This window comes from Callorhinus ursinus, unplaced genomic scaffold (genome assembly GCF_003265705.2).
Source record: "Callorhinus ursinus isolate GAN/ISIS: 27379988/994484 unplaced genomic scaffold, GSC_fseal_2.0 scaffold81, whole genome shotgun sequence".
In the NCBI taxonomy this organism is placed as follows: Eukaryota; Metazoa; Chordata; class Mammalia; order Carnivora; family Otariidae; genus Callorhinus; species Callorhinus ursinus.
The window spans coordinates 2867364-2938706 of record NW_027397143.1 but is presented as its reverse complement, the minus strand read 5'-3'; the positions used below and the strand labels follow the sequence as shown (position 1 = coordinate 2938706).

General features: G+C 50.1%; 1 protein-coding gene across 1 annotated transcript; it reads left to right on the top strand.

The window, feature by feature from the left end:
• Positions 1 to 19083: 19083 nt before the first annotated feature.
• RASGEF1C (RasGEF domain family member 1C) lies at positions 19084 to 51726 on the top strand. The gene is made up of 13 exons (XM_025862679.2): positions 19084 to 19261; positions 19418 to 19540; positions 20726 to 20863; positions 26547 to 26747; positions 27823 to 27897; positions 36215 to 36304; positions 37836 to 37938; positions 38422 to 38501; positions 38584 to 38679; positions 43121 to 43216; positions 44998 to 45121; positions 50467 to 50539; positions 51048 to 51726. Exons 1-13 carry the CDS (start codon positions 19085 to 19087, stop codon positions 51070 to 51072), a joined length of 1401 nt encoding a protein of 466 aa, XP_025718464.1. The 5' UTR covers position 19084; the 3' UTR covers positions 51073 to 51726.
• Positions 51727 to 71343: the final 19617 nt, after the last annotated feature.

The following is a 71343-nucleotide window of genomic DNA, read 5'->3' as shown; positions in this document are numbered from 1 at the left end:
CAGAGAAGCTCACAGCCCCATGGGGACGATGGCAGATAAACAAGTAGCTAAAAGACACCATCACTACTCGGATAAGTGGCAACAACATGAAATGAGGCCCGGGGTGCCGTGAGTGGGCAGCGGCCAGAGGAGGCTCTGCTGGGGGGTAACAGGGAGGCAACCAGGGGAAGGCCTGAAGGATGAGCATTCCCAGGGGGAGCACAGCAAGCACAGGGCTCCCCTGGGGTACAAGTGAGTGCAGTATGTGCAACAGGGGAGTGCGGGGAGAGTTGGAGACAAGATCAGAGAGGTCGTCTTGGAGCCCAGTCGGTGGGACCTCATGGGCCATGAGAAGGGCTTTAGGGAAGGGCCCGGACCTGTCATGGGATGCTGGGGACATTCACGCACAGCCTCTCCGGAGCTGACATGGGCTTGTTAGCCCCCTTGTGCATGGGGGGAAACTGAGGCTCAGGGAGGTGCCTGCACACTTCCTTGCCACTCACATCCACCTGCCACGGCTCCTCCTCTCCCAGCAGACCAACCCTTGGACATGTCCTGTTCTGGGATCCCAGTAGCTCTGCATCCTCCCAATGCATTGGCCCCAGCCCCCTGCCTGCTGCCATTTTGAAGGTCCCTCCCAGGAGGGGACCCTGTGGCTGGACCTCCAAGGGGAACAGGAGAAGAGTGTTCTAAAACAGAGGAGACAGTGAAAAGTCTGACTCAGAGGCATGTCTGGGGCACGGCAAGCAAGCAGATAGGTCTGGCGTCATCTTGCTATTTTTTTTTTTTTGGTAAAATCAACTCATTTATTAAAATGAATATATTTTGTGATGAAATTTTATGTTCCTACCTAAATCACCAGCATCACTTCCCATAAATAGAAAGTGACTGTTAAAATTCATGTAACAGGGACGCCTGGGTGGCTCAGTCAGTTAAGCGTCTGCCTTCAGCTCAGGTCATGATCCCAGGGTCCTGGGATGAAGTCCCACACTGGGCTCCTTGCTCAGTGGGGAGTCTGCTGCTCCCTCTCCCTCTACTGCTCCCCACCATGGGCTCATGCTCTCTCTCTCTAATAAATAAAATCTCTCAAAAATATTTTAAATTCATGTAACAAAAATGAGTATTAATTTTTAAAAAGAATAAAATTACAGAATAAAATATAAGCACCTGTGTTCTGGTTCTAGGACAGTTCTGCTCTACCTCTCCCACTGAACACAGCTTAAAATCTGACAGAAGGCAGGGAGCAGCTATTTGGGGACTTGGGAAGCTAAGTCATTGCAGGCAACTGGGGAAGAAAAGCAGAATTTGAGGCACCACCAAACTGATAGTGGGCTTACCATTTTCCCTCTGTGGACATCCCCCCACCCCCAGAAACCATGGAGGGACCTTTGCGCCATGAGAGAAATACAGGGCAGACTCTCTGGTTCTGGCTCAAAGAGCAGGAAAGGGGTCTCTTATTACTCAGAGTCTAAAATAATGCATTTTTAAACATCTTTCTCCCACTTTTTCAGACCCTAGCCCATACACATTCCCGGGAAGCCTTCCTGCGCTCTGCATGAGCCTCACCCCTAAATGACGGGAACATTCTCTCTCTCAGTAGAGGAGCTGATGTCCCCCAGAAGGCATGAGGAACCCGCTGCTTTTCTCTCTCTCTCTGTCCTCCTACCACTGGTTGTAGACATAGTCAGGGGGAGTGCACAGCAGAAGCGGGTGAATTAAGCCCTAGCTTTCTGGCTGGCCGACCCAAAAGGGGAGCCCCAGGAAACTGTAAAATGCCATAGAGATTTTAGAAAGGGGGGGTTCAGGAAAGCAAGGGCCTGACGTTTATGACCTCAAATCAGAAGGCAAAGATACATAAACAAGAATATATAATACATATTTAATCAAGAATATATAATTATATTTTATGTAACATACATTTTTTAATCAAAACATATAAACAACAGAAGAATCTCCAGACACTTAGACATTAAGCAGCACATGTCTAAACAGTCCACAGAGAAGAGAGGAAGTAAGTTTCAGGGCGAATTTGAAAACATTTTGAACTGAATGAGAATGAAAACATTACATTTGAATGTGAGAATTTGTGGGATGGGCCTAAAACAGTCCTTAGAAGAAACTGATAGCATCCAATTCTCACATTAGAAGGGGAGAAAGGTCTTAAATGAATACTTACAAATTTCACCTTAAGAAGCTAGAAAAAAAGGAGTAAAATCGACCCAAGCAGGTGGAAGGAAGGAAATAATAAAGATAAATGTCAAAAATCAGTGGCATTAAAAACATATCGTGGTCATGGGTTGGAACACTTTCAACTCTCCCCAAATTCATCTACACATTTACTGCAGTTCCGGTCCAAGTCCCAGAGGGGTTTTTTGTAGATACAGACAAGGTCATTCTGAATCGAATGTGAGAAAGAGGAATCAGAATAGCTTAAAACACCAACATGTGAGTAGCAATAAACGTAAATCAGCTTGTGACCATACATGCCTATGAAAAAGTTCCTGAGTGCGACAGGAGGCATCATGGATCAAACGTCGTCACTAATGAGAGGCCGTCTGGTTCTGTTGCCCAGGGTGGCACAGAGGGGATCGAAGTTCGGACCAGGGTTCCGTCCTCTGGCGCCCTCTTGCGTCTGCTCTGCATGCTGGCACGTGGGCTGTGGACCCAGGGGCTGTGGAACCTCGGGGCTGGTGGCCAGTGTTTGGGCCTTGCTGGGCCTCCGTTTCTCCACCTGCTGGCCCCGCCGGATTGTCACCTGGCACTTGGAGAGACTCGGGGGTGAATGCCCAGCCTCTGCATGGGGCCTCCGTGACCAGGTGGCTACAGCAAGCACACACCGTCCCTTTTTTGAGAAAGCAGGCAGGGCCCGCCAGCGGGAAGCCAGGCTGCTGTTGACTTTGGACAGTCCTCGTGCCCCTGTGCACACCAGAGCCAGACAGCGGCCCCCCGCCCTGGGATCTTCCCACCTCAGTCCTGCGAGGCCCAGAAAGGGAAAGCGAAATGTCCAAGGCCACACCGCAGTGACAGGCACTCACGGTCATGCACCGTGTGTATCCACTGCATGCACCCATTCCGACGTGTTTCAGGCGTGTTTTGGGGGACCCACCAAGCACAGTCCAGGCCCTGCGGAGGCTGCAGTGGGTACGATCCCGTGGGGAGACAGAAGGACGAAGTAAGCTAACAGACGTGTAAACCTCAGGAAGGGCAAGGAGTGAGAAGATCTCCCTGGTGATGTGGTAACGAGGGGCCACCAAAGGCCAGTCTGCTGGACGTGAGCTGAAAGGGTCACTTCCCACGCCAGCTGGGCATCCACAGTGTAACTCGGCGCTGACACCATCTGCCTGGAGACCAGGTCAGACCCCAGGGGTTAGGGGCTCCCTGCGCCCCACAGGGCTTCCCCCAACACCCGCCACCCCGGTCGCCACTCACAAGTCCGGTCTGTCACCCCTGCTTCCGATAGACTGACTATACATCAGAGGTTCCCCTGACACCCCGCTCGGGTTCAACTGATTTGTTAGATGGCGCCCAGAACCCAGAGAAACATTTACTTACATTTACCCGTTTATTTTAAGAGTATGGGGAAGGATGCTGATGAACAGCCAGATGAAGGGGGTACATAGGGCAAGGTCTGGGGAAAGTCGCGCAGCTTCCTCGCTCTGTCCAAGTACGTGACTCTCCCAGCCTCTGCGCGTTCACCAGCCTGGAGGCTCTCTGAACTCCGTCCTTCTGGGCTTTTACCGGAGGCTTCATTACGTAGGGACGATGCATTGAATCACTGGCCGCGGGCACTTGGTTCAACCACCGGCCCCTCTCCTCTCCCCCGGAGGTCAGGGGGCGGGACTGAAGGTTCTAACCCTCCAATCACACGGTTGGCTCCGCCTGGTGAGCACCGCCCCCCACCTCCTTCAGCACTTTGCAAAAGTCATCTCGTTAACAGAAACCAGGTGCGATTCAAAGGGGTTTATTATGACTATCTCAACACCTGGATTGCTCTTACCGCTTAGGAAATTAAATGGTTTTAGGAGCACTGTGCCAGGAACAGGGACGAGTATATTGCTTATTAGAAATGACCAGATCACAGAGGTCCTCTCTGGCAGATGCATCCCAGCAAGCTCCGAATGATGGGGAGTCAGCCAGGTGACGTGAGGGAAGGGAGCTCCTGGCAGATAGTGTTCTGAGCTGAGTCGTGTGGAGGAGGCCAGACGGGATCTCCTTTACCTCCCTTGCCCTCCTGCTGTTTAGAGACCTGGCAATCCCTCACCCTCCTGGGAGCGCAGATCCTGGTCTGTACGGACCTCTGCCCTCCCGGGCTGCATCCAGGGCACTAAAGTGTGGGAAGCTAGGATTAGACACTTGGTGTCCCCATCCCTCAGACTGGGGATGCCCATGGCCCATCTGGGCGGCGCAGGTGAACCACGGTTCAGGCCCCACGGTTCTCTGCACCTCTCCCTCCCAGCCTCTCCCTGCAGCCCCTCCTTCTCCCCCAAGCCTGGGAGAGTCCTGTTTCTCTGCTTCTCTGCTCTTTGCTGCCGCTTCCTTCCTGGGGCTCCAGCAACGGGGGGGGGGGGGGGGGGGGGGGGGGGAAGGGGACACTGTAGGGAAACTGGTTACTCTCTTAAGTGATGCCCCTCCTCCTTTCAGTATCCCCGACTTTCCAGGGGAGGGGGCCGAACTGGCAGGTCCTTAAGCTGTGGGTGGATTATCGCTGCCTTTCCAAAAGGAGATATTCTTCTCAATACCCCCCCCGACTTTGTGCTCCTAGCTAAAGGTTAACTTTCTATTTGTCCGCTTTAAAGGCATTTTTACAAGCTTTCCTAACACTGTGTCATTGATGACAAGCATATTGTATATGGCTTATCTGCAGTAGGGAGCCAGGTTTTTTCTTCACAGAGACAAGGCTGACCTGGATGATGGGGATGATGCTGGAACTGTATTAGGATGGAAATCTGCCAGAGGGTCTTTCCCTGGAGGTTCTGCTCCGGGGAGCCAGGTGGAGGGACCTGGGGGAGGGGCAGTGTAGGTCACCTACACAGAGGACATTCTTCCCAGCATGGGCCCACCCCTTGCACAGCCTGGAGAAACAGGTCACGGTCCACAGAACAACATGCCCAGGTGCGTGGGAAGCAAGGGGTGTCCAGTGACATGGAAGGACGTGTGCCCTGACTGGATCCTGGAGCCCTCACTGACCCCTTTCTGCTCCTTGGGCCCAGGCAGCACCAAATGGCTCCTTGCAGGAGGGACCTGAGAGGGTTGCTGGACAGAGCCACCAGCAGCTAGGGGGAACCTACAGGAGGCACCTCCAAGTTAGCAAAGAGTTCCACTGGTACGTCCCTGTCCACCTTCAGTTGGGGAAAGAAGGCCACAGGTGGGCAGTCGTGAGCCCTGAAGGTAGGAGTATCCCTGGAGCAATTTTTTTTTTTTTTTTTGGCATCAAGATTCTTTCCACTTCTGGGGACGCAGGTCACCCAGGTCAAATTGGCCAAAAAAAAAAAAAAAAAACACACCAGAAAACCAAAAATACAACAACAAAAATAAGAATTTACTGTTTCACATACAAAAAAGCCTACCAGTGGGGCTAACATTGGGCGCAGCTGGATCTCAAACACTGTGCTCAAGGCTTTTCCTCCTGCCCCCTCTCAGGCCTGCTTACTTGCAGGGGGCAGGAAGGAGGCTTCCCAGCAGCTCAGGCCTTCATCTGCTCCATCTCCATTCCAGCTGGAAAGAGAGCATCCCCCACACTGAGACCTCCACTAAAATACACTAATAGGACCCTTGCTAAACGCACACACATGGACAGGGAGATTAGGAGTAGCAACAGCAGGAAGAAACTTTAGGAAGCTGGACAGCAGGTTGGATAAGTAACCAAAGATAGAGCATCCTTATAGAGCAGCCTGAGAAGTCAAACCACAGCCCGCAGATTAAGTAAGAGGGTGGGCTCCAGTCAGGAGTTAGGCCTACAGCTCCTCTTCCCAGCCTCCAGAACAGAGTTCCTCCCCCAGGCAGCCTACCCAGATTTCTCCCTCCACCAGCTACTCCACAAGCCCTGCCCTCTCCCTCAGAGTGTCCAACCAGCTTCTTAGTCTCTGACAGCCAAGGATTCCCAGATGCCTGAGGAATCCTTCCAACAGGGCACGTGTTGACCAAGACAAATGAGGGGGAAAGGCAAATTGGGGGCAAACAAAGGCAATGCAGGAGAGAAGAAAATTTCTAATAAAACTAGGCTACTGATATCCTCAGAGAGGTAAGAGAAGATTTTACATCTATGAGAAAAGAACGGAGCTTCATACATTTAAAAAGGAACCTTCAAAGGAAAAATACCTCATAGAAATTAAAAACAGAACAACAGAAATAAACAACAGAAGGTTCGGAATACAAAATTGAAAAACTCAGAAAGTAGGGTGATATGTTTGTTGTTTTTTTTTTAATGGAAAATAGGAGAGAAAGGACAAAAATTGGAGGACAAGCCCAGGAGGTCCAACGTGAGTACTAAGAGTCCCAAACAAAGAAAAGAGAGGAAGTCTTCAGTGAAATCACTTAATTAAATGTCCCAGCACTGAAGGGCATGACTTTCTTGCAGAAGAAGCTGGAAAGTGCTCCACACAAGGGAGGGAAATGACCCGTAGCAAGGGGCATCACTGTGAACGTTCAGAACACTTAGGACTGGGATGAACAACCATCTTGGTTTGCCTGGGGCTGCGGGGTTTCTTAGAATATGGATTTTCAGTGCTAACACGAGGATGGTCCTGGGAAACCCGGAATGACCAGTCACCCTACTGGGATCCAAAAAGTCTACAAATCTCAGAGAGAAGCCAGCAGACAATGGCTTCAAAATTCCAAAGAAAAGTGATTTCTAATTTAGAATTCTATACCCTGCTGAGCTTTCAATCATACTATAGTGTGACGGTAAAGAGAACCTTTCCAGACATGTAAGGTCTCAAAATTTTTTTTCCTAAGCATCTCTTCCCAAGGGGCTTTTGGAGGACGTGCTCCATCAAAATGAAAGCATAAACCAAGAAGGATGAGAAGACAAGGTACAGAAAGCAACCCAACACAAGAGATGGGGAGGGACTCCCTTGGAGGATGATGGAGCACTCCCAGGACGGCAGCTCTGCAGCAGATGTGGAAGGAGCTGAGCCATCCTGCAGTGGGGTGACTCCAGAGACAGCCGGGCATCACGAAGACCCCCCCACTTCCATTGGGCCATCGTCTTAAACCAAGGACAGAACACCCAGGATGGCTTGGCCCAGATTCTCATCAGGACTTGGCTTGTCTTGACCATGTGCCCCCGAGGGTCTCTCCCCTGATGCTCTGCTGAGGGCACGCATATCCCCCATAGAAGTTCTCAGCATTTCCCTGAGAACGGGAGGCAGCCCCTTCCCTCTGGCCGTACTTCTGCCACATGTCCGATGCCTGCTCCACACCTCAGTCTTGCTAAGCGCCCAAGTGTGAAGAGCCCCGTGTTTCCCAAGACTCACTCGTGACCTTGCTTGCAACTTCCCCAGAAGGGGCCTTGTCAACTCCCACAGAAGGAGAAGTCTGACCACGACCTGAAGACTTGTTTGTTCCATTCACCTCCTCCTAGAGCCTCTGTCCAGTGTGCCTGCCCTCTGTTTTTCAAGACTAGGTGGTATATTGTCTGGGATAGATATGCAGGTAGAACTATAATGAAAAGCAAGGAAACAATTAGCACAAAAGCATGGTCATCAGCTAGAGCTGAGGGTTGAGAAGTCTGCCTGATTTGGGAAGGTGCATAAGGGATTTTAAGGTACTGAAGATCCTTTTTGTATTAGCCTGGGTGTAGTTCACAGATGTTCATTTAGTTATAATAATAAAAAATTATTATTATTTAAATTGTAGATGTGTTTATAGACTCTTTTGTGTTTAATTTTTGTAGAGATTTAGAGAGGAAAAAGTATCAAGGGAACATGTCTCTGGGGTGATCTCCCAACAAGGCCCAGGATTTACTCTAATTGGATATGCCGGGTCCCTGGTCAGGGGTGGGAGGGGGGGTTGCTGCGCTCTCACTGGCCAGGACTCAGCCCCTCACCCCCACTCTAACCAAGGTTCCAGCCAGTGGGGAGAAAGGGTTCTGGGAAGGAAGGAAGCATGATGGTTGGGAGCCTAAAACAAAACCTCTTCACTGTGATTCAGGGAAGCAGTTGGGAAGTATATTTTGATTCCCTTGAAAGGACTGGCATCCTTCAGCCCAATGCCTCTCCTTACAGAAGTCTGTCCTCAGGAAATAATTGAGGATAGAGAGTGAGGGGTCACATGGGTTATGGAGCAGGAGAGAGGCCGACTTTTCCCTCTTTGAAAAGCTCTATGTTCAGTCACCGTCCTGTGGTGAGGCTTGGCGCTATCAACCTGCACTTGGCAGACTGGCTGTGAGTTGGGCCCTGAGCTCTCAAGAAACTGGAGCTTCCTGAGATCTAGAAGCAGCAGGCTCTGTCAGCAGGAGCTGAGGGCCATATGGTGTATAAAACTAACTCGGGCCAGTCCTTCACTCCCTCCGTCAGACCAAATCTGTTGGATGCCTCCTGAAGGAAAGGCCAGGTGCATTCCCAGCCCAGGCAAGCAGAAACCCTGGACTCAGGCCTGGGAGAGGCCCTGGTGCCTCCACAGCATCCTTGCAGACACCAGGGAATAGAGAGGAACCCTTCACAGGACCTGAATTGGAATGAGAAGAGTGTCTCAGCCCCAGGCTTTGTTGGGGACGTAGAAGTGGAGAACCACAGCATTTTGGGGCCCTGGACAAGACGCTGCCCCTGCTCAGAGTAGCAGGGCATGAGTTGGCATGATTCAGGGCCCTACCTAGGGTGGCCTGTGAGAGTCAAGAAGAACTTGCCTATAAGCTGAGGTCTCCACTTCAGGGGCTGCTCAGCAGGTTCCCTGCCTCCTGAAATCCAGGGCATGTTGGGGTTCCTGGTATTCAGGTTGCCCTCCCCAAGCTCCTAGTCCCTGAGCCCAGCTCCTTTGATGAGTCTCCAGACCATATCTATCTCCCACTCAGCCTTTGCCAGTTTCTCCCTCTGAGGGCCAGGGCCAGGAGCTGGGTCTGGAGTCAGGAGCCCAAGGTTCTGGGGTACTAGTCGCCAGCTGCTAACCTTGCACACCCCACTTTACCTTTTAGGGTGCAGGTTTTCCCATCTATGGAGTGGTCAATCATTCCCATATGGTTGTGTTAAGAATTCAGTGATGTGTGAGAACAAAAGACACATAAAGATGACACATGTTTTCTCTTGAACTGAAACCTCTGGGACATAGAAACTGTCTGGGTCAGGTGGCACACGCATTTCACCCAAGACCCTTGGAAAAGGCCCCAAGTTCAGCTCCCCACCCCACCCCCAAGGGCACAGGGACTGTCCCTGTTCCTGCAGAAGCAGTCCCAAGCAAAGATGCCCATTTGGCTCTCTAACAATGCCCTGATCTGGCTGAAGCTCCCAACTTCCTACCTGGGGAGAAGTCTGGTGTGGACCCTGCAAGGAAACCTGTAATTCAGGCTTCTTCTTGGAGCTCCTGCAGGCTCTGCACAGATTGCACAGATAAAAGCAAAACTGGACAAAGCTGAAACATGGGCCGTGAGGAGAAGCAGCCAGACTGGAGTAGGCATTCATTCTCATGACAGGGAAAGGAAGAGACCTGGGGTTTTCAGGACACACACACAGAGCCGGGAGTTGTGTGGCCTCAGCTCCTCCCAAAACACTGCAGGAGGACTAGGAACATCACCCTAGAAGGGCTCTCAGCTCAACCCCCAGAGCACACCTGGCCCGGATAGAAAGATGGAACAGTGTCAGGTGCTTATTCTCACCAGCATTATTCTCTTTGTTTGTCCTGGAAAGTTCTGTCCAATGCATTATGACAAGAAAAGTGTGTGAGGCTTAACCACCAGAAAGGAAGAGATTAAATCACCATGAATTGTAGACATAATTGTCTTCTGGAAAAACAAGGCTGTTAGAACTAATGAGATCTAAAAATCCACATATAAAATCTAATAGCAACATCCAGTTAAAGATACAATGGGGAGAGGAGAGTATTGGGAAAGAGAGTGGAGCAAGAAGCACTAAGACTCCACCACCAGCTAGACAGCTGAACTGTCAGAATCCATCTGATATAACTGTCTTAGAACTCTGGAGCCTATTCTAAGACTTTCAGCTTCAGAGGAAGGCTTGGAAAGTTTCAGTTCATTTTGGTCAATTTAAGCTCTTAACACAGTAGCAGCTACCCATCCTCCACCAACCACCCCCCCCCGCCCCCAGCCTCTTGGTAGCAGCCTTGCACATATTCAGGGAGTAGCTTACCCACAGCTGCAGAAGCCAAGGTGGGCAAGAAGGGCCTTGTCCTGTAAATACTGGGGAATCTGTGTCCTGATGCTTATTGCTGTTTCTGATCACAGAGGTGCAGGTACGGAGGCAGGCCATCATTACTGCGATCTGTACTGGCTGAAGAGGATTCCAGGGGATTTAAAGAGCCAGAGCCTGTTACTTTCCCCTGTTCATTCTTCCCTTTTCCCTCTTTTGGGAGCCAGACATTCAAGGATTAGGGTATTCAAAAGCAACCACGTATACAAAGGAATTTAAAAAGTTACTGCACATGTCCAGAGAAAGGTGTAGCCTCAGAGAAGACCCAAAAGGACCTTAAATTCATACCTCAGTCTGATCCAGGCACAGAGGCACCCTACAACAATTTAAAAAAGCAAACAAAACAGAAAGCCCTGCAGAAATCTGATTTCTAGGGTTACTACATTACAAGATTCAAACGTCCCATTTTCAACAACAACAACAACAGATCACAAGACCTACAAAGAAACGGGAAGGAAAGGACTATTAAGGGGGTGGGGGGAATTAGTCAGAGAAACCATCCCTAAGAAAGATGAGATGATGAACTGATTAGCAAAGACTTCAAAACAACTGTCTCAAAGATGTTCAGAGAGCTAAAGTTAAAGGTGGATAGTCAAGAAAACTATGTATGAACAAAATAGAAATATCAATAAAGAGATAAAGAAAGAAAAAGGAACCCAAAAGAAATTTTTAGAGCAGAAAAATACAATACCTGAAATGAGAAATTCACTAGAAGTTTCCAAAAGCAGATTTGAGCAGACAGAAAAATCAGTGAACTTAAAGATAGGACAATTGAAGTAATTGATTCTGAGGAACAGGGGGGGAAATGATTGAAGAAAAATGAACAGAACCCGAGGGATGTGTGGACACCATTAAGCAGACCGACATACATGTTGTGAGAGTCCCAGAAAGAGAACAGAGAGAAGGGGCAGAGGGGTTATTTGAAGAGAAAATGGCTCAAAACTTCCCAAAGTTGATAAAAGACATGAATATAAACATACAAGAAGGTCAACAAATTCCAAGTAGGATAAACTCAAAGAGACCCACACTGAAACACATTATAATCAAACTGTTGAAAGACAGAATCTTGAAAACAAAGAGAAAAGTGACTTGTCACATACAAGGAATCCTCAATAATATTACCAGCAGATTTCTTATCAGAAACCTTGGGGGCCAGAAGGCAGTGGGTTAATATATTCAGAGGGTCAAAAGTAAAAAATTGTCAACCAAGAACCCTACATGCAGCAAAACTGTACTTCAAAAATGAGGGAGAAATTAAGACATTCTCAGATAGCATCATCCTCAATGATGAAAGATGGAAGGCTTTTCCACTAAGATCAGGAACGACACAAGGATGCTCACTTCTGCCACTGCTATTCCACAAAGTACAAGAAATTCTAGCCAGCACAAAGATAAATAAGGCCACTCAAATCAGAAAGGTGGAAGTAAAATTAGTTCTCATATGTAGAAAACCCTAAACACACAGACTGTTACACACACATGGGCACGCGTGCGTGCGCACCTATTGGACAAATTAACATTCATTTAGCAAAATAACAGGATACAAAATCAACACCAAAAAAACAAAAACAAAAACAAAAACAAAAACAGTTGTGTTTCTACACACTAACAATGAACAATCAAAAAAGGAAATCAAGATGGGGTGCCTGGGTGGCTCAGTCCATTAAGCATCTTCCTTCAGCTCAGGTCATGATCCCAGGGTCCTGGGATCGAGCCCCGCATCGGGCTCCCTGCTCAGCGGGAAGCCTGCTTCTCCCTCTCCCACTCCCCCTGCTTGTGTTCCCTCTCTCACTATCTCCCTCTCTCTCTGTCAAATAAATAAATAAAATCTTTTTTTAAAAAAAGAAATTAATAAAACAATCCCATTTACAATAGCATCACAAAGAATAGACTTAGGAGCTTATAGTTAGGAATCAACTCAGCCCGGGAAACGAAAAACTTATACAGTGAAAATTATAAAACGTGGCTGAAAGAAATGAGAGAAGACACAAATAAATGGAAAGACACCCATTCATCTTCTCATCTGAGAAGAAATGAGAGAAGACACAAATAAATGGAAAGACACCCATTCATCTTCTCATCTGAGGCACCAGGAGGGTGGACTTGGGTCCGGAGCCTGGGATTGATATTGTTAAGAAGTCAGTTCTATCCAAAGCAATCTACAAATTTAATGCAATCTCTATCAAAATTCCAATGGTGTTGGGGTAGAGGGCCCTCCAAGCCTCAGCCAGCTTGGAAACCCTGGTAAATCGTGGGAGCCCAGTGGACAAGTCTTTTTGGCCCAGAGCACCATTAGCAGTTGGAATGACGACCCGTGTTATGGTTCCAGGCCCTGCAGGTGGCGCGGGCCCTTGGGGAGGACTGGTCTTGGCAGCCCTTTCTTCTCCATGGCAGGCACTGTGCTGGGTGCTTTGTGCACTTAATCTCGTGACTCCTCTCCATAAACTGAAGAGGAGGGATTCTTCTTCCCATTCTCAGCACATGAAGACACTTGAAAAGCCCAGGAGACTCTTCATGCTGCAAAGGGTCATCCTCTAGGGGCGTCCTTTGTCTCTGTCCCTTCAGCCAGGCCCGGCCCAGAGCCCAGCCAGGGACAGATACCTGGGAACACATCTCTTCAGCCCCCAAGACACACTCTGCTGACCAGCCATGGGCTTTTCTTCCATAGGTTCTATGGCTTTCCATTCTTTGCAGATTTTTGAATGCCAACCAACAGAACCAGGGACTGTGACAGCAGAGCGGGGCTTGGAAACTGCCCACCTGAGAGCTAGAGATGTTGTTTCTAAATATGCTTTTGTCCCACACTGTGGCCCCCATGGTGGCTTTTTTTTTTTTTTTAATAAGTTGAATTGCCACCTTTAAAATCAGAGTAGCTGGGGCGCCTGGGTTGCTCAGTCGGTTGAGCTTCCGACTCTTGGTTTTGGCTCAGGGCATGATCTCAGGGTTGTGAGGTCAAGCCCTGCATCAGGCTCCTGGGCGTGGAGCCTGCTTGAGATTCTCTCTCTCCCTCTGATCCCCCTTCTAAGAAAAAAAGAAAAAGAAAAAATGAGGATACCAAGCATACAAGTCAGGAGTCCTGACATTTCTTAAACTTGGGAGGAGGTCTGAGCATGTGGTCAGCCCCACAGGATCCCAGTGGAGCTGTGCTGTTTTTGTGGCCACACTCTAGACTCTCTCTATGGACCTCTCCTTGCGGGGAACCACAGGGCCCTTGCCAGCCTCTTGCCGGGTGTTTTTGTGTTGTCCAGTGAAGAGGAAGGTTAGATATTTGGGGAATGAGAGAAAGGTTACCCTCTAGGTCTGTACCTTCCTGGGAATTCCATCTGGTCCAACACTTGTCCCTGTGTCACATACAGGAGTTAGGCTTAGGCCACACAGTCCCAAAAAGTTGTCCAGCACTAGATCCCAGCAGCAGGTGGGCTCCGGGTCTGACAGCGCAAAAACCCAGAATGAAGGGTGCCCACCTGCAGGATGGCTTTCGGGGGGAGGGTCCTCCCCGCAGATGCAACGGAGACTGGCTGCCTCGTAACTGTTGGGGGAGCCCCAGGACCTCCAGATGCTGAGCCTGGAGACCTAAACACGCAGAGACAGATGTGCCTCATGGGTGGGGGCTGGGCAGCGGGAGTAGGGGATGTGAGCAGGGAAACCGAGGCAGAAGTGCACGCGTAGAAAGGGGGCAGCTGTGACTCAGAAGCCAAGCCCTCCCAGGCCGGCCTCTTCAGGTCAGGCCCCCTTCAAGTGCATTTTTCAGGGTGGCAGCGTCTGATCAGCCCGTGCTGGTGCCCTCCCCTTGGCCAGGTGTGGGCGGAGCCTCCCTGACGGTCTCAGCACCCCGGTCTGTGTTCATCAGAAGGCGTGGTTATTGCGGGAACACCCGTGAAGCCTGGTGTTCTGGCCACAAGGAAAGGAAATGGATGCCAAGGAGGCAGACCCAACAGATGGAGGCACCAGGAGGGTGGACTTGGGTCCGGAGCCAGGGTCTGAGCTGGGAAGGAGACGTGGCACCTGGGACTGGTGCCCACAGGCCAGGCACCATGTGGGCGAGGGCTGGCCTGTCCCCAGGAGGGGCTGAGGTGACCCCCACGGCCAGCCAGCACATGGTGCTCTCCTCACACCCTGGGCACTGCTGGTCACACTTCCGGAGTCTGCCCGCGTCCCCTGGAGGCTGTGGTCTGGGGAACGCCAGCATCAGGGCCCAGCTGGGCTGGTGGACAGGAACGGAGCCTGGGACTCAGATCCACCTGTGCTCAAGTCCCACTCAGCCAGGTACTCATCGAGGGAGCTGGGCTCCCGCCTTTCTCTGCGAGCATTCATCTTCTCATCTGAACGATGGGAGGGCTGAGGGGTGAGCGAGCGGGGCCAGGCCCAGGGGCTTCTCCCTGCTCCTCCCTCCCGCTCATTCTCCCACTGGGAAGCCCGCATGTCAGCCGCATCCCCCCATGCCACTCTAATCTCAGGCTCCTCTGCTCTCACCTGTGCTGCTGAGTCACTTGAACACCATGCACCTTGACCGAGCACCCACTATGTATGGGCCGGGGGCGGGGGGGCGGGCGGACCCTGGAGTGCAGCAGTGAGCGAGCCAGGCCCCTCCTAGAGGACATGCAGCACAGGGAGACCCAGGCCAGCATGAGGCCTGGGGACTGGGAGGCCACAAGGCGGACAGGTCCAGTGTGTGCCAAGGCCTGGTGAGTGGCTCGTCCTGGGCAAGAGGCCCTCACCTGGACAGGTCAGAGAGCAGCCTTCGCAGTTCCAGCTGCAGAGAGTGGCTTGGCCACTCTTGGTTGTATGCCAGCACAAGGCACTTGTGCCCCCTCAGTGGCCTCGACCCGGGGTGGACATGCCCCTGACCCACCACCCACTGCCGCCCTGGGATCTGTCCAGGTGTCCCTGGGGCCTGTCGTGCCTGAGGCTTTGTGTGATGACTGAACTGGAAGGAATGACACTGAATCACAGCAACGGGGACAGCAGGGTGGCGGGAGGCCCAGCAGTGACACCTTTTTCAGTGCTGCAGCCTGATCGCATTGGTGGTTTAACAGTCTTGTTCGTGTCACGGGGGTAAAGGGGAAGCCTGCTGGGGTCATACCGTGCACGCATCTGCTCACACACGCGGAGCCCCATGCCCCCAGCACAGCAGAAAGAGCGAGAACTTGAAACTGCTCTTCAGAGGGCACAGGCAGAGCTGCCTGCTGGTCCCCCCCAGTGTCCCCAGCTGTGGTGAGCCCCTCGGGCTCGGACCCCGTCTATGCCAGCCCCGGCCCCCAGCCCACCACGCATGTACACCATGCAGGCTATGTTAAAAAAAAAACACGGATTGGAAGGCTTACTGGTGATTTCAAGGACTTTCAAGGGAAATTGTGATGATAAACAATTTCCCCATCATCACTGGCTTTAAAAAAATAATTGTAAAATACACATAACATAAAATCTACCATTTTAGCCCTTTTTAAGCCATTTTTAAGGGGACAGTTCAGTGGTATTAAATGCAACCGTATTGTTGAGCAGCCATCCCCCTGACCCTTTACAGCTTGCGAAACTGGAATTCTGTCCCTGTTAAACATGAACTCTCCCCCTCCCCCCAGCCTCTGGCAGCCACCATCCTCTGTCTACGAATGTGACTATTCTAGCACCTCCTGTAAGTGCAGTCACACAGTATTTGTCCTTCTGGGGCTGGCCGGTCTCCTTTAGCGTACTCCCCTCAAGCTTCACCCACCGTCAAGCCTACGTCAGCATTCCCTTCTTCTTTACAGCTGAATAATATTCCATTGTAGGGGTAGCCCACATTTCGTTTATCCGTTCACCCAGCAACGGGCACTTGAGTTGCTTCATCATTGGCTTTTAAAAATTACCCCTGGACAGCCAAATCATGGCCGTTAAAAAAAAAAACAACAAAGACGTTCTGTCCTGCCATGGAAAGCTCTCCAAAATACATTGTTAGGGAAAAGAGCACAGGAGAATGTGCACGATGTGCTAATAAAGACAGAAAAGGGAGAATATTTCTTTGTCCTTACATAAAGGAGCTCTGAAAGATAGGAGACTAATAAAGAAGTTCCTTATGGGATGGGGGCGTATGGGGGGCTCTAACTTCACGTGGCTGTGTTTTTGCACAACGGGCATGCGATGACCCCACCACCCTGCACTCTCCCTGATCCCCTGCTTGGTCGATCATTACTATCTGTCCAGGATGCACAGCCTGGCTCCTGCCACCTAAGCACACACTCCCATGATCACAGCATGTTGCCCATCCCCCACCCCCACCCCGCAGCCACCCACAGCTTGGCTGAGCTTCTGCACACGCTGAGACCCTTGGCCGCACAAGTGTCTAGGTAGACTGCCTCCTGCCCTCAGTCCTCCACACAGACCACAGCACCCCTCCTCCAGCTGGAGCCCCTGTGCCTCCAGGGGTCCTCACATGGAGGCCAGGGAGGGGCTCCCACAGCCCCATGCTAGCCAGCACACCTGCAGGAAGGGGCAGGAAGATGGGCGGGCCACCACCGCAACTCTGACTGCACCTACCCTCTCTCCTCGCCTGGGCACCCCCTGCAAAGCACCTGCCTCGGTGACACAGTCTGTCTGCACATGTCAGCCTGCTTGTTGTCTGCATCCCACCACCAGCTCCAAGAGATCCCTCTCGGCCCACAGTACCTTGAACGGAGCCAGTAGTCACTCCTTGCAATAGCCCAGGGAGGGAGGTACCCAGAGACTGCAACAGGAGGACATCCACAGAGACCCAGCCCCGGACCCAGCTGGGGACCGCGTGGGTGGCTGGAGACCAGAGAGGGGTGACACCGGCAGCCTGCCCGCTCTTCGGGCATCCCTGTGGATGGTGATGGTTCTGGTCCCCAGCCTCACTCCAGCCTCCAGCATGAACCTGTTGCTCCAGAGCAGAGCTGAGTCTGAGCCCACCTCCCTCCCCATGTGCCCAGCATCCCGCATCCAGATCCCAGTGGCAGGCCAGGCCTGGAGGCGTTCTGGAGGCCTCCCAGTTCATCTCTTGAAGCGGTAGCATCCTGGCCTCCCCAGAGAGGCTTCTCCCACACTGTCTGGTAGACCACCCTGCCCTGCAGAGAGGTTTCCAGAATCACCTCCACCCAAGCTACTGGCTCATCTTTGAGAAAATCCACCTAGGATCTGGGGCAGCCCAAATGCCACAGAGAGAAGGTGCCCAGCGTCCAGCAGGAGAGACCATACTTTGGCAGCCTCGCGTGTATTCTGTCTTGTGGTATTAGGCTCAGACTCTGCGCCCTGGGCATGAGGCAGAGCTGGCGTCCCCCCACAACCAGAGTTGCCCACCCCTCCCCAATGCGCACAGGCAGCCCCCCGCGTGCCCACATGCATGGCAGCCTCCCCACCAGGTTGGCAGAGGGTGCTTTGGTGACACTGTACAGTTTCATCAGTTGAGAATTGAACACTTCCAGCTTTGCCGGGAAGGGGAAATAGAGTTGCCACCATCCCTGGGGCCAGGGCGGCTCAGGCTGCGGTCCACACCGGTTCCCATGCCGCCCCCCCCATGCTGTGACCCGGTCCCTGTACACCCTCAGGACGGCCCTCCTGGGGACCCCCTCCAATCCCCAACATCAGCTCTGACTCTGCACATCCCCATCTCTACTTTGAGAGCCAGGGCACCCAGGGGTCAGAAAAGACAGAAATGGCCCGGGTCCCAGTCCCTGTCTGCCATGGGGTGGCACAGGCAGAGTGAGCGGGGTGATGGGGAGACCCTGTCCCCTGGAAGGTCCCTGTAGTGAGCCTGCGGGACTCCACGGTTAAGAATGTGGGGGTGACTTCAATGTCATGGGGAATGCTGGTTAGACGGACACGGGCTTAGCCAGGACTCACTGCCATGAGTGTCCTGAAGGCTTAGTTCTGGAAGACTTGCCCTTGGGGATATGTGGAAGAACCGGGGAGAGGAGACACAGGTCCACGGCCCATGCTTGGAGGCGCACCTGCTGTGGGCCAGACCCTTGACTCGGTGCTGCCCCGAGCGTGTGCCCCGAGCCCCGCCTAGAGGAGATTTGGGTGGAGAAGTCAGAATACAAACAGCCATAGGGGGCCTTCCTTTGCACCCGGCACCCAGCCTGGGGAGGAGGGTCACTGTAGGGAAGAAGGGAAGGTTTCACCGAGGAGGAGGCATTTTAGCCATGTCCAGAGGGATGAGGGGTGAACACAGTGGGAGAGCCTTCCCGTGGGGAAAACAGCTGGATGGGTCAGTGAGTCAGAATCTCACAGAGCCTGGAATATCAGGCTACTGAGAGACCCTTGAGAGAACCCCAACTCACACAGCTTCCTGCAAGGCCTCACCCGAAGAACTCAGGAATGGGCCCACTTCCCTGGCGCTTGGTGAGCCACGATGGTCCCAGCGGGGGGGCGGGGAGGAGAGCTTCTGAGCACCGCAGATGTTCTGGGATCCCACCTGAGCCCTCCAGTTTGGATCAGGCCCATCCCTGAACTAATAGTCTTTGTGGCCACAGGCAGAGGCAATATGCGAATTGCGGTCTAAGCCGTGTCAAAAATAACCTTGCCTGGGGGTAGGAGCGGAAAGAGTCAGTCCCTAAGTGGCTTGGACCAAGAGTGGAGGAGGGTTGGTTCCTGAGGGATGCTGTGCTGGGGGGTAGGGATCCCTGGCAGCCCTCCCAGGAAGTGATGGGCACCGAAGTTCCTGGACGAGGCAGGGCCCACCCAGCCAGGCGCCCAGAGGACCGACGGGCCCCAGCCCAGGTGTGCCTCAACTACTCCTTTTACTGCAGATAGGCATGCCCCGGACACTGAGCGCCTCCGACATGGTCACCCCCGGCAGCCCTGGTACACCCCCCGCCGAGCCCACGGATGGCGAGCAGGCCGGGCAGCCCCTCCTGGATGGGGCTCCCTCGTCAGCCTCCCTGGACACCCTGATCCAGCACCTGGTGCCCACGACTGACTACTACCCCGAGGTGGGTGACCCACGCAGCGGGGAGGAGGGGCATCAGAGTGGGCTCTCTTCCCCCACGCATGGGGGACACACTAGGGCTGGGGCTGGTCTTGGATCTGAGGGCACAGCCCTGCCATGCCTTTGTGAGCACATGCTGCTTTTCTCTGTGTCCCGCCAGAAAGCCTACATCTTCACCTTCCTCCTGAGCGCCCGCCTCTTCATCGAGCCCCGGGAGCTCCTGGCCCGCGTCTGCCACCTGTGCATTGAGCAACAGCAACTGGACCAGCCCGTGCTGGACAAGGTGAGGGCCAGGGCAGGGGGCCTCCCAGGACACAGGCACTCCCCTGACATGCCCTTATGCGTTGACCTCTTGGAGTGGCGGTCACTGTCCCCCATGCTCCTGAGCCGAAACCCACAGGGGCTTTCTGACTTGTCTGAGGCCCAGAGCTAGAAGGGACAGAGTTGGAACCTTTAACCAGGTGCTGTTTCCCACTGCCCTGTGGGAGGCCCTGAGCTCACAGCACGCCCAGACCCGGGCCCCCAGAGCCCCATCAGTAGGACTCTTGCCACCTGGGATGGCCCTGCGGCATCTGCTGGGCTTTCTGCCCTCAGCACACTCCGTCCCATCCTCCCCCTGTGGGGTCTGCTGATGGCTTAGCCTTCCTCCGTCCCCGGCCAGATCCCGCGGGCTGTGACTATTTATAGGTGTGTCCATCGGGCTCTGGTGCTATAGTGATAGAAGCCCAACTACAACTGGCCTAAGACAAAGGGACTTGCTGGCTCATGCAACTGCGATGTCTCAAGTACCACTGGCTCCCGGGGCTCCAATGACCCCCATGGAAACGAGTTCTTTCTCCCTCCGACCCTCTGCTCCGTTTTCCTCGGGGCCAGCCCCACCCACACTCAGGCAGGGTCTCCCTGCCCAGTGACAGGTGGCCTTTGCCACTCCAGGCTCGCCATCTACTCTTCCCAATTCCAGTGGAAACAGCGAGCGGCGCTCTAAATGGGTCCCAAGGAAAGTCCCAATCTCATTGGCTTAGCTTAGGCGACAGGCCCATCTGTGAGCCAATCAGTGTGCATGATGGGGCTGTACCACGTTCTCATTGGCCAGCACTGATCTGGGCCCCTGCCAGGGGGCCTGAGGCGAGGTAAGCTGCCTCTGAACCCCAAGGGCGAGGAATGAGGGAGACGGAAACCCCCAAAGCAAACTGAGATGTTATCACCACAGAGAGGGAGGTAGGATGCCCAACAGGCAAAAACAACAGAGGATCCTGCGCCACACGTGTGTCTGTCCCCCTCTGTTCCCCTGTGGTCAGCCCCCATCCCTATCACTTGACACAGGGAAGGCACGAGGCACACCACCCTTGGCCACCAGGGGCGCTGCCGGGGTAGCTCGACCCCAGCAGAGCATGCGCAGTGCGTGGCTGATGCAGCGGCTGATGGGGCTCCTTCACCTTGTGCAGACGCTCCTTGGTTTGCCTTGCAGGCCCGGGTCCGGAAGTTTGGCCCCAAACTGCTCCAGCTGTTGGCCGAATGGACGGAGACATTCCCGCGGGACTTCCAGGAGGAGTCGACCATCGGGCACCTGAAGGACGTGATGGGCCGCATTGCCCCCTGTGACGAGGTAGGCAAGCCGAACCCAAGTCCTACGCCCTGTCTGCACCCTTACACCCGGGACCTGAGCCTGTTCCTGGGGCCAACCTCAGGGCCCTCATCCCCCCATATGTACACTGCAGCCCCTCTAAAATCAGCCCCTTTCTGCCCCATCGGGAAATCAGGCCCTGCAGAGCTGGCCGGGAAACCAGGCCTCTGGTTCCAGGTCCGGTCTCTTGACCTCTCTCCTGTCTTGCGTTCATATACGGCATCAGATGGCAGGTGAGGAAAGACCCCCTCACGGTCAGTGACCCATTAGGCTGGCCTGGAGGGCCCTGGTTGGGGCAGAGGAGGAAGGAGGGCCCCCTGTGGCTAAAACCACATCCCAAGGTAAAGGCAGCCCTTGTGGCTTGGAAGGCAGCCAGTGGGGTGGGCATCAGGCACCCCACACCCTGCCCTGTTCTCCCAGCTTCATTATTCTGGGGAAGACACTTAAAGGTAAAAGGGGGACAGAAATCCCCACCTCTCAGGATTAGGGTCAGAATACAGAGAAGGACCCTGCAAAGGGGAGGGAGGTCTCCTGGTACACTTGGAAGGGGCAGGCTCATCGGAATCTCCAGAGTGATTCTGTGGCCAGCATGCTGCTGCTTTCCCTAGGAGAGAACGTTGGGGGGAATGCGGGTCAGTTGCCCTGGGAGGAGACTGCATGTGGCAAGCTGGTAGCTAGTCATGTGCCTCGAAGTGGGTCTGGACATGGCAGAGCCCAGTGCTTGTGAAACCAGTGAAAACCGCCAAGGCAGAATGGGCAATAGGGAGCCATAAAGCAGAGAGGGAGACCTTGCCTGTGGGCCGCGTCACATGGCAGACAAGTGACTTAGCCACTCTGAGGGCTCGGTGAGATGAGAGTCCTCTCCTCCTCCTCCTCTGCACCTCCTAATCCATCTGGGGATCCTGACACTTGGCTTAGGATGCAGCAGGAAGTGGGGTCAGAGAAGGCTCAACAATTGGATGAGTTAGGAGGGGTTGGTACAAGCTGGGAGGGAGATTCTGGCTGGCTTGATGGTTAGATAGTTGCTACCTTGGTGGATGGTGGAGGGGGTAAGATAGATGTTGGGTATTCTGATATGCAGATGGATTTTGAGTGTGAGTGAATGTGGACGGATTGATGGGTAGGTTGGGGGGTGGAAAGATGGATGTATGAGAGGATTTGAGGGTGGGTAGGTGGATGGATGAATGGATGGATGGATGGATGCAGTGGAGGGTATGCAGGGGGATGAGAGTCCAGTCTCCTGCTTCAGCCCCCTCTCCCGAGGAGGTCTTCAGCAGAATAAGATCTGAACCACTGACAAGACAGAATCATCCACCCTTGTCAGGCCTGCCTCTGCCATTGGTGCAGCCATTTCCAAGGCAGACCCTGTCCTTCCAGCTGCAGTGGGGGGATGGGTGTAAGTCCTGGGCTGGCTTCCTAGGGAAACAGGGCTTCCTCCCCTGAGAAGCTGTCAGGCCTGCCACCAGGGCTGTGCTGGGAAATCTTTTCTAACCACCCCGTGGATGAGAAATGAGTGAGGCCTAAGAATGGCTGTCGAGAGCAGCCATCCACCAGGTGTAGGTTTTGGGGGCAGACATAATTCACCTGAGACATTCTCATTCCTTGCCTTGGGATCCAATTAGGTGTGGTGAGCAGTGTGGGCTGAAATGGGGGTGCTTCCTTGTGTCTTTGAGATCCAGAGTTGCCCTTGCCCAGAGAGCAGCCGCTCCAAAGGGCATGGCCTCTGGGTGCTGCCTCCCCTCCCCTGGAGGCTGCAGGTGGACCATGGGTTGCTTCCCCTCCCAGCACAGAGCACAAGGGCTCGGCCCAGAAAGGAGCTGGCGACCCGTCTGACCAGGCAGGGCCACGGTAGGACTCAGAGCATAGGGTCTGGATCAGACCGCCTGAGCCCACTCAGACCCTGGCTCAGAAACCACAGCTGTGTGACCTCGGGCAAGGTGCTTCACCTCTCTGAGCTTCAGTCTCTTTATCAGCAAAACAGAGGATAATCGTCACCCACCACACAAGTTTGCAGTGAAGAGTCCCTGAAGTCACGTGTGTTCTTATTTCGGCACTTGGTGAACTATGACGGGGAACGAATTATTTCCAAAATTCAGGGGATGTGGGGCTTATTTTTAACTTGTATGGAGTTTTTATTGTGGAACATTTCAAGCATACACAAACACAGAGAATAACCGCCCTGAGCTCCCATGTATTCATCACCTAGGCTCGACAATTATCAACATTTTGCCAAATTCACTTCTTCTCTCCCTCCACCCATTTCCCCCTCCCTCCAAATTATTTTTAACCATTATACCTGTAGCTCCAAGAATATTTCAGCATTTTCCTGTAAAAGGTTTCTCACACAGGGACCGAATCAAATGATGTAAAGTGTGGTGCCCAAGTCAGTGAAATGAACACGACTGTTCTCAGAGCTGTGTGTCTTTGGGCCGGTTCCTTAACCTCTCTGAGCCCTCAATGTCTTTCTATAAAGAGGGAGGGTAATAAGGGCTGTGAGATAACAGTGTGGCTCAGGGAAGAAGAGGAAACAGCACAGGGCCAGGGCCAAGGGGGCTTCCCCATCAGAGGGCCGTGAAAGGGGACACTTCCTCTTACGTGCTGTTCCCTCTCCCGAACCCTCATGATGTCCCTGCACTGCCCGCCACCTCTCAGCATCTGGGAACAAAAGTCCAGAGAGGAGCGGGAAAGGCCCTTCTCCATGACTGCACGTGGCCACTGCATCAAGATACGTGCTTGGGGCCAGCTCGTGCTAGCCAGGGGACCCTGCCTGGGAGGGGCTACCCGTAGGCTGGACTCAGCAGTTTTGGCTCAGGAAGGCCAGTGCTGAGGCTGAGGGGGAAGCCAGGGGAGGCCCAGAGGCCACAGCTCCAGTAAAGGAGAGAGGACGGGACACGTGTGCCCTGGCCACACCCGCCGGGGCGGCTGCAGAGGAAGCTGATGCCACGGGCCCTCCCGGGGGTGGCCTTGCTTTCCCATTCCCATGACTATCTGCTGGGCTCACCCTGCTGCCCTCAGAGGCTCCCCCCACCGCCACCCCCCACCCATGGGGGCAGGGAGTGGAAAGCTAACACAGAGAAAAAACTGGTGGCAGGTGCAGAGCCCCTGCCTCTGCAGGGTGGGCTGAGCCCATTGCAAGTCACCCTGGGCTGGCTCAGGTGGGATTTTTCAAGAAGTCTGAAGAACAGAGGCCCCTGACTGTCCAGTCAGAGATGAGTTCTAACCATGAATGGCCAGGAGGCACCTGGAGAGCCACAACCTTCACCCTTGGACGACCTCTGTACTTAAAACCCGGGTCCATGTACACGGCAGGTGGCTCCGTGGAAATGGATGGCATCGGGCAGGCTATGAGGGGTGGAGCCCTCCGTGCTTGGAATGTGCCTTCCTGACAGGGACAAGGGACAGCCTCAACATTCTCAGAGCTGGGTCTCTGGGTCTGCTCAGACGTACCTATGTACAAGGGTGTAGGAATCATGAGAGAAGAACCAGCACACACCATCCCCCTATTCAGAGGGGTGCAGAAGATTCGGGAAAGAACCAACAGATGAACTTGAGGTTAACACCGCTGGGTGAATTCTAAAGGAATTAGCAAGCAGAAAAGGATCATCACTGGGAGCGAATATATTGGTTCAGTAGAAACAAGTCTTGAGAAATCATCTGCATATTTTATAAAATAGCATAAGCCCGTGGTTCTATCAAACTCTAGGCACAGACACGCTGAGCCCTTGGCCTCAGGAGGGCTCCGCAGTCTACACCGGCGAGGCTGACCAGCAGCTAGAAGCAGGTGAAGGCCATGTTCCTCCAGTCGGCACATGTGTGTGAGCCCCTCCCAAGTCCTTCATGCTGGGGACGAGCAAAGAGTGATCCGGTGTAATCTTCGTGGAGCTGGTAGTGCAGAGAGAGGAGATGCACAATCCCCCGATTGAGGCTTGGCCAAGGGTGTGAAGGAAGCCCGGTGCTCTGAGGTCACAAGCATGAGAAGAACGTGCAGGAGAGAGAAGGCTGCACAGGCCCTCCTGGGATCTCGGGGTGAGGGGTGGGGAAGAGGCCAAAGGGGTGAAGGAGGGGGACAGGGGCCATGTGGAGGCCATCAAGTGTAGCCAGAGCTGACCTCAGGACCCTCAAGCCCCGCGGGGCTTCTGTCTTTGCAAAGGCACTGGGGCATTTTAAAGAAGGGGGATGCAGAGGTTAGACGTGCATTTTCAACAGACTGCAGAGTGGAGTGGAGAGAGGCCGGCGTGGATGCAGGGGGGCCCTCCAAGGACCTGCAGCACAGAGACAAAGCATGGAAATCGCAGAAAGCAGAATCGGTGATGGCCAGGAGGGGTGTGCGGGAGAGGGGGGCTTGAGGATGGCCGCTGGCCTGTGCGCAGGACACAGGTGCTCCAGTGGCTGAGACAGGGATGTGGACAGAGAAGGCAGCTCTGGGCAAGGGGGGCGAGACGGCCACTCACACACATTGGGTCGAGGTGGCCCCTTGGCCATGTGGCTTTGCAGATCCGAGAAGAAGCTGCATGTGTAAGATGGATGTTGTCCACACAAACACTGAGTGACACTCTGGACAGGACCCAGCTTACCCAGGACCAAGGGACAGACTGAAGGGGAAGAGGGGGCCAGAGGAGATGGGAGGGATCTCCAGCACCCAGCACGGAAGGACGGTGCGGACGAGCCTGCCAAGAGCCCGAGGCAGGAGGAACCGGAGACAGACCCAGCCTGAGACATGGCCCCGGGCTTTCCTGACAGGCTGAGTGAGGAGAGAGATGGGGGGGCCGGTGCAGGTGTCAGAGCTCACAGGATGGACCCAGCTCCCTAGTTTCCCAGCATGCAAGTGAAGACCTGACTGGCAGCGTGCCGACCACACTCTTGGACCCCACAGAGCTGAGAGGGGCTGTTCCTTCTGCAGGCAATGGACGGAAGAGTTGGACCTCAGTTTACCCACATACCGTCCTGCTCAGCAGTGGGCTTGGCCCCACGGCTCTGGGAGCAAGAGCTAGGGTTCGGGTTTGGGTAGGATTAGCAGTCTCCTGTCCTGATTCCCGTGTCCTGAGGCCTCTGCCCATGGCCACTTGAGAGAATAGCACTTCTTTGAGCGGCAGGTGGATGCCGACTCGGTCACCAGAGCTCTGGGCACCAACAATGCTGGACCTCAACAGCCCCCAGGAGCCCTGTCAGACTTAAGGAAGTGTGAAGCCTCCTGTGCACACTCGGCCTAGCTAGCCAGATGCCCCACCTGCAAAATGCTGCTGGATCTGTGTGTTTCAAAGTAGCATGAAGAGAGCACACATCTTCTATCTGACTACTGACCACCCACCATCCTCCCAGGCCTCTGGGCCCGCAGGCACCCCACCCGCCTGCCTGATGGCTCATTGTTGCCTGGACGCCAGGTCCCAGACACCCACCCCTGCTCCGGGGCCAGCTCCCTCGGCTTGTGGGGCCTGAATCACCTTGGGGGGGGGTGGGCATCATGACCTTTCTTCCCTGCACCCCATCCAGGGCAGCCCAAAGCAAGCATGCGTCTGTCTGAGCTGTGCAGTGAGACACTTTATCCATGTGCCCAGGGTGGGGACAGGGACGGGCACTGCCCGCCATCGCTCACACCCCGGCCGGCCCAGAGCCTCAGATGCTAGACACGCTCAGGCATGCGCTCCTCTCTTTCTTGTCCCTCCAGGCATACCGAAAGAGGATGCACCAGCTCCTGCAGGCTCTGCACCAGAAGCTGGCCGCTCAAGGCCAGGGCCCGGAAGGCCTGCTCGGTGCCGACAAGCCCATCTCCTACAGGACCAAGCCGCCGGCCTCCATCCACCGGGAGCTCCTCGGCGTCTGCAGTGACCCCTACACTCTGGCCCAGCAGCTGACCCACGTGGAGCTGGTGAGCAGGCCTGTGCCATCCTCTAGCCAGACCCAGAGCCGGGGAACAACTGAGAACCGGCCATCCCCGGCCCCCCGCCTTGTGTCTGCATCACCCAGGGCTCGAGCTTGTCCCAGCAGGGCCAGCCGGGCACCTCCAGGACGCCCTGGCTCTGGAACAGTCTCTCGCCATTCCAGCGGGAGGGCTGGACATGCTAGGCCTGCCCGGCTTGGACCCCTTGGCCTGCCTGAGAGTCTGGGCCCGGGACAGAGGAACTGGGTTCAAATGCTGGCTCTGGCACCACCTGCCGTGTGAGCTTCCTGCCACTAGTGCCTTCCCTGCCAGGGCCTCAGTTTCCCCATCCAGGACTCACAGACACACTGCATCCACCATAGCCTTCCAGAGAAGTGCAGGTAGGCCTTCCTGCGTGTGAAGGGGACACCCCAGCCTAGCCTCCAGCATGTTGGGTTCCTTGTAGATGCAGAGGGGCCAAGGGGCTGCCCCAGAGAGACGGGAGGTGGGGGAGTAGGTTTCTTCTCTTTTAAATCCTCCCCCATTTATGGCTCCCTTACTTTCTGGCACTATACTCAGAACTTAATGTGCACCATCTCATTCCATCTTCCCACACCCAGCCAGGGAGGTGCTATTATGATTCCCTTTGCACCAATGAGGAAACTAAGGTCCAGAGAGGCTAAGAGACTTGCCTGAAGTCACACAGCAGAAAGAACAGAGCCAGAATTTGATTCTGACTCAGACCTCCCCCGGAGGGAGCAGGTCATTTCAATGACCCAGTTTTGAGCCTGGTTTCCTGGGTATAACCCCTCCCAAGCACACCCTGTGGGGACCTTGCCTCCTGCCCCCCATGAACTTCGGCAGCCCCTGGGCATGGGAAAAGAGGGGTGCCTCCTTCAGGATGGTTTCAAGCTCTGTGACAACCCAGAATGGGGGTGTGGAGCCCTAGTGAGAAGGGCAGGTGTCCAGAGACCGTCCTGAGAGGCAGGGAGCCCGCAGGAGCACCATGCCAGGCCCCGGGTGGGCACTGGCCCTGCCCGGCACCTGCCCCCTTTCCCAACTCCTCTTCTCCCTTCTGGTGCAGGAACGGCTGCGGCACATCGGGCCTGAGGAGTTTGTCCAGGCTTTTGTGAACAAGGACCCTTTGGCCAGCACAAAGGTAGAAGGCCCTTGGACAGGCTGTCCCATCCGCGACCCCCGCCCACTGGCCCCTCTGGGGAATTCGGAGGGGCCCGGAGCAGAGCAGATGGGCTTTCAGGGGCTGCGTCCACCCCGTACCCCTCCAGCCCAACAGCCCCGAGTCCTGGGGAAGCCGGCCGGCCACCCACCCAGCGAGGGCGGAGGGCGGGGCTGGGCGCGGAACAGAGGACCGGGGTGCGGAGGAGAGCGGAGCGCGCCCCAGGCGCTCTCCAAACCCCCAAGCTCTCCCAGCGCGTTTCGGTGGGCGCTGGTGCCCTCCAGCGGCCACCCGGGGTAGCGCGCGCGCTACTGCGCGCCGCCCAGGAAAGCTAAGGACGCGCTCTTCCCCCTAACTGGTGCAGTGGCCCCCGGGCCACGGACTGTGGACCGGTCCACACACGGAATTTCGGGTTTGTCCCTCCTCTGTTAGAGCCCAACCAGTAGGGTGCCTGGTGCTTATCAGCCGGGTGCAATTCAAATCAGAACTGGAAACATTGTTGTCTTCTGCCCTCTGGCGTAATGAAATAAGAGCAACTAAATATGAGTGCGTTTTCACCTCTCGGATAAGCCAAGATAAAGCATCGTGGGTGTATAGGGAGAGACACACTTTCATACACGGCTGGTGGGGGGGATTGGCACGGCGGCTTTGGGGGGTGCAGTTCACAATAGTATCAACGCTTGAAATGTATACCCTTGACCTCAACTTTACCTGCCTAATAATTTATCCTGGGGATATACACACTCGTGTACACAAAGATGTATACATAGAGATATTTAGGATATACTGTGGCTATTATGGCCAAACGCTGGAAGCAACCTACCTTATCACCCACGGGGACTCAATTACAAATTACAGTACGTCCACACATGGAATGCTATGCATCTATTACAAAGAATAAGAGAGGCTAAAAAGTAGAGAATAATCACCCAGATCCATTATAGAGAGAAAAAAAAAAATCTAGAGCGAAGAGCAGTGATGAAGAGGATATGGCCATTTGTGTAACAACAAAAGGAGGGAGCGTGATACCTGTTTGCACAACGCATGCGTGTAGGCAATCTCTAGGAATACTGAGTACTCTTGGGAGCCCTGGCTTGAGGGCGGGGGTTGGAGTGGCAAGGAGACTCGGCCACTCTCAGCAAGTTGTTCTTATGTTTGGTTTTGGTTTTTGGCCATCTCCAAGGATTACTTTTTTATTGTGAAGTACATCGGAGATGACCCGTGACCTCTTTTCACCCACTCTACGGTCGATGAACATTTGTGGTTGTTTCCAGCCTCTTGTTATTATAGATGCTGCTACTATGAATATTCTTATACGTTTCCATGTACATCGGTGTGTATTTTTCTAGGGCATCGGTTCTCAAATGATTTGGTCTCAGGACCTTTATACTCTTAAAAATTATCAAGGACCCCAAAGAACTTTTGGTTATGTAGATGGTATCTACCAACATCCATCATATTAGCCATTAAAACCATAACTTTTAAAGATATTTATTTATTCAAAATAGCAATAATAACCTATCACATGTTCACATTGGTAACATATTTTATGGAAATAACTAGATTTTCCAAAGTGAAAAAATTACTGGGAAGAGTGATACTGCTTTACTGTATTTTTACAAATCTCTTTAATGACCAATGTAACAAAAAGACAGCTGGATTCTCTTATCTGCTTCTGCATTCAATCTCTTGACATACATTATTTGGGTTGAAAAATCCAACCTCTCAGAAATATGTGGTTGGAAAAGAGAAGAGTATTTTACATTATTTTCGGATAAGTGAATATTTTTCTTTGATACTATGCTAAAACTCAGCAGGTGGTAGTGTTTTTTAAGATTAGTTGCAATTTGGAATCTGAAAATGTATCAGTGGACTTTCTGTACTCTGTTGCATTAAAATCTCTTGGTCCATCTTGCATCTTAATGGATCTTTTGCCCGTGTGTGATTTTATAACATCATACGTTGGTCATTTGGAAAATATGAGTTCTCTGAACCAGGCAGATCTTCCAAATGTTGGTGCATTTCATTATATGATATTTTAAAACCATATCCACTAATATCACTACTGATCTCACCCTTCCAAAAAAGCCCTTGGGTATTGGGACACTGTCAAGGTCACAGATGGGGATACATGTCTTATAAGTTCCCAATTCTCTCTTGAAACCTTGGATTTTATCAGTGACAACAAATACTATCAATTACTTCCTTGAAGTGACAGGCTCATTTTGTTGATTTTCAAGAAAAAACCAACTGGGGTGCCTGGTGGCTCAGTCGGTTAAGTGTCTGACTTCAGCTCAGGTCATGGTCTCAGGATCCTGGGATCGAGCCCCATGTCGAGCTCTGCGCTCAGCTCTCCCTCTGCCCCTCCCCCTGTTCGTGCTCACTCCCTCTCTCATATAAATAAATAATTTAAAAAATATATCAACCAAATACTGAAGTCTGAAAAAACCATAGTTGGTCAGTCCTTCTTTCGAGTAGAAATGGCGTTCCATGAGAAAAGTGGCCAGTTCTGCTTACAAGTCACACTAATGTTTTTCCTCAAACCTGACTTCTGTATGCCCCAGAAATGCTTTTGTGTACTGCTCAATCCCACAGAATACCAAAAAGATATGTGCACAAGATTGAGATTCGTTTTTTTAAGATTTTTATTTATTTATTTGCCAAAGAGAGAGAGAGAGCACAAGCAGGGGGAGTGGCAGGCGGAGGGAGAGGGAGAAGCGGGCTTCCCACTGAGCAGGGAGCCCGATGCGGGACTCGATCCCAGGACCCTGGGATCATGACCTGAGCTGAAGGCAGACGCTTGACCGACTGAGCCACCCAGGCATCCCAAGAATGAGGTTCAATAAAATTGAAAAGTTCACCTCCTTGAGGACGTACTGAAGTCACACTCCACATTTTTCTTTGACTAGGAACGTGTAATAGTGAAGAACACAATGACCACGAGTATGGTTTGGTGACTTCTGTTTGTTTGGGACTAAGGGGGGGGCAGTTTCACCCACTAGTCTTTCACACATCAGTGCAAATGTCAACACAATGAAAAGACAATGACATTGTATGAACACGAAACTAGTTGTGCCCTTGGAGAACTGTCACTCTACAATACACCCAGGAGGGAAATGACTGTGTCAGGGGCGGGGCTGGTGAGGCTGCCCACAAGGAAGTAATCTTGCTCTGCATCCTAAGTGACACTTGAAATCATCAGACTTCCAAATGTATCACACTGTTCAAGGGAGCATGTTCTCATGTGTTTTGGACATTCCTACTTTCTCTTCTATGAAATTCCTGTCACCCGGTTTCCTATTGGTGGTTTGGCTTTTTCTTAAGGATTTTAAAGAGGTTTTTTGGTAAGCTTTAAAAAAAAATATGTACTAGATGACTATCCTTTGTCAGGTGAACTGCAAATTTTCTCCTTTTTTTTTTTTTTTGCTTTTCATTCTCATTATTCTTTGGATGAGAAGGTGTTTTTAGTTTTAACCTAGTTGGAAAAAATTTTTTTAACCTAGTCAAATTTACTAACCTTTTCCTTTATTTTTTTTTAAATATTTCCTATATTTTTTATTTATTTTTTTTGCGGGGGGGGTTAAGAAATCCCTCCCTACTCCCTACCCAAGTCATAAAGATAATCTCTGATGTTTTCTTCGAGAAGTTTTAATATTTTGTCCTTCACATTTAAGCCTTGGATTTGAAATTCACTTTGTGGCTATGGCTTGAGGTGGAGATCCATGTTCATGGTTTTCCACACAAATAGCAGGTGTTCCTGCACCATTATTTATATATTGTCTTGCCTGCCTATATGCCCTGACAGTTCCATCACTGTCATATGCCAGGTTTGATCTACACGTGTAGATGTCTGTTCTGTCCACTGGTCAGTTTTCCTATCTCTGCATCAATATACATCGTCTTCATGATTATGCTTGTATACTTGGGTTTTTCCTCCCTACCTGGTGAAACAAACCCTCCTGTTCTTTAGGAGTGGTTTGGCCATTCTTGGCCCTTTTTTTTCTATTTGAAATCTTATAACCCTTGCCAAATTCAGTGAAAACCCTACTGGGATTTTTGTTAGAATATATGAAATATGGACCAATTTGGGAAGAATTTTCATCTTCATGATACCAAGTCCCCCAACCCATACAAATGGTGTGTCCTGCCATTTACTTAGATCTACGTCATAATACCTTTCTAATGTTTTATAACTATCTCCATAAAAATATTACAGATTTAGTTAGATTTTTCATTCTCATGATTCTTTGGATGTGAAGGTGTTTCTAATTTTAACCTAGTTGGGAAAAAAAAATTAACCTAGTTAAATTTACTAACCTTTTCCTTTATGTTTTTTTGGGGAGGTGCGGGATGCATATTTTTGCTATTATTTATGGCATCTTCTATTGTACTTATTTCTGAACTGCTTGTGTAGCTTAAGGAATGTCTTTCACTTTTGCATATCAACTTTGTATCTGATGATATTGTACGTTCTTCTTAATTCTAATAGTTTCTCTGTGTTCCTTGGTGTTTTTCATATAGACAGTTACATCATCTGGGAATAATGACAGTTTTGCTCCTTCCTTTCCAATCCTTATTCTTTTTTTAAAAGATTTTATTTATTTGAGAGAGACAGAGAGAGAAAGAGAGAGAGCACAAGCAGGGTGAGGGGCAGAAGGAGAGGCAGACTCCCCTGAGCAGGGAGCCTGATGCGGGGCTCGATCCCAGGACTCCGGGATGATGACCTGGGCTGAAGGCAGATGCTTAGCCAACTGAGTCACTCAGGCACCCCTCCAGTCCTTATTCTTTTTATTTCTAGGGTAGTCATACAAAGAATCCTCCACTGATATGAGATGGACATGAATGACAGATGGGTCCTGTTTTTTAATTCTCTGAAATGTTGGGATTACTAGTTATTGCAGAATAACCCCGCTAAGTCTGACCAATAGGATTTCTTTTTCTTGCTTATTGTGCTAACTAGCACCTCTGGCAAAACGTTAAATAGAAGTGTTGCTAGCAGGCATTCTTCTTTTGTCCTGATTTTAAACAGAATGCTTTTAACATGTCATAATAGAGTATGATGTTTGCTATGAGTTTTTTTTTTTTTTTAGATGCCCATCATCAGCTCAAGGAAGTCCCCTGGTCCTCCTTTGCTGAGAGTTCTTATCATAAATGGTTGTTGCATTTTATTGACTACTTTTTCTGGGTCTATTAACCTTATGTTCTCTTCCCTTTTAAACTGTTAAGTGATTACTTATCTTTTAAACTGTTAAGCGATTACTTATACAGTAGTCCCCCTCCTTATCCGTGGGGTATATGTTCCCAAATCCCCCAGTGGATGCCTGAAACCATGGATGGTACTGAACTCTGTATATACTACATTTTTTCCTATACACACATACTTATGATAAAGTTTATAAATCAGGCATGGTAAGAGATTAACAACAATAACTCATAAGCAAATAGAACAATTACAACAATATACTCTAATAAAAGTTATGTGTATGTGGCCTCTCTCTCTCAAAATATCTTATTACACTGTACTCACCCTTCTCCCTATGATGATAAGATGCCTATGGGATGAGATGAAGTGAGGTGAATGACATAGGCACCATGATGTAGCATTAGACTACCACTGATAATCTTACTTCTGGACCATGGTTGATGGCAGGTAATTGAAACCATGGACAACAAACCACAGATAAGGGGGGAACTATTGTATTCGTCGGTTTCTTTCTTTTTCATTGTCAAGCCAACCTTGCATTTCTGGGATAAATGAAACTGGGTCATGATCCTTATCTTTTTTGTACATCCTTAGGCTCAGTTTGCTCTTGTTTTGTTTAGAATTTCTGTAACTATATCATGCGATTGACTTGTCATTTTCCTTTCTGTCCCTGTTCTTGTCTCATCTTTGTTTTCTCTCTCCCTGCTCTCTGTTCTGTGTGAATGACCGAATTACTTGTTCCTGGACCGTTGGTAGAATTTGCCAGTGAAACCATCCGAGCCTGGTATTTCCTTTTAGGGAAGACTTTTATGTGCCCGTTCAAGATTTTCCTTGTTTTAGTAATTATAGGACTATTTAGGCTTTCTATTTCTTCTTTACTCTACTTTTTAATTTATATTTTTCCAGAAATTTGACTCAGTCCTATTTTCACATTTATAGACACAAAGTTATTCACAATACTCTCTAGTTATCTTTTCAGTTTTTTCACATTGATATTCACCTCTAATATTCTTTGTATTCACTTCTCTGTTTCTTCATCAATCTTGCTAAGCGTTCATCAGTTTTATTAGTCTTTTCAAATAAAGAGCTTCTGGCTTTGTTGATTCTATATGTTGCATCTTTCTTTACTATTTCATTTTTTTCTCTAATCTTTATTATTTCCCTCCATCTGCTTTCTTTGGATTCTTTCATTGTTATTCTTTTTCTAATTTTTTAAGTTGGATGTTCAGCCCGTTTTCATCCTTTCTTCCATCCTAATAAAAGTATAGTGCTCGTTTCAGCAGCACATTTACCATCCTAATAAAAGTATGAAAGACTATTCATTTATTTCTAAGTATATTTTTTATTTGCACCCTCAAACTTTTGTTTTTTGGTATTCTCATGATCATTTCCATGATGATTTCATCTTTGACCCATAGATTATTTTAAAATGTGTTTTTACATTTCTGACTATTTGAAAAGAATACACATTCTCATGATTGAGTGCAGGCAGGCTTCCATACTTGTCTGTTAATTCAACTATGTAAATTGTGTGCTGCTTAAATTTATATTTATACTGGTTTTTTAATCTCCACAGTCTATGAATTGCTGACCTTATGTTAAAATCTTCTACCATGGCAGTAAGATTTGATTTCTCCCTATAAAGGAGTTTACCTTTCTGACTATATTTGCCTCCATATTTTGAAGCTATGTTGTTAGGCACAGGCGAGTTTAGATTTGTGACATATTCACGATTAATCAAACCTTTTATCATGATGTTGTTCCCTTTGAATGTCCTCTGATGCTTTTTGCCTTAGAGTCTTTTTTTTTTTTTTTTGCCTTAAAATCTATTTTGTCAGGGTGCCTGGATGGCTCAGTCATTAGGTGTCTGCCTTCAGCTCAGGTCATGATCCCAGGGTCCTGGGATTGAGCCCCACATTGGGCTCCCTGTTCAGCGGGAAGCCTGCTTCTCCCTCTCCCACTCCCCCTGCTTGTGTTCCCTCTCTCGCTGTCTGTCTCTCTGTCAAATAAATAAATAAAATCTTTTAAAAAATCTATTTTGTCTAATATTAGTACAGCTATGTGATATTCATCATATATATTTTTCATTTTTTTCACCTATATCTTTGGGTTTGGGGTGTGCCTCTTAAAAATAGCAAGTAGCTGGAGTTTTAAAATTACAGCAGTTGTAATTACCGACTTACATGGATTCTGTGCATCCTTCGCTCGTCTTCCCATGCCTTCCCTGTTTTTTCTCCTCCTTACTTTACTTCTTTTGGATTAATAGATCCCTTGTTCCATCTTCCCCTCTACCTACTGAAGGTCACACTGTCCATTTCAACATGGATATTTAAATTACCTTAAGTTTAATCTTTTAAACTCTCATGCATTTTATGCAGTTGAATATTCTACATCAATTGAAAAATTATTCTACATCAGTTGAAAAATTATTCTACATCAATTGGAAAATACAGCAATTGAAAAATTTCCAAAGGATATTTTATGGCATATGAAAAAGTTCATAGGGAAAAACATGACTCCTGTCTAGGTGCAGCTTATCCAACCCATATTTTCTCCTTAGGGCACTTCACAGCCCTCGTGTGCTTAGGAACTACACTGCTGTGCTTGGAGCCGCTCTAAGCATGGGACTCACCATCACACTGAATAGACCACAAAAAAAGACAGTTGTTCACACAGTATGGGAGCTGAAACAAGAAGGCACGTTGTCACTTAGCTCAACCTCAGCTGGAAACACATGGGTGCTTTGGGTGACTCCAATTTTCTGCCACTCTGCACAGATCCATGAATGACAGTGAAAGAGACACGAGTAGTGATTTGGAGTTACAAATGCATTTTGAGGAAGCAGACAGATTCACAAATATAGAATCTATGAATAATGACAATCAACTATATGTGGGGGGTGTGTACTTACATATATATATCATATTAAATGACATCTTTGAATGTATAGAAAAAAGACTGGAAGGATACACATCAAATCATGGGTATTTGTGGACAGCATTTTTCAGATGATCTATAAGAATGATCAATGAACTGACCTCATGTTCCCAAAGTTATTGACAGAGAGGCTGAGTGTGGTCCTTGTGTCTTTCCTAGCCTTGTTTCAGTGACAAGACTAACAATCTGGAGGCTTACGTGAAATGGTTCAACAGACTGTGCTACCTCGTGGCAACTGAGATCTGCATGGTGGGTAGAAAGCTGGGGAGCATGACTGGCACGGCCAAAGGTGGCAGGGGCTGGGGAGAGCCCACCTGGGAGGGAACCAGAAGGGTACCTTGAGCCTGTCAGTATCCAAGCCCAGGATCAAGCTGGGCACCTCTCTGGGACAGCAGGTGTCACCCAGCTTGCCTGCAGTGACATTTCCCTCTGGGTAGAGCCTGGCACGGATCCACTGGACTCCGACATGGGGCATCAGAGACCACTTGCTGAAGGTGTGAGAGGCAGTTTGCTGCTCGGCCAGGTGGATCTGCTCCCTCCATCTGTGCCTGTCGGCCTTGGGTGCCCTGGCCTGCAGCCACACTGTGCTTGGCTCTCTCTGGATTTAGAGTAGAAATGACCCAACCTTTAAGAACTGGGAGGTTATACATGCAAAGCCCAGGTCTCCAACTTCTCCCAGAAAGCAGGAAGACTTGTCAACACTGGGCCAGAGGCACGTGTCACCAAGGCATGGTCCCTCCCTGTCTACCCTCTTCTCTTCCTTGGAGTGCAGGGAGCCTCCTCAAAACCCCCTCCCACCGTCAGGTGAAGCCCTGGGGCCATTTGTGTCGGGGAAAGATTGGAGGCAACACAGGTGCTGGGTGGAGCCCTCCGGGAGTAAATACTGAGACAGAAATTGGGATAAGAGAGAAAGGGGCAGAGGCAGGGCCACTCAGAAGGAGAAGCTGGTCTGCGATGCCTCAGCCTCGGGAGTGCTTCCGGCTGAGGGCCCACAGCGGGTGGAATGCTTGGCCTCTGTCCCCCTCCTTGCTCGGCCATCACTGTCACTGTGCAGGCTGCCCGGGAGGGACAGGAAGGACCTCAGGAGGGAGGCTTTCCTAAGGGGGTTTGGGCAGCACGTCTCACACTTCTTGGTAAAGACCACTGCTGCGCAGAAGTAAGCAAGCAAGATCTGTATGGGAAGAACGCAAGGCTTCCAGAGGCCCCACCTGCTTCCTGCATTTCCATCTCTGGCCTGGCAGCTCAGAGGGGGCTTTGCTTGGGCAAAGCTGGATTGAACCCTCCCGGGACTTGGGCAGTGCCTCAGTCCAGGACGGCCCAGGGGATGACCCAGTTTGTTTGGAGCCATCAGAGAAGTCACAGCCCCAAGCGTGTGGCCATAAGCTGGGGATGAGGTCATGCGGTCATTCAACAGAAAGCAAGGGAGGGGCTACTCCAGGGACAGGGCCTGGGTCAGTGTGTGGCCCCAGTGTGGGCAGAGCGAGCGTGGTGTGGGAGGACAGGCAAGGGAGCCAGACCAAGAGGGCGGATTGGTGTCTTGAGCACAGCAGCAGGCTCCTCTGCCCCATGGAGTCCTGCCAGGCCCCACCTGAGCCCTCCAGGGCGGTGGGCTTTGCTGGGCCTGCCCGGGATGCGCTGAGATCCTGAGCCCTCGGGCTGCTGACTGCCCCAGCATCAGGCATCTCGGCCATAAACAGGGCTGAGAGCATGTTGATGAGGGACTGGCCCCATGATGGGGTGGGGACGTGTTACCACTGAGGCTCAGGTGCTCTGTCCCCAGCCCGCCAAGAAGAAGCAGAGGGCCCAGGTGGTGGAGTTCTTCATCGATGTGGCCCGTGAGTGCTTCAACATTGGCAACTTCAACTCTCTGATGGCCATCATCTGTGAGTAGGCCAGTGGGCCCCGGGCCTCGCTGGGAGCGCCCCCAGAGAGGCTGGAGCGGGCACCCACGGCGGGTGGGCTACGAGCCAGGGTGCTCCTCGGAGCAGGGCGGGTGCTGCTGGGCCCGGAGGTCCTGGAGAGGTGCCCCCTTTGAGGCAAGCTTACCCTCCTCAGAGGGGCTTCATGAAGACTGGGCTGTGTATCCCCAGATCCAGGGAGAGCTGGGACCTAAAGCAGACCCTGGTCACTGTGTGGGGCCATTGTGGTGGGGAGTGGGGCAGGGGCCTGCACACACAGCTGCCAGGCTCCCTGGGACACAGTGTCCACCAGCACCCACCCACCTATCCACCATCCAGCCGTCTGCAGCGGGCTCAGCCTCGGTAAGGTGCAGCCACCCCCAGGCATCCTGCCCGAGGGAGTAAGCAGACTTTGTGGCCCGGAGATGCCCCCCCACCCCCCGCCCAGCTCGACCCTTCCTCTTGCAGCTGGCATGAACATGAGCCCCGTCTCCAGGCTGAAGAAGACCTGGGCCAAAGTGAAGACGGCCAAGTTTTTCATCCTCGAGGTGAGCAAGGCTGCTGGGCTGCCGGCTGGCCCTGGCCGACCCTGGGACACAGCTGTCCAAATGCCTCCCTATCTCCTTCTAGCACCAGATGGACCCAACAGGGAATTTCTGCAACTACAGGACAGCCCTGCGGGGGGCAGCCCATCGCTCCCTGACCGCCCACAGCAGCCGGGAGAAGGTAGGTCTGAGGTTTGCCTGGTCTTCAGAGCGCCTCCCTACTCCGTACCTTGGCCCCGGGTGGGCTGTAGCAGAGAGCCAGGATGCAGACTCCAAGGTCACCTGGTCCAGCCCCCTGCCCTTCTGCAGCATCTGTATAGACAGCCATGCTCCTTGCATGCCTCCAAAATGGGGAACTCACCACCTCACAGGACAGATCAGCCCATACTCACACAGCTTCCACTGGTAGGAAATGCTTCCTTATCGGACTGGGGTTGTCCTCTCTGGCTCTCTGGAGGGCCGTGCAGAGGGAGGCTGCTCCCTCTCTTTTTTTTTTTTTTAAGATTTTATTTATTTATTTATTTATTTATTTATTCATTCATTCATTCATTCATTCATTCATTCATTCATTGAGAGAGTGCGCGCAAGTGGGGAGGGACAGAGGGAGAGACAGAATCCCAAGCAGACTCCTCACTGAGCATGGAGTCCAACGTAGGGCTCAATCACACCACCTTGAGACCATGCCCTGAGCCAAAATCCAGTCGGATGCTCAACTAGCTGAACTACCCAGCTCCCCACCCCCCCCCCAGACTATTCCTTTAGCGCACCCCAGGCCTCTCCTGCTTCCAAAGTCAACAGCCCAGGCTCCAGTCCCCTCCCCACTTGGATCTCTTTGGTCCCTGAACAGTTTGATTTGTCAGATCAAATTGTTTCAGATCAAATGGTCTCTAAGTGCTCAGAGTCTTCCATCACCTTACTCCAAATGCAAGACCTTCACTGATGGGGCCTCAGATCACAGTCACGTTTTTGACACTGAGTGAACCAAGCTTCTCCCTCACTAAAACTGCCTTTTCACAGGCTCTGTTCTTCTACATTGCGGTGGGGGGGGGGGAGGTGCCTTCGCTGACCCTGATCGATTGTATTGGTCTCCCAAATTCTCCTGGTGGCCTCCCACACCAGAAACTGCGCCTCGGGATTGCAACAAGCCTCTGACTTAGGACCTATCACCAGCCTGGCAATTAGAGTGGTCATCTCCATGGGAAGAAACCACCAAGGCTTGCTGTGCCCTGTCTGCCTGGTCTCTGGGCAGGAATATTGGTGGAATTAGGTCTCTGCCATGGTTTGCGCAGGTCTGTTTCCAGCCCGCGGGGTCGCAGAACAAGCTGCTTGTCTTGAAATTCAAAGTCACTCAGAATTGGACCGGATGGGCACCAGGGGTTAGTTCGGCTTGGGGAGCATACCGAGACAGGCACACTTGTGCCCCCCAGGAGGCCTTCCAGCCCTGCACGCCCCGCCCAGCAGGGGGACTGCACACAGATCCTGGCCACACTGCTGGTCACATGCTATGCAGCTGGCCTTTCCTGGTCAGGCTGTGAGCCCCTCGGCAACTCTAGGTCTGAGGTGGGTTGCTGCCGGGGAGCAGCATTCAGAGAGGCAAGATCTCAAAATCCAGGGCAGGTGAGCCTGTCCCCCCAGGAGCCAGGAAGCTGGAAAGCCAGAGCGGCAGGGACAGCGACCTTGCTTTATTGAGCACCTGCTACCCGAGGGCCACTCGACTCTGTCACCGGCCCCGTTTAATTCTGACGACGACTGATGGAGTCTAGCAGGGCCATTTCCCGGATGAGAAGACAGAGTCTCAGAGAGGAGATCTCACTGTCTAGTCACACAGCAAGTAGGCAGCAGGGCCAGGAATCAGACTCAGCCTCTCCAGCACACCACCGGGCTGCCTCCCATTCCCAGGGCGCAGGTGCTGGGCAGCAATCACAGAGCTGCTGACCTGTGGCCCAGGAGCGGGACTGCGGTGGGGGTGGGGGTGGTGTATGCAGAGCTGACTGCAGCCTTTGGGCTGAGCTGTCAACTGCGGCAACTGGCTTTTCCTCCATCCGTGCTGGCCAGGTGGCCGTGGGGCAGACTGGGCTGCCCTGTACCTGCACGCTGAGCGCCCTTCCAGCTCAGGGGTGCGGGGATGCCGGGGTTTAGGTCTGGGGCTAGAGGTGGGTGATTTACGGAGCTGTGCGTTCATTTCACTTCGCTGCATTCTCCTCTAACTTCCAAAGAGATACGGACCATCAGCTGGGCCCACGGGAGGTGCTTCATCAATGGGTGGGAGACTGGAGGATGGATGGTTGGGTGGATAGAAGGATAGAAAGATGGATGGAAGGAAGGAAGGAGGGAAGGAAGGAGGGAAGGAGGGAGGAAAGGAGAGAAGGAAGGAAAGGAAGGAAGGAAGGAAGGAAGGAAGGAAGGAAGGAAGGAAGGAAGGGAAGGAAGGAAAGGAAGGAAGGAAAGGAAGGAAGGAAGGGAGGGAGGGAGGGAGGAAGGGAGGGAGGAAGGAAGGGAGGATGCTTGCAGATGTTCTCGCAATTCCCGGCTGCCCCAGCTGAAATCTGGAGACCAGGAGGCTCCAGTGGTCATGGCATTCTATGCTTTCTTCCTGCCTGCTCCCCTCCCCCCATCTTTGTGATGTGGCCCACTGCACGCGGGCTTCTTCGGATGACCCCCAGATGGAACTGCTCAGCTCCAGAAAGCAAGGGCAGTGGGGTACAGTCCTGCCAGCCAGGATGCTAAAGCCTGATAGGATGGTAGCCTGGACCCACGTGGACAGGCAGAAATGGTGAGAAGTTCTCAGACATGGAAAACGCTACCTCCCTGAGGACCAGCCCCAGTGCCCAGGGTCCAGGAAGCCTGCTCCAGGCCCCTGAGGAGCTGTGTCCACAGAGTCCCACTGCCCTTAATCCCCTCCCTGTCTTGGCCCATGTCCCCATTCCAACCTAGTGCAACCATCATGCACTGACCCTGGGCCTGGGGCTCAGCACCAGTGGTGGGGTGTGGGGGAGATGCACAGAGACCACCCACCCTCCTGGCACAGGGAGGAAGCCAGCAAGACAGGGGCTCTGGAGCCAAGCCACCTGGGTCCTAGTCCTGCCTCTGGTACTTATTGCTGTGTGAGCTTTTATGAGTTGCTTAACCTCTCTGGGTCTCGGCTTCTTGTCATAAGGTGGGGTAATAGAGCCCTGCTTCACAGAACTTGCTAGGAATGAAACTCTGATCCCCGTGCATGGAATATTTGGCACAGTGAAGTCCTCAGGCCCACCACCCCTCGGTCCTGGACGAACCAGGCCACTGGTCTCCCCGCTTAATCTGGCTCAGGTCCCAGCCCCAGTGTTCACTCACGGGGTGACCTTGGGCCAGGCCCTGCTGTTCTGTGGGCCTCAGTCTCCCATCTGCCCTGCCCCATCGAGCCGTCCATGCTTCTGTACTGAGCAGCGTGGTCATGCCCAGCTCCTCACCTCAAAGCCCTTGTCAACTTGGATGGTGGGGGGGCGGGGGTGGGGGAGAGCCAGAAACATCGGGGCCTGGCGCCTGGTCCCAAAGGTGATGGGCTCAAGGCTGCTCCTGGCTGGCCTGGCAGCAGGTGCATAACTCTGGAGCCCCAGGGCAGAGCAGGTGTATTAGTCCCTTGGAGCCGACGTACAAAGCACACCAACTGGGTGGCTTGGAACAACAGAAATGTATTATCTCCCGGGTCTGGAGGTCAGCTACCAAAATCAAGATTGTCAGGGCCATGCTCCCTCCAAAGGGTGTATCCTTCCTGGCCCCTTCCAGCGTCTGGTGGCCCCAGGTATTCCTTGGCCAGTGGCCAGCCCCTCCCGCCTCGGCCCCCGTCTTTGCGTGGCTCTCTCTGCTGCGTGTGCCCAAATTGCCTTCTTTCCTCAAGGACCTCAGTCCCTGGAGTAGAGCTCATCATGCCCGGTGTGGCCTCACCTTAACTCAGTCCCGTCTGCAGAGACTGTCTGTCTCCAAATAAGGGCCCGTTCACAGGCACTGGGGGTTAGGATTCGAACGTATCTTTGGGGGGGCCACAGTTCAACCCACAGCAGCCAGCTCCCCGAGGGTTGTCTGAGCTGTCAGCAGTGGGTGTCCCTTCTCTAGGGGTCAGCAGTTGGCTTTTGTGCAGAGCACGGAAAGAGAAGCAAGGCATCCAGCAGTGACACACAGAGACCCCCACCCTTCTCAGGCTGAGCTCAGAAGTCAGTCCCCTCAGGCACCAGAACAGGGATGCAACAGGATCGGATCTCTAGCATCAGGCATAAAATAACAAATCCCTAAATATATATTTTTAAAAGTAGGCCACAGAACTGTGCAACAGATGATTCACATTCCGTATGTATTTAATGGCGGCCTCCGCATGCACCTGTATTCCAACTGGAGCACTTGAACCACGGGGCCTAGGGCTGTGGATCCCTGGATTGTGGGGACAAACTGCCACAGCTTCTCCCAGCAGGCAGTGGAAGAAATGTTCAAGGGGCACTGGGACCGTGCATCTTTGATCCAGCCCCAACACAGGGGGAATGGCACCGTATACAGTAGGCGCTCAGCTGGCACTGGAGTCTGATGGGGCCTGGGAGGAAACAGTCTGGCCATTGCTGACTGAGGGCTGACCGGCATCCTCTCCCTTCCAGATCGTCATTCCCTTCTTCAGCCTGCTCATCAAAGACATCTACTTCCTGAACGAGGGCTGTGCCAACCGCCTCCCCAATGGACACGTCAACTTTGAGGTAGGGTCCAAGGGCTTCAGAGTGTCCAAGCCCCCAGGACAGGGGTACTGGACTAATGGGGACTCGAGGCAGAGTGCCGCAGTTTACAAGACATCGGGGCGGAATTACCAGGGTCCCCCCCCACCCCCCACTTCTCCCTTCCACAGGAGGAGACTGAGGCTCATTGATCCCCCACTGCCCACCCACAGGTGAGGCAGACTCATTTTCAGCCCTTGAAGAGCACCAGGCTAGGGGAAAGCCCCACAGACCCACAGTGACAATGGGCGAGGTGCTAGGATGGGGCACAGGGCATGGGCCAGGGGAGGCCTCCCAAAGGAGGGCCCCTGAGCCCCCGAAGAGGTGGTCAGGCGGAGTGGGCAGAGGGAAAGAAGGATTTCTACTCCCTCTGAAGACACTCACTGCCACCAGCTCGAGTGTCCCCTCCTCCAGGAAGCCCCCTTTGACCACCCAGACAGAGGGAGGCCTGTGCTCCGTGGGCTGTGCATTCCTCCCTCACAGCTCCTTAGAAACAAAGTTAGGCTGACCTCCCACATAGGACCACCCGGCACACGTGTCTTGGAGTGGCCAGTGGGCTAGGCATGGTGGGGCCAAGGCCCAGGAGCCCTGAGAGCATTGGGCAGTGAGAGCAAGCGGTCACTGAGTCAGACAAGCATGCCATGCAGCGGTGGCATGCCCCAGTCTGCAGGAAGGACGAGGCTCTTCTCCACGGGGAGGGCTGGTGCACCCTAGCGCCGGCTCCACCCAGCCTCCAACACCATGGGGCAGTCAGTCTGGGCTGGCCCCTGCTCTCTGTGGGCCTCAGTCTCTCCCTCTGTAAAGCGGGGCTTCAACCACAGCTGCCCTGCAGGTGTCCCCGGCCAGGTGGGGGGCCCCCACCCAACACCTGGGCCCTTTGGCCTGGAACTGCGTGTGCTGTGGGGTCTCACACAGACAAAGACCCCCCAGCAGATCTTCATGTGCCACAGGCAGGCCTGGCTACCCCTGAGGCAGCCTGGGCGCTGCATCCCTGGGGCAGTCTGGGCTGGAGGTGACATGGAGGAGGCTGGGCTTGGGTGAGACTGCAGGGGCCCGGGGGGGGCTTGGATTGGACTGTCCAGGAGAGCCTACACATACCAGGTGTGGGAAGCCCTGTACTGGGCCCTTCTTGAACTGGTCCTCGAAACCAAGGCCAAGGGATCAAGGGATGAAAGGCAAGACTGCAAGGTGCTCGTGTGGCCCCAGATTTGGGGCCCAGGCAGTGGGGGCTGGAGCCGGCCACCAGGACTGATCAAAGGATGCCACAGAGGATAGTTCCCACCCAGGCATGACTTGGTGCTGCTATTTATTTAAAATCTTTCAAGTTAGCACCGTTTTTTTTTTAATTTAAATAAATTTACTTAAAGTTTACTTAAATAAAATTCTACTTAAATGGATTTACTTTAATCTTCCTTAAATATATTTATGTACATTTATTTGCCTCATTCTCTAAATAAACAAACTTGTAAGGATAATCACAAAAATTAATAGAAGTAAACTAGAGTAATATTTACGTCTAGCCAAATGCACTGCCTGCTGCTAATGAGCCCTAGATGCTCTCTCCCCAGATTCCTCAGAGGGAATGAAGAGATACAGCAAACACCCACCATTCCCGTTGGGGGATTCTGTCATTTACTGCCTGGGGCTTTGCCCTGCCCTCCCCGGAGGTGGGCCTCCCTAGGAGAGACGGGTGGGGCTGGCCCACTCTTACAGGTGACCTCCAGGCACTGGGGCGCTCCCATTTTGTGTCTCTCTGACCCTGGCAGAAATTTCTGGAGCTGGCCAAGCAGGTTGGAGAGTTCATCACATGGAAACAAGTGGAGTGTCCCTTTGAACAGGACCCCAGCATCACACACTACCTGCACACCGCTCCCATCTTCAGCGAAGATGGTAAGGTGGTCCCATGGCCTCTGTCACCCCCAGATCTGGGACTCTCGGGTGGTCTCTTAGTCATATCTACGTTTGGGGCCCCTGCTCTGAGCAGGATGCACCATGCCCATGTTTCCTGGATCTGAGAGGGAGCAGAGAAGGCTGCATCCCCTGGCTGGATGGTTGCCACCCCCACGGCACAAGACAGGCGCCCAAGGAGCTGCAGGTTGGGACCTCAAGGGTCCCCAGGGCCAGGCTTCCCCTTGGACACAGCATGGGTGCTGTTGGGCATCATAAATCTAAACCATCTGTCTGACCCATTCTCCCTCATTGGTAAAGTTGGCATAATGATAAGAACTCCCCTCCCAGTGCTCACACAAGGAAGGTGGAGCCCTGGCTCACTGTGCGTCTTTCCACAGCTGGGTATGTGTACGTATATGTGTGTGTGTGTGTGTGTGTGTGTGTGTGTGTGTGTGTGTGTACGCACATATATGAGGCATCTTTTCTCCAGAGTGCCGTTCATGTCTATCCCCTCCAGTAAATCAGCATTCCCATCTGATCATTTATCAAATATGACAAATTTGCTTATGAATTTGCTAAGCAAGCTTACTCCAGGAGTCCCCTCCTTCAGGAAGAGAAAGTGCTGGAAGCAAGTGGTCATCTGGGCCCAAGTTGATCATCCCAGTGGAGGTGGTATGGTCCCATGGTTAGCTGCTTCCTGGATCCAAGACCCTCAACCCACCCTGAGAGGCCCCTGCTCAGCACAAAGGAGGCCTGGCTCCTCTTCACAGCAAGCATCTTATGAAGGGATTCCCCACTCATGCTCAGGAGAACATTTTCTGCCAAAAACAAAAACTTAGGGGAAGGATCATTTTAATGATTTTGCTTTTAAGTGTTAATACTTTCAAGTTTTTTCTTATGTTTTGGAGCCAGTAACTTTTTGGAGGGATCTCACCTGTAACTGGAAGCCCAGCAGCATGATGGATAAACCAGCCTGAGCTGTTCCCACCCCAGCAAGCTGTATGACCCTGGGCAGGTGCCTCACCCTCTCTAAGCCTCACCTGCTGCATCTATAAAGTGGGGTAATGAGAGAACCTACTTCGGAGGCCACAGTGAGAATTACTTGAGTTGGCACAGGCAAAGCCCATAGGACAGCCCTCCACTGATACTAGTTTGTGTTAGTTTCCTACTGGGCCTGTAACAAATCACCACAAACATGGTGGCTCAAAACAACTCTAATTTATCCTCTTTCCCTTATGGAGGTTATGGTCCAAAATCAGTTGCACTGGGCTGAAATCAATGTGTCAGCAGAGCTGGTTATTTTGGGAGGCTCTGAGGGGAGGGTTGTTTCCTGGCCTGTAATGACTTGTATTTATGGCCACCCATATTCGTTGGCTAGTCACCCTTCCTACACCTTCAGATCACATCATTCCAACCTCTGCTTCCACCATTACATCATCTTCCCTCTCCTGTGGCCAAGTCTCCCTCTGTCTACCTCTTAGAAGGACACTTGCAGTGGCATTTAGGGTCCTGGTGGATAATCCAGGAGAATCCCTCCATTTCCAGATCCTTAACTTAATCCCATCTGCAGAGTCCCTTTTGGCCATGGAAGGTAAATATTCACAGGCCCCAGGGATTAGGATCTGGATATCTCTGGGGACCATTATCCAACCTACAACACTGGTTACTGAGATGATTGCTAATAACAATTAGCCAATAGAGGTTGGGCAATAAAATGTGTCAAAGGCATATTAGGAGAGGGGTGGGGGTGCCTGGGGCAGGGAGAGGAGTGAGAGAAGGGCATTTCATTCCTTTCTTTAGCCAAGAGTATCTCTAGAGAGCCTACTATGTGCCAAGTGGCGATTTGGCTATGAACATACAAATCAAACCCTGGCCTTTCTGACCAGCACCTTCCAGTGACCTTTCTTCCTCCTCTCCCTCCCCGTCCCCTGAAAAAAGTGGAGAAAGCAGGAGAAGGGACCTGAGCTGGGTTGAGCCCCAACTGGGTCAGTCACAGCCCCTGACAGGAATCCTGTCCTGCCCTCAGCTCCAGGCTCCCCGTGGCAGGACCCACCTAGCAATCAGGTCAACCTTGAGGCTCCCTGAAATAAATGATAATATAGAAAGTATCAGCAAAGAAACAGAAGACATAAGGAAGAACCAAATGGAAATTATAGAACTGAAAAGTACAATAACTGAAATAAAAAACTGAGTGGATGGGCTCAGAAGCAGAATGGAGAGGACAAAGGAAAGAACTGGTGAGCTAGAAGACAGAACAATAGAAATTATACGATCTGAACAACAGAGCCTCAGGGACCTGTGAGGTCCCCAACAAAAGATCTAACACTCTTGTCATCAGAGTCTGGAAAGGAAGGGGACAAAACAGGCAGGGTTGAAAAAACTCATCCAAGAAGTAATGGCTGGAAAGTCCCCAGATTTGGAAAAGGTATAAACCTAGAGCTTCAAGAAGCTGAGTGAATCCCAAAGAGAATAAATCAAAAGAAACCCACACCAAGATACATCATAGTCAAACTTCTGAAAACCAAAGAAAAAGAAACAAATTTTAAAAGCACGGAGAGAAAAATGACACTTTACCTACAGGGTCAAAACTATTTGGATGACGTTAGATTTCTCATCAGAAACTACGATGGCCAGAGGCAGTGGCATAGTTTACAAGTGCTTCAAGAAAATAACTGCCAACCCAGAATTCCATATCCAGTGAAACTATCCCTCAGGAATTTACTACAGATAAATCAAAATGGAATTCTAAACACTGTTCAGATAGCTCACAGGAAGCTGGTTCTTTGAAAAGAACTGTAAAATTGCCATCCTCCAGCAAAGAACCTCTCGACAAAGAAAATGTAGAAGACAGAAATTGCTAATATCAAGACTGAAATGGAGAATATCACCACAGACTCTGCCAACATTGAAGAGCTAGTAAGGAAATAATATGAACAACTCTACACACATTAATTTGACATGTTGGATGGAATGGACCAATTCCTTAAAAAACACAAACTACCACAAACTCAACACAAAGATCAGCTGAATAGCCCTATGACCATTAAGGAAATCTCATTTGTAATTCTAAAACAGCCCAGAAATGAAATCTTTGACTTCAGATGGTTACACTAGAGAATTCTATTAAACATTGAGGAAGACTTAATACAAATCCTGCACAATCTTTTTCAAAAAACAGAAGAGGAGAGGACTTCCCAGTTCATTTTATGAAGCCAGTATTGCCCTGATACCAAAACCAGACAAAGACAGTAAAGAAAAAGAGAGTAAAGACCAAGATCCCTTGTGAATATAGATGCAAAAATTTCTTAACAAAATTTAGCAAATAGAATTTGGCAATACCAAAAAATAATTACATACCATTACCAAATGAGTTTATTCCAGAGATACAAGGCTGTTCAATATTTGAAAATCAATCAGTGTGATCTATCATATTAACAAGCTAAAGGAGAAAAGTCACTTGATTATATCAATTGATACAGGAAAAGCATTTGACAAATTTCAACATACAGGCATGGGAAAAACTCTCAGAAAAATAATAGAGGGGAATTTATCAACTTAATAAATTGCATCTACAAAAACTTTTCCACTAATATAATGTTTAATGGTGAAAGACTGAATGCTTTCTCACTAAGAGCAGTAACAAGGCAAGAATATCTACTCTCACCATTTTTATTCAAGATAGTAATGGAGATCTAGTCCATGCAATAAGGCAAGAAAAGAAAATACAGATCAGAAAGGAAGACTTAACATTGTCCCTATTTGCGAAAATGTAAAAAGTCTCAAAGAATCTGCAAAACTCCTAGAATTAAGTGGTTAAGCACAAGTTGAAGAATACAAGATAAAGATGCAAAAATCTATTATATTTCTATGTGCTAACAATGAATATGTGGACACTGAAATTAAAAATACAATCCCATCACTCAGGATAGTCACTCAAAAACATGAAATACTTCGGTGTAAATCTAACAAAATATGTTCAAGGTTCGTATGCCAAAAACTGTTGATGACAGAAATCAAAGAAGATCTAAATAAACGGAGAGACAGGATGTTCATGAATGGAAAGGCTCACATAGCAAAGATACTAATTCTCCTCCCCAAATTTAAGTACAGGTTTAATGCAATTCCTATCAAAATCTCAACAGGACTTTTTTGCGGATAAAGGCACAATTGATCTAAAATGTATATGAAAAGACAAAGGAACTAGAAGAGCTGAAACAATTTTGAAAAAGGATAAGAGGGGAGGGATCACTCTACCAATAGTGAAGCTGATATAATACAGCTATGCTCCTCAAGGCCATGTAGTATTTGTGAGACAGATACATGGATCAATGCGACAGAATGAGGAACCCAAGAATAGACCCATGCAGATGTGCCCGATGATTGACAACAGAGAGAAAGCAATACAACAGAGGAAAGACAGATCTTGCCAAAATGGTGATGGTGCATTTGAACACCCATAAGCCAAAAAGTGAGCCTCGACCTCAACCTTACACCTTCTACAAAAAAATTAACTCCAAATGAATCACAGACCCGAATGCAAAATGTAAAACTATACAACTTTCAGGAAGAATAAAAACAACAGCAAATCTTCGGGATGTAGAACTACTTAGAGTTTCTCATAAAACTAAATATGCAACTACCGTCTGACTCAGCAATTGTGCTCTCAGGCATTTATTTGTCCCAGAGAAACAAACCCTCATGTTCGCACAAAAACCCGCACTCCAATGTTTATAGCAGCTTGATTTGTTGTAGCCAGACACTGGAAACAGGGCAGATATCCTCCAGTGGCTGAGTGGCTAAAGACAGACTGTGGTATATCCGTGCTGTGGAATACTGTACAGCAGGAAAAGGGAGTGAAGGATGGATACACACTACAGCTTTGATGAACTCCGGAGAATTACTCCCAGTGAAGAACCCGTCCCAAATGTTACGTACTGATCCCACTCATATCACACTCACAGAATGACAAAATCTGGACATGGAGAACCTATTAGTGGTGGCCAGGGGCTAAGAAGGGGGTGGGATGGAGGGAAGTGGCTGGTCCTTACGAGGGCAGCATGAGGGATCCGGGTGGTAATGTGGATGTTCTGTGTCCCGATGGGTGCCGATGTCATCATCCCGCTGGTGGTCCTGTGCTATAATTTTGCAAGTGCTTCCCATGGGGAGAAACTAGGGAAAGGGTACACTGACCTCTCTGTATTAATCGGTTCATAGGACTGCATGGGAGTCTACAGATTCCCTTGCAGCTAGTTTAATTTAGGAACCAAAAGCAGGTCAGACTCCGGTGTAGAACAGGTTATTATCACCAACCATAACTGTGTAATTTCACCTTGCTTCCTGACTAGGTCTTTATTTGGCTTCTTATGAAAGTGAGAGCCCAGAGAACCAAACAGAAAAAGAGAGGTGGAAATCTCTAAGGTGAGTCTGTGAGCCAAGACAGAAGTGGGGACAGGGTGGGGGGGGGGGGGGGGGGGGCGGGGGAGAGGTATGGGTGCTTAGGGCCAGGCCAGGGCCCAGGGGCTTTGTGGATACCCAGGTCCCCCGGGGAGGGGGGCAGGTCAGGCCAGGCTCTTAGGGGTGGCGGCAGAACTCAGGCGCTGCGGTGGGAGGGAGGCTGGGATTGCAAACCGTCCCCCAATATCCATGGCTGGAGGCTGCCCCTGTGGGCTGTCAAGATGTGTGTCCAGGTCCAGGACCCCCCCCCGCCCCGGTTCATATTCTTATGCCAGAAAGTGAGGCAGCCCCCCTCCTGCTTGTTCAGCCTACAAATGCAGCCAAGTGGAGGTTCGTGGACCCACAGCAGTGGGCTCTGACAACTGAGCCAAGAGGGTTGTACAGAGCCCCTCCGGGGCGGGAGTTGCCTGCCTAGCAGGTGACACGCCGGATGGAAGTATAATCACCACCCCGAACATGTTTAAATCTGCAGATCTTCTATTTTGGGGAAGACGTGAGAAGCTGGAGGAGGAGGAAGGAGGAAGTCAGCAGAAGCCTTCCACAGCCCTGCCTTAGCCGGCCCGGCAGAAAATAAGAGGTGTTGGCACCTCACCGCTTTGCAAACCGTGACCCCACGGCCTGGCGCCCGCCCCAGCAGCCACACGGCCCGGGAGACCTTTCTCCACCTTCTGTGGAACTTCAGCTCCGGGGAAGGGCCCAGGGCCTCCTGACGTGCGGGTAGCACGTGCCTCGGGGGCTCTGCCTTCAGGACGGTGGGGGTCACATTGCTGGCCAGTCGGTCCATCCTCAGCAAGGACGTGGCACCGCCCCCAGAGCGTTGGGTGACTGCGGTGTCACTCTGTCCCTGGGTGATGAGCAGCACTGAGGCTGACACCCCGTCTGTCCCCAGGTGGCCTGGGAGCACCCACATCTCCAGCAGGCACCACCAGCGGCCCCTGTCGTTCTGCTGATGGACCCTACCCTGCACCCCCCAACCCTGGGATGGGCTGGTTTCTGCAGCCCAGTTCACCCCCTTTCCGGATCCTGCTGGTATCAGGGGACAGCTTTCTGGTGACAGCTGTGACGCAGGTCACAGGACAAATTTGAGTCACAAGAATGACAACATGTACAGGACACTGTAAACTTTAGAGTTGGTATAAACACGTGCGTACACCCTGCGTAGCCACGTCCACACTGCTTCTCACTCGTGGGCCTGGGAGGCGCTTCTGTTGGGAGGCGGGGGATGCTGTGGCCTCGGGTCCAGAGAGGGCCATGGTGGCCATTTCCACTCCATAGAGCCCATGTTGGGCTGACAGGGCCCGGCACATGGACACCCACAGCCCTGCATGTGGCCAGACACGTCTCTTCTTGGGGTGGGGTGGGGTTGAGGAGCCCCATTGTGGGTTCCCCCTTGGGTCCCCCCACCCCCAGACCCTCACACACTGAGTCAAGTTTCTGTGCCAGGGAGGAGATGGGCCATGGAGCTGCTGAACCCCCACCCGGCACGTGACCAGGTCCCCCAGCCAGGAAGGCAGGGAGTACGATGTGCACCCCCATATCCTCTCCCAGTCAGGGCCTGCTGGGCAGAGTGGGGGGGGTGTGTTGGGGTGCACTAACCCACGCTGGCCAGCGCCTAGGCCCCCCCTCAGTGCCAGACATGGCTGTCCTGGTGGCATGGACTTGGGTCCCCTCCGAGCGATAGACAAAGAGCAGCCAACACATCCTGGTGCCACCTCGGACTCGGGGAATTCTGCTCAGCAAACCCAGAATCTCGGCAAGGCCCCGGAAGGCATGAGAACGTTCTTTGCCCAGACCAGCCCAACCCCTTTGCATCTGAGACCCCAGAGCGGGGGGATAGGCACTGGACTCCAGCCAGCCTCAGGATCCCGCCCTGCCCTACACCACACCCAGCTCCTGCTGGGGCCCCACGAGCTGCCTAGAAGCCCCTCCTCATCGCATCCCTCGCTCCCTGGCATCCCTTGGGCAACATTGGGCAACATTATGACAGGACCCTCTGCAGACAGCAGCGGCCACTGTCCCCGCCTCCTGGTCACCCTGAGTACGGCCCGTCCGAGGCGGGGAGCAAGGTCACAGGGGTCCGCGGTCTTGGAGACACATGACGGCCAGTCCGGGGCCGATGCCGATGGAGCTCAGGGAGGCCTGCTCAGAGTCCAGTGTCCACCAGAGGATGCTGTCTCCTACCCCAGCCCCAGGGAGACAGGACACTCCAGAGCAGGCTCCCCACTCACCCCCAAGGGCCCAGCTTTGCCACTCACTTGGCTCCATGTCCATCTCCCGATTTCCAAGCGACCTGGTGCAGGAAACCCCAGGACCCGAGAGGAAACCCCAGAGTGCTAAGCTTTGGGAGGGACCCGGGGGGCAGCAGGCCACGGTGACTCCCCTGCCTCCTACAATCCCTCACCCAGGCCCAGGGTACCAGCTCATCCTCCAAAGCCAAGCCCCCAAATGCCCCCCCCAACAGCCATGCCTCCCTATAGCCAAGGCCCAGCTCAGTCCCTGCTCTCTCCCGCTCAGAGATGGCAGCAACCTCCCCCCAGGCTGTGGGGAGCATGAGGCAAGCCTATTGGAGAGAGCAGAACAGCACCCACAGTCGCAGCTCCAGTGGCAAATCAAGCTTGTCGGCACCCATAGAGGGAGCTGCGGGCCCTACCGCCCCCAGGCTTGGGGCCCCAAGGCAAAAGAAACACTGTTCCCTGTTTCCTGCTTCTGTGACCTTGTACATGCTGTTCCCACTGCCTGGCATGCTGTTTCCCACCTTGTCAGGCCAGTCACAAGTGCAGCACCCCCCCACCACCATCTCCATGCCCGCTCCCTCCAGCCCCTCAGTGGCTCAGTGCAGAATGGGGGTGGGGAGGATGGCAGGGGAAGGCTGGGACTCACCCCCCCGCTGGGCAGGTGAGAGGGAGGCACCCCGTGATGAGCCCCACAGAAAAGGCAGGGCCCGAAGGGGCTCCGGCTGAGTGTGTTTGTGTCTCTGGTACACCCAGGGGGGCCCTTGAACCTGCTCTCTGCTTCTCTGAGCAGTTGCTGGGTCGAGGCCCCAGGGCAGCCCAGAGGAGGGCCTTCTCTCGGACACCTGCCTGGCGGCCCCCTAGGTGGAAATCACGGTCGCCCTTGGCCAGGTGCAGCCTCAGAGCCCCAACAGGAATGGTGCCCTGCTGATGGCCACATCCAGCACGCATGGCCCTTCCCTACAGAAGCCCCTTTACCCTCCTGCTGACCTGACCTCAGTCCTTGCAGCTGGGTTCAATGACAGGGGGCGGGGGGGCGCCCTACAGCTGTAGGGGGACGGTCAGCAGCCTAGGTGGTGCCCAAGGCTGATGCCCGGGAGGCTCAGCCCAAGGCCAGGAGACATGGGCCCCCGACACACAGCCCAGCTCAGCCATGAGGCAGGCATCGGGGCCTTGGGGCTCCAAGGGCAGCCAGCAACCCCACTGTGCCCAGGAGGCCAAGGAGAGGGCCTGGCTGTGGTCTCTTCTCATGCTTTTGCTCCAAACCCTCCAGAGAGGGAAAAGTTGGGTGGGGAGGGGGGACAAGAAGACATCCCAGACCAGGGTTTGCTTCAGAGGCCCCCGGGCCTGGCTGGGATTCCGAATCAATCCATTCTCCCGTGGGTGATGCATGGGTCTGCCGAAACCCCTGACCACACATGGCTGTATCACTGGAGGCGCACCCCCACCATCCCCAGCCCCCCACAGTTCCCGAGGTGAGGGCGTGTCCATTACAACCAGAGATTTATCCTGAGAATCTAGCCACATCCAGGCCTCTGCAGAAGCCTGGTTATCCCAGCTAGCAGCCCTCCAGGGTAGGACCCCGAGGACCTCGGGGGGGGAGGGGGTCTCAAAGGTGTGGCCAAAACTGTCCCAGAGGATGAAGTAACAGACAACAACCCCCTTCCCTAACAACTCAGGAACAGATGGCCACCAGCATGGCCCCTGGTGCCTCGGACCTCTCAGGCGGGCATCAGACCTCGGACCACTGCTTCCCCCAGCGCTGCAGAGCTCAGATGAGGCAGCTGAGGAATGGGCACCCCCTAAGCAATGCCCCAGGCTCTAACTTTCAACAGCTGACACACCCACTGAGGCGCCAAGGGGGCAAGAAGCTGAGTAATTCAGCCCAGAACTGTAGTCAGGGAGTGCTTCGGCTAGAAGCGCCTTTGTACCCTGAAACTGTCATATGTGCCGAGCTCCAAGCCTGGAACTTTACACGCAGCCTCACAAACCCCACATCACTGTCCCATTTGGTGAGTGACAAAACAAGAGACTCAGAAAGGCAAAGCCACTGGCCAAGGACACTCGGCTTACGGGGATGACGCCTGCACCTACCAGAATCCACCAGCCCCTGTAGCTCTGCTCCTGAGGGTGTGGAGAAGCCAGGGGGACAAGGGGGCTCCAGCTAGCCTCCTGGTCTTGCAGCAAACACAGACACGGTGACACGCATCTCTCCTCCACTCCTGCCCCTGCTTTTTGCCAAAGGGCTGTGCCCCCGGTGGCCCTGGTGTTTCAGGACTGCCCTGCGGGGTCTCAAACATACTCAGGACAAAACCTCCTGCTGCCTCCAGAAGACAGAGGACAGCAAGCCTCACCCCCATCATGCCACCCCGTATCACCAACATGGATGCTCCGAGGTTCCTGTCCTGCAGCCTCGCATCTTCGCTGAAAACGGCCCCATTTCCACTCGCCAGGACTCCTCCCTGAGTCCTGGGGTCCTGGGCCAGGAGACCAGAGCCAATAGGGAGACCTGGAAACCCATGCAAACATACGTCTGAGCCAAAACTGTGCCCTTGCCCATGGCTGAGCGGGGTGCCTGACGCCATCATCCTGTGGCGTCCGACCCTGGGCCTCCAGGCAGGACCAGAGAGGTGGGAAGATTCACTGCAGATGAAGAGGCCTGAGGCATGAGCTAGAACCCTCACTACTGACCAGTGGGCCTTCGCCAAGGGGACGAACTTAAGAGAACAACAGTTCAGCAAAGAGGAGGCAGCCGAAATCCAGAATGTCTGGGGTGGAGAGCAATGGCAGGAAAGACCAGCAGAGGCCAGATGGTGAAAGACCCCAGAGGGCAGACCAAGGAGATTGAGGTTTATACCGCAGGCTCTGGGAGCGGGGCAGGGGGGCAAGCACTGAAGAATTTTAGGGAGGGATGTCATGGTTAATCTGATGTGTCAATTCAACAAAGCCATAGGTTGCCCAGATATTTGGGCAAACATTATTCCGAGTGTGTCTGTGAGGGTGTTTCTGGATGAGATTTCCATTTGAGTCAGTAGACTGAGGAACATAGATTGCCCTCCCCAACGTGGGTGGGCCTCATCCCATCAGTTGGAGACCTGAAGAGAACAAAAGGTGGAGGAAGGGAGAATATTCTCTCTGCCTGTCTTCCTCATTTGCATTGGAATTTACACCATTGGTTCTCCAATAATCTTGCACTCAGCAGATCTTGGAACTTCTCAGCCTTCATAATTATGTGAGCTAATTCCTTATACTAAATCTGTCTATCCATCACCTACCTCTCCTTCGGTTCCTCTGGAGAACCCAGACTAATACAAGGTGGAACATGGCCAGTTTTAGAAAGATCTCTTTGATACCTTTTAACGCAATAATTCTACTTTTGTAATTTATCCCAAGGGGAAAAAAATTCAAGATTAGCATGGTATTTGCATAACAGAAAAGTAACGAATGGTTACGTTATTCCTGTTCCTAAGGCAGAGAGCAGGGGGATTTAGCTCCCCAACCCAGCCAAGCCCGGAGCTTGGAGAGAGCCCACCTGCTGAGGAGCCACATCTGAACCATTTCCTGGCACCCACGGGGGAGACAGGTGCATTCTCCTGGCCTCCGCTTGCACACGGGGTGAGCTAACAGTGAGGGGCTAAGTGCTACACCAAGCTCAGTGCAGCCTAGCAACACAGAAAACTTTTCAATCGATTTATTTACTCCTATGGCTTTATGGACAGTTACACCCTCTTTATTTCAATAATGATTTACCTCTTTGGAATACAGCCATGTGAAGCACAGTTGGGGTTTAAATTAAGATCTCTTCACGCTAACGTACACAACCTCTCTGGGTAGGTCTGCCTTTAGCGTTCAACGTTGGATCTCACACACCACAGGGCTTAGCAGGGAGACCTGCTAGCAGGTGACGGGGTTGAGAGAAGAAGGTGCGCTGGGCCGGGGTGTGGTAGTAGAGGTGGCCAGAAGGGGCCAGATGTGGGGCACAGTTTGAAGGTAAAGCCAACAGCATTTGCTGAGGACGTGCAGGTCAAACGTGAAAGCCAAGGAGAGGTCAAAGCCGACTCTGGGGTTTTTTGGCCTCAGAGAACAGAAGAGTGACATTGCCATATCCTGAGATGCAGGAAGACCGGGAGAGGAACAGGACTGCAGAGGAAAGTCAGGAATTTGACACGAAGCATGTTCTGTTTGAGATGTCCATTAGACAGGCCAGGGAAGACAGTGAGTATGGACGGAGCCCATGATTCTGGGGTTCAGAGGGAGATCAGGCCTGGAAGGCTTCCGTGTGCAGGTTACCCGTCAAGCCATGGGCCTGGGTGATACATCTATGGAATAGTGAATAGAGAGAGATACCCAACCCATGGGCCTCTCGAATGTTCAGGGGCTGAGAAACAAGGTAGATCCATCAAAGGACATTGAGAAGGAGTTTCTATAAGTTAAGAGGGAAACCAAAGAAGAATCTGAAGCGGATACAGATTCAAGAAGGAGAGGGTGGTCAGCTGTGTCAAATGCTGCTGAGAAGCCAGGTAAGACAAGGCTTCTGGCCTCTGGGTTATCAACACGGACATGAACGGCAGCCTCACAGGGAGGCGTTCCAGGGAAATGTGAGGGGCGAAAATCTGAAAACAACAGTGCCAAAGAAAATGGAAAGCTCTAGGATCCTGGAGAAGAATGGGCAGAAGATGAAAACAGTTCACAGAAGAGGTGTGAGTGACCCAGACATGTGAGAAGATGCTCATGGGTCATAGTGGTGCTCACCTTCGCACTGGCCACGCTGTCTCCCTCCAACCATGGAGGTCCTTCTCCCAGCCCTCAGATCGATGTCCTGGGTGTTCCAAGTGATCTGACCTCAATACAGCTGTGTTCCAGGGACAAGGAAAGCCCAAGGTCCCCCTACTGCTCCGCCATCTTAACTCCTCCCCCCAGGAATGCTCACCTTCACTCTGAGGAAGACCACACGGGTATACCATTTGTAAGTCTTAGATTGACCAAAATAATCATAATCATAATCATAACGTCATGTGGGCAAAGCTGAAGAAACAAGCACTCCTACCTTGCTGTATGGAGTACAAATTGATAACACCCCTACAGAAGTGAATCTGGCAGTTTCCATCAAAATTACAAGTATGTGCACTCTAGGATGCAGCAATCCCACCGCTAGCAATTTTTCTTCCCGTCATGCTCGCACACCGCCAAATGAACGAGCCTGCCTAAGGCTATTCATTGCGGCACTGGGTGACAACAAAAGATTGGAGAACACCAAGTGTCCATAAATAGGAAACTGGTGAAATCAAGCACCGCACAGCCCGAGCATTGAACGCTGTGCAGCTGTAGTAAGGATTCTCTTGATGCACTGATATGAAAAGGTACCCGTGAGATGATATAGGCAGAACGCAACACGTAGAGTAGGTTAGCATTTGCGTAAAAAGGGACAGGAAGGAATATATATTTACATTTGCTTACGTTACATTAAAAATCTCTTTAAAACTTTAAAAACATTTAAAAATACACAAAAACCGAATAATAACAGTTAACTGGGTGAACAGAGAAAGACTTTCCATCTTGGCGCCATGCAACAGGTCACCTATTCAAAAATGAAGTTAATTTTCAAAATTCAATGCACAGAGGGAGAGAGCATATATCTGGGAATCTGAGGGGAGAGGGCTTCCAGTTTCCAGCTGTGGGAGATTTCCCTGCAGGTGGGATTGCTGGACAAGATCTGTATATTCTCAATTTCACAGAATATTGCAACGTTGCTTTCTAGAATGATGGTACCACAGTGTGCTCCCGCAACAGGATTCATGGGTCCCCAAATCCTTGACAAGACTTAGCATCTCAGGATGTGTTCTGCTGCAAGATATGTGCACCAACATGAAGAAATCAATCAAGAGAGATGATGAGGATCAGCCATTGTAGGATCGAACGCAGGAAGAGGACAAGGGAAGTCCTAGGGAGACAAAGGGGCAGTGTCAAGAGAGGACCCGGGATCGACTGGAGTGAGCAGGGGGCTCCGGGCTCCGGGAAGAGCCTAGCGCTGAAAGAAGGCTGGCAGAGGTGACCATCCTAGCCATCAGTCCAGACTGCCTCTGGGCAGCGGGAAAAAAAAAAACAAAAACAGGAGAGGGAAGACGAGGGATGACTGGCTTCTGTTACAAAGCCTTTGACACTGGGGACGCCTGGGTGCCTCAGTGAGTTAAGCAGCTGCCTTTGCCTCAGGTCATGATCCGGGGGTCCTGGGATCGAGCCTCACGTCGGGCTCCCTGCTCAGCGGGGAGCCTGCTTCTCCCTCTGCCTGCCGCTCCCCCTGCTTGTGCACTCTCTCTCTCTGACAAATAAATAAAATCTTTAAAAAGAATAAAACAACAAAGAAAAAGCCTTTAACACTGAATTATTTTCAAGTCAGACCTTGATTTTAAATTTTAATTTTAAAAATAATTTCTAAAGCCAAATCATAAAATTCCATTCAAGCATTTTCAAAGAATTACAGTAATTCCCAGTGGGAGGTAGGGTCAGGTTTGCAAATCCAAGAGGTCTGCACCCAGAGGAATGAGCAGGGCCATGGGGAAGTGCAGGGACAGCAAATGATGGATAGATGTCTCAAAGGTTATCTCCTTCCAAAATAATATGATCCCAAATGCACAGGGCTACCAGGAAGAACACCTGGGGAGGACAGGGAGAGGTGGCCAGATAGATGCTCTACTCCAGGTGGATATGACCAAAAACACAGGGCTCCCTCTCCCCACCCCCCCACCCAGATCAAAGTCAGGGTACCATATCTCCTCAAGAGGAACAAACTGCCTTCCAGCTACATGTTGCAAAAGGTAAGGCTTGAGTGAGGGCTGATGAATGGTTGGGGACCCCTTTCCTCCACCTAGTCCCCATTCAGAATGGAAAATCTCCCCCAGGGTAGAGTCAGGGAATATTGAGGCCCAGATCACCCTCAGCCCAGCTGACTTGTAGGGTGTTTCATAGTGGGAGAGGCAAGCCAAGAAGACCAGAGGCTATACCCTCTGCTCTGCTCACGAAGCAAGGATGTCACTCTGAGAAAGTGAGCCACTGTCCCACTATGGAGTGGTGGCTCAGAAATTTTGTTCGGTAGGGAGAGGCAAGCTGTAAGAACAGAGAACTCCCAAGCTCTACCCAAAGAAAATGACTTTACTTGAAACAGAGTGTAGGGGAGCTCCAACTTAAGGGTACTCTCGAAAACAATAAATTTTGGAGGTAAGCAATTAATAGGAAACTGGTAGTTCTTGAGAACAATCTAAGCCATAAATCAGCTAGCTTACCAGAGAGAATCATGGAAAAGGACAGTCACGAGTCTTCTTTTCCCCAGCCTCCAATAGTAGGAAGGACCTCACTGTCCGTCGGGTGCTTATGACCATATATCGTCAATGCCACCAACCACTCCCAAAGCCAAAGTCCCATGTTTCAGGCTTCCAACGAGACAGTGCCCCACTTCCCACAAACTGACATTTTGTGCAGTTAGCTATTGCTACATAAGAAATCACCCCCAAAATTAGTGGCTTCCTAAAAACAATCACTTTATTTTGTCTCACAGTTTTGTTGGTGGTAAATTCAAGGGCTCAGTTGAAGATTCTCCTGCTCCATGCAACATCAACAGAGGTCACTTGGTGGTATTCAACTAATAGATGGGTTGGTCTAAGAGAATCTCACCATAAAAGGAAAAACCCAGATTTTTTCTTCCTATCTAGGGAAAAACCCAGTTCTTCCCTACCATGAGTTTCTTCCCTATGAGTCTCCTTCACTCACTCACACAGAACACCTTACCTCTGACATTTCTGGTCACCAAATGTATGGAGGTTTTTCCCCACAGCAAGCAATTCTCTGTGACACCAGCTGGGTGTCCTACAAATTAACTCAATTCTGACACTATCTACCAGGAGATAGTGTTAGATGACACAGGTTAAGGGCTCAGTCCCACGAGCCTGTCCCCACCATCACAACTTCAGGTGCGAAATTGCAAGACCAGGTTGTGACTTGTGCTTCTGGCCAATCAGCTATAGATTGAAGATTCTAGTGACCCCTTCCCTGAGTTCTATTAATTTGCTAGAGCAGTTCACAGAGTTCAGAGAAATACTTGCATTTACCAGTTTATTAAAGGATATAATAAGGCATACAGAAGAACAGCCAGATGAAGAGATACATAGGGTGAGTCTGGGAGGGCTCTAAGCACGAGACCTTCTGTCCCCATGGAGGAGGTATGTGTCATCCTCCCAAAGTGGATGTACTCACCAACCTGGAAGCCCTCTGAGCCCCCTCCTATTAGAATTTTATGGAGTCTTCTTCCTGTAGGCATGATAAATTATTAAATCCATTCCTAGCTCCTCTCCTCTCTTTGGAGAATGGCGGAGGTGGGGGGTGCTGAAAATTCCAAGCTTCTGATCAAGGGCTTGGTCTTTCTGGTGACCGGCGCCTCCAGCCAGGAGCCATCCAGGGGCCCACACAGAGTCACCTAAATAGAACAATAGATGCTCCTAGAGCTCTTATCGCTTAGGAATTTGCAAGGGTCTTAGAAGCTCTGTATCAGGGATGGAGTCAAAGGCCAAATATTAAAACAAGAGATATTCCTAGTATCCTTATCACTGAGGAAATGACAAAGTTTTCGGGAGCTCTGTGCCAGGAACCAGAAGTAGAGACTATTTTCTGTTATGTCACACTCATTCATATGACTAGCACATTGGTGGGGGGAATGACAATAAGGTCGAGCTCAGTTGAGACTATTAACTGGAGCACCTATGGTTGTCCTCTATGTACGATTGGCTCAACACTCCTCAGAGAATGGCAATCCCAGGATGATCAGGCTTTTTGCATGGTGGCTGAATTGCTCCACAGTGAGAAAGTGCCTGATTTCTTATGACCTAGCCTCAAAAGTCCCAGAATATTACCTCCACGGCATTACGTTGCTCAGGTGGGTTCTAAACCCAGCCCAGATGCAAGAAAGGAAGAGGAATAGATTTTAATGCTTTTTTTTTTTTTTTTTTTTTGAGAGAGGGGGGATCCAGGGTGGGAGGAACAAAGGGAGAGGGAGAGAGAGAGAATCTTAAGCAGGCTCCATGCCCAGCATAGAGCCCAACACAGGGCTGGATCTCATGACCCTGAGGTCATGACCTGAGCCAAAATCAAGAGTCGGACGTTTAACCAACTAAGCCAACCAGGCACCCCAGAATTTACTTCTTAATGGAGAAATACCTTAGTATTCAGGGCAGGAAATAACTAATGATGGACATCATGGAGACAAGTTACCACAAATAGAAAATATCCAAGTTGAAATAGAGATTTCTTTTTTAATGAAAGAAAATACAGAAAGTGTAAGAGATATGTGGAACACAGGAATGAAAGTAAAACATGAGAATTAGAGTCCTATAAAGTGAGGAGAGAGAAATGGAGCAGAAGCAATATTTGAAGAGATAATTGTTGAGAATTTTCCAAAATTAATTAAAGACATCAAAGCACAGATTTAAGTAACACTGCAAACCTCAGCAAGATGAATACAAAGAAAACCACACTCAGGCACATTATAGTAAGAATGTTAAAACCAAAGGGAAAGAAGTGGAAATCTTAAAAACATCCAAAGAAAAAGGATATGTTACCTTCAAAGAAACAAAAATAAGACTGATGACTGACTTCTCAACAGAAATTATGAAAACCAGAATATAATGAAACAACATCTTTAAAACATTGAAACAAAATAATAACTGACCTAGAATTTTAGAGCCAGAGAAAATGTCCTCCAAAAATGGAGGGAAATAGGGGTGCCTGGGTGGCTCAGTCAATTAAGCATCCGACTCTTGATTTCCGCTCAGGTCATGATCTCAAGGTTGTGAGATCTAGCCCCAAGAAGGGCTCCGCACTCAGAGGGAAGTCTCCTTGAGGTTCTCTCTCTCTCTCTTCCCCCTCTGTCCCTATCCCCACTCATGCTCGCTCTCTCTAAAATTAATTAATTAATTAATTATTTTTAAATGGAAGGAAATAAACTTTTCAAACTTACAAAAACAGAAAGAATTCACTGTCAGCAAACTTATCATAAAACCTAAAACAAACAAACAAAAAATTCTTAGAAGAAAAGTGATCCCAGAGGGAATTACAGAATTGAAGAAAGGAATGGAAAGTACAAATAGGGTAAATATATGGATGAAAATGAATGAGTATTGACTGAGTAGTGACTACAAAATGATATTAGCAATGTCATGTGGGGTTTAAAAATACATGTAGAAATCAACTGTATTGCAAAATCCAGAAAGAGTCTATGGAATGGAGATGTTTTATTTTGTTTTAAAGATTTATCTATTATTTTTAGAGAGAGAGAAAGAGTGGGGAGAGGCAGAGGGTGAGAATCTTTCAAGCAGTCTCCCTGCTGAGCAAGGAGGCTGACACGGGGCTTGATCCCATGACCTGTGAGATCATGACCTGAGCCAACACCAAGAGTCAGACACGTAACCAACTGAGCCACCCAGGCACCCCTGGAATTAAAATGTTTTAAGCATCTAACATTAATAGAGAAATGGTAAAAAGTAACATTTTGTATTAGGAAATGGTAAAAAGTAATAATTTGCAACAAGAGTGCTTGTTGCGGTCTCCAGGTTAAAAGAATGATAAAAGAAATATAGCTAACTAAAAATGAAATAATCAAGAAGATTTAATTAGTCCAAAAGAAGACAATAGAGAAGAGAGAAAGAAATATAAAACAAGTAGGTCAAAGAGAAAAAAATTAATAAAGTGGTAGATATCAACACAATTATACATTAAATATGAATGAGCTAAATATTCCAAGTAAAAGACCACAATTGTCAGACTTGATTTTTAAAAATCAACCTTATACTGTTATAAAGAAATAAACCTTAAATATAAGGAGACTAAAAGGTTGGAATTAAAATGGTAGACAAAGATGTATTAGGCAAATATTCACCAAAAGAAATTTGGTCTAGCTGTACTAATAGACTTAGAAGAATTTAAGGCAAAAAAGCATTAGTAAAGGTAAAGAGAGATATTATATAATGTCTAAATCCATTCAGGCTGCTATAACAAAATATCATTAACTGGGTAGATTACAAACAATCAGAAATTTATGGCTGAGGGGCACCTGGGTGGCTCAGTCGTTGGGCGTCTGCCTTCGGCTCAGGTCGTAGTCCCGGGGTCCTGGGATCGAGCCTCACGTCGGGCTCCCTGCTCCGCGGGGAGTCTGCTTCTCCCTCTCCCACTCCCGCTGCTTGTGTTCCCTCTCTCGCTGTGTCTCTCTCTATCAAATAAATAAATAAAATCTTTAAAAAAAAAAAAAAAGAAAAGAAAAGAAATTTTGGCTGGGAAGTCCAAGATCAAGGCACCAGCATGTTTACCTTCTGGTGAAAGCCCCCTTCTGGGTTCATAGATGGTGCCTTCTCACTGTGTCCCCACATGGTAGAAGGGGCAAGGAACCCCTTTGGAGCCTCTTTTGTAGGACGTTAATCCTATTCATGAGGGTTCCACCCTCATAACCTAAGCACCTCTCAAATGCCCCACCACTTAATATCATGATCTTTGGGGGTTAGGATTTCAACATATGAATTTTGAGGGGACACAAATATTAAAACTATAGAGATATAATGATAAAGAACTCAGTTCAACAGCAAAATATCATAATTCAAAATCTGTATGAATCCAATAACAGCTTCAAAATATAAAAAGCCAAACTTGAAAGAACCAAAAAGAGAAATCCAAAATCATAGAGGAAGACTTTAACATACCTCTCTCAAGAGTTGATAAATACATATATAAGGTCACAAGAAAGTAAGAGAAATCCCCCTTGCCCAATCCTTAGCTTAGTGCCTTTTTAGATTTTGCTCCTAAGGTGAATCATCCCATTATTACTTATCCCAATAAAGCATTCCTAGAAATAGGAAAGAGTAAGACCAAACATTCTAACAGAAAAATGGACAAAGAATGAACAAACAATTCATACATAAAAAGAAGGAATGAGAGGCCCTTAAATATATGAAACAGTGCACATTCTCATTCCTGATAAGAGAATTGCAAAGTAAAGTCACAACAACACATTTTCACCCATAATATTGGCAACACACTCTTAACAGCTTGTCACGTTTGTGGGGAAATAGGCACTTATATTAGCCTCCTCAGGCTGCCATAACAAAACAACATAGACTGAGCAGTTTAAACAGTAAAATTTGTTTTCTCACAGTTCTGGAGGCTAGGAATCTAAAACCAAGATGCCAGTTGATTCTGTTTCTGGTAAGATTCTACTCTTAGCTTGCAGGCAGATACCTGCCATCTTGCTGTGTGCTCACAGACCTCTTATTTGTGCACATATCTCTTCCCTCCTTCCTGAAGTCCTATGTCTCCCTCTGGTGTCCTTTCTCTTCTACCCAAAGAACTTTTTTTAGTATTTCTTTGATTGTGTTTCTGCTGGTGACAAATCTCGGTTTCCTGAGACATGCCGGGAGTCCAACACAGGGCTTGAACTCCTGACCCTGAGATCAAGACCTGAGCTGATATCAAGAGTCAGACACTCAACCTACTGAGCCACCCAGATGCCCCTTTCCTTCAGCACTTTAAAGATGTTTCCCCGCTGTCTTCTGGCCTCCATGGTTTCTGATGAACAATCCACAATCATTTGCATTGTTGTGCCTCTGTATGCAATGTGCTGCTTTTCTCTGGCTGTTTTCCAGAATGCATTTCTTTTTTTCCACAATTTTATTGAGTACAGTTGACATATAACATTATGTTAGCTTAAGGTGTACAACATGATGATTTGATACACATGTATACTATGAAGTGATTACCAAGTTAAGGTTACTTAACACATCCGTTACCTCACATAATTACTCTTTGTGCATGTGTATGTGGTGAGAATACTTAATATCTGCTCTCTTAGGAACTGTCTAGATTATAATACAGTATTGTTAACTATCATCATGTTGTACATTGGGTTCCTAAAACTTATTCATCTTATAACTGAAATTTGTACCCTTTGACCAACATCTTCCCGTTTCCTCCCACCCCCAGTAACCACCATTCTACTGTTTCTGAGTTCAGCTTTTTTTGATTCCACATATGGTTTTTGTGTATCATATGGTTTTTTACTTTCTCTGTGTGACTTATTTCATTTAGCACAATGTCTTCAGTGTCCATCCATATTGTCAAAAAAAAAGCAAGATTGTGGCACCTGTGTGGCTCAATCAGTTAAGCATCCAATTCTTGATCTCAGCTCAAGTGTTGATCTCAGGGTCAGAGTTGAAGCCCCACATATTGGGCTCCACACTGGGTGTAGAGCATACTTAACAACAACAAAAAAGGGACGAGATTTCCTTTTTTATGCCTGAATAATATTCATATATATATGTATATGTATGTGTATATATATATAGCTCTATTTTGGAATTGAATTGAATTTTTTGAAGAACCTCCATACTGTTTTCCATAGTGGCTACACCAATTCAGAGTCCCACCAAAAGCGCTCCATATCCTCACCCACACTTATGTCTTGCCTTTTTTTACAATAGCCATTCTAATAAGTGTGAGGTGAGATCCCTTTGTGGTTTTGATTTGCATTTCCCTGATTATTGTAATGTTGAGCACCTTTTCATGTACCTGTTGGCCATTTGTATGTCTTTGGGAAAATGTCTATTCGGGTCCTCTGCCCATTTTTTAAAATTTGAGTATCTGGGGTTCTTTTGTTTTGTTTTTGTTTTGCTAATGAGTTGCATGAGTTCCTTATGTATTTTAACCCCTTATCAAATGTATGGTTTGCAAATATCTTCTCCCACTCTATAGGATGCATTTTTACTTGTTGAGTGTTTCTTTTGCTGTGCATTTTAGTTTGATGTAGTCCCACTTACTTATTTTTTGCTTTTGTTGCTTGTACTTTTGGTGTCATATCCAAAAAACTGTTGCAAAGGCCCATGTCAAGAAGCTTTTTCCTATGTTCTAGGAGTTGTGCAGTTTCAGGTCTTATATTTGGGTCTTAAGTTAATTTCTGTAAGTTGTATAGTACAGGAGCCTAATTTCATCCTTTTGCATATGAATATCCAATTTGCCCAACACCATTTATTGAAGAGACTATCTTTACCCTTTGAATATTCTCGGCTCCCTTACCAAATATTAGTTGACCTTCTAAGAGGGAGTTTGTTTCTGGAGTCTTGATTCTGTTCCATTGGTCTGTGTGTCTGTTTTTATGCCACATACTGTTTTCATTCCTATAGCTTTGTAATATAGTTTGAAACCAGGAAGTTTGATGCCTCTGGCTTTGTTCTTTCTCAGAATTGCTTTGGTTATTCAGGGTCTTTTTTGGGTCCAAACAAATTTTCAGATCGCTTTTCTGCTTCTGTGAAAAATGCTATTGGAATTTTGAGAGGGAATGCATTGAATCTGTAGGTGACCTTGGGTAATATGAATATTTGAACAATATTAGTTCTTCCAATCCATTAACGCAGCATACAAGATTTACTCCTTACTTTTAGTTTTCATTGGCTTGATTATGATGCGTTTGAGCGTAGTTTCCTTTGAGTTTATCCTATTGATATTTACTGAGCTTCTTGAATCTGTAAATGGTGTCTTTCATCAAGTTTGGGGAAATTTCAGCCATTATTTCTTTAATTTTTTTCTCTACCAATCACTTCCTCCTCTCTCTCTGAGACTCCAATAACATGAATCATGAACCTTTTAATATTATCCCATGATCCCTCAGGATTCTTTTGTTTTGCACTTTCCGCTTCTTTGTATAATTCAGATTGGATTATTTCTAGTTGTCTACCATGAAATCCACTATTTCCTCTGTCATCTCCCTTTTGCCACATATCTCATTCAGTGAATTTTTTATTCAGAAGCTGTAATTTTTTGGTTCTAAAATCTTCATTTGGCTGTTTCCATTTTTTTCTGAGAATATCTATCTTTCCATTTTTTTCAAGAGTATTTACTTTTACCTCCTAGAGCATAGTTCTAATAGCTGCTTGAACATCTGAGTTATCTGGGGGTTGGCATCTTTTGTTGGTTGTCTTTCTACTTGAGAATTGGTCACATTTTCCTTGTTATTGATACTTGAACAAATTTTGGATGGTGTCCTGGATGTTTTGAATATCATGCTGTGAGATGCCAGGTACTATTAAAATCCCTTGGAGGATGAATTTTGTTACAGTAGTTTTAGCAATCAAGCAATTCTGGTTAGGTTCAGACCACAAGTTTTGTCTCATCTTCTGTCACTAGTAGATTCAATGTCACCTTAGTTTTCAAAGGTTTTGCTTGGTGGGAATGTGAAATGGCACAGCTGTTCTGGAAAATAGCTTACCAGTTTTTTGTAAAACTAAATATGCACTTATCATATGACCCAGCAATTGCACTCTTGGGCATTTATCTCAGGGAAATGAAAACTTAATTTCACACAAAAACCTGTACATGAATCTTCACAGCAGCTTTATTTAGAATAGCCTCAAACTAGAAACAACCCAAATGCCTTTCCTCAGGTAGATTGTTAAATTTCAACCATTCAATAGAATGGCACAGCCATTCGATAGAATGCTGCTCAATGATAAAAAGGAACAGGTTATTGATACATGACACAATCTGGATGGATTTCATAGGAATTACACTTAGTGGAAAAAGCCAATCTTTAAGGTTATGTACTGTATGATTCCATTTATATGACATTCTCAAAAGGATGAAACTACAGAAACGGAGACAAGGTTAGTGATTGCCAGAGGACAGGGAAGGGGGTAGGGGTGGGTGCAACGGTAAAGGGACAGCAGGAGGGGGTTTATTTGCAGCAATGGAGGCATTCTGTGTCTTGATTGTGGTGTTGCTTACACAAATCTATACATAGGATAAAATTGCATAAAACTACACACACACACACACACACACACACACACAGAGTGCACGTGAAAGCTGGTGAAATCTGCATAAGGTCTATAGTATGGTTAATAATATTGGACCACTGTCAACTTCCTAGTTTTGATATTGCACTACAATTATTTAAGATGCACCATTGGGGAGCTGGGTGAAGGGTACACTCCTATGAATCTATAATTATGTCAAAATAAAAACTTTAAAAAAAAACTTGGCCATACTGCTTTGGATCTGCTCTGTGCAGCTTGGAGGTGCGCCTGGGATTTGCGTCAGTTCACCCACAGAAATAGGACTCCCTCTTCCAATTCCCTTCTCTCTAGGATTCACCCCATATTCTCTGGCTCACATGGGTTTCCTCCCAGAGGTGTAGTGTTTGTGCTGCTGGTACCATAGTGTAGCTCTTCAGCTGGGGCTGTCCTCAGCTCAGAGGCAAGAGAGGAAAAAAAGATGAAATAAAGCGAGTTCAAGGATTTTCCTACACACACTTCATCTTGAAGGGGCCCCTACCCCAGTCCTCTGGCTAAAGAGATGGTTTCTCTGCACATTCTATCTTGGAGCTGACCTCTATTCAAAACTGGGAAACTAGGGGCGCCTGGGTGGCTCAGTCGTTAAGCATCTGCCCTCAGCTCAGGTCATGGTCCCAGGGTCCTGGGATCGAACCCCGCATCGGGCTCCCTGCTCGGCAGGAAGCCTGCTTCTCCCTCTCCTAATCCCCCTGCTTGTGTTCCCTCTCTCACTATGTCTCTGTCAAATAAATAAAATCTTCAAAAAAAAAACAACTGGGAAACCAGGGAGAAAAGGAGAAACTGGGAATCTCACTCTATTGACAGGTCATTCTTTGAGTTTTGGTTCTTCTCTCCAACCTGCCTGCCATTGTTAACAGGTCAAAGTCCTCAGCTGGTTCCTTGTTTACTTTGTTGGGAGTTCTTAGTTGTAATCAGTGGGATAGATAGATTACAGTGGTCTTACTTCATCTTGACCAGCATCAGAACCCAAAAATACAACTTTCAACATTCCCAAGTACCATGTTAGATCGATATTAATTCCTTTATTTTAAAGATAAAGAACTTGAGGCTTAAAAGGGTATAGACACCTGCCCAAACCAATGTAGCCAATGCTAAGGTGAAATATATACACTATTAAAATTACATCATGGAACAGGCATGTGGAGTAGAGTTGGAAAACAGGAGAAGGCAAAAAAGGAAGCAGGAAGTAGAAGAATAGAGTGGTGGGGAGAGAGAGGCTGACATGGAAGAGAAGCAGAAGAAGAGGCAGAGAAGAAGGAGAGAGTAGGGAAGGCAAGGAGGTCTCTTCCGCATGTCAGAGCACTATTAAGGAACAGCAGCTCTGCACTGAGAGTACCCACCCAGAACTCACCCCCGCCCCCTTATAGGCAACCCCTTCCTCCATGAAGTTAATGCAAGCAAACCGCCAGTCAAAGCAATGATGTAATCCTATCTCCCTTTCCCATCAGGACCCAGCCTTAACCCAATGAGCTTTGGCATTTCCTTGTTAACCTTATTTGTCCAGGGGCAACTGTGCAGGTCACCACAATTGGCTGAAGATGAGGATTTTTATTCTACAGTTGAGGGAATCTTTTCTGTCTCCCCACCCAACAGGAACAAGGAAATATGTTGTTCCCGTTATCACTGGCGTTCATCTACAGCTAGGAGAGAAGCGAGACTGGGGAAAAAGCCCATGCAGGACAGCCTGCCAGGGACCTCCTTTCCCTCCAGATTTCCTTCTCGAGCGAGGCGGTTTAAGTCAAGGCTTTTGTTACTTACAGCCCAAAGCATCTTAATTGACCCCTCCCAGCCTGAGCTCCTCTGAGATGTGTTACAGGAGCCACCTGTCCCTAGGTTGGTGCTGGAGAACAGCCTGACTCTGTGCCTAGGATAAGAGCAAGCCTACCTCTGGTCACAGGTAAGGAATCCATGTGCATCTATTATTGTCCCTGCCCAGACCTGTATCGTATATGCTTGTAAGTGCATCCTTGGGAATCCCCTCTGTGTTTGTTTGTTTGTTTGTTTCCACACCAATAACCAACTCTTCACCTCCAACCAACTCTGACACCAACTGGGTGTCCTATAGTCCCAATTCAATTCTGACACTAACTACCTGGAGTTACATCAGGCTCCACAAGTCCAAGGCTCAGTCACACAAGACTGTCCCCACTTTAGACGCCGGTCAGAAGTGTCAGACCCCCAGGTCACCCACACTTCAGTCTCACTCGGCTACAAAGTCAGGTGTTCCCACAACACTCCTCTTCAGGTTTAATATTTTGCTAGAATGACTCATGGGACTGGGAATATACTATTACTAGTTTATTATAAAGGTTATAACTCAGGAACAGCCAAACAGAAAAAGTGCATAGGACAAGATATGGGGACATGTGCGGAGCTTCCACGCCCTCTCTAGATGCACTACCCTTCTAACACCCCGATATGCTCACCCACCTGGGAGCTCTCCAAACTCTGTTGTTTAGGAGTTTAATGGAGGTTCCAATATGTAAGCATGACTGATAGAATCATTGGCCATTGGTGATTAACTCAATATCCTCCCTGGAGGTTGGGGGGGGTGAAAGTTCCAAATCTTTAAACATGCCTTCGTCTTTCTGGCAACCAGCCCCCATCCTGAAGCTGTCTAGGGGCCCCCAGCCATCTCATCTCCTTAGCATACAAAAGACATTTT

What these genes read in the sequence shown, in the direction of transcription:
- RASGEF1C (XM_025862679.2), top strand. Translation starts at nt 19,085, where the DNA reads ATGCCCCGGACACTGAGCGCCTCCGACATGGTCACCCCCGGCAGCCCT. An exon ending in ACCAGCCCGTGCTGGACAAG is followed by an intron (nt 19,541 to 20,725) that starts GTGAGGGCCAGG and finishes TTTGCCTTGCAG; the next exon opens with GCCCGGGTCCGGAAGTTTGG. An exon ending in ATGGACACGTCAACTTTGAG is followed by an intron (nt 43,217 to 44,997) that starts GTAGGGTCCAAG and finishes TGACCCTGGCAG; the next exon opens with AAATTTCTGGAGCTGGCCAA.